A 68,816-nucleotide genomic window follows, 5' to 3' on the forward strand; every position below is an offset into this window, starting at 1 on the left:
TCCGGGCCCACTTTGTGGAAAACACTCCTTTGACGTCAGAATGCCTGACACCCCATTCCAGGTCTTTCTCCTTCAGCAGGACCCAGATCCAGGCCACGTGAAGAGGTTACACCTGCCAGAGCTGGAAAGAAAAATATCAACCTGGAAGCCTCTGTAGGGAGTTAGCCACAAGGGTGGCAGGATTGGATACTGGCTGCAGGGAGCGAAATTCAACGCCTGACCAGAAGGGCGTCCAGACTGGGGATGCTGAGGGGTTAGGAACTGAGAACTGGGCTCTCTTTGCACAGCTGCAGCTAAGAAGGTGCTGTCAATCCTCGAACAAAGACCAGAATTCCCCTGGCCCGGCCTAGGCTGCGGCACAGAGCACTACCGTAAGTCTCTTTTCCTCCTGGTGATGAAATCGGGGTCAAGAATCTAATATGCGAACTTCGTTATAAGCCGGCGAGCCTCTTGCAGGTCCGGAGGTACATCCACAGAACAGCTGACCTTCGGGACCGGGCCCCGGGCTCCGCTGCTGCTGAAGGCCAGGGCTGCAAAGCGAACAAAGCCCGCAGGTCCCGCGGCAAGGCGCAGGGGCTCGCAGCTCTGGGCGGGCAGGGCTTTGCGCGTGGGGGCAGGGGGGACCGACCACGTACAGACCCGTAGCCCGGCTGTCGGACCAGAGCAGCGTTTAGTCTTCAGACCTTGGGGAAAACCACAGAGGCCTCAGTGCCTGTAGCGCGTCGGGGGCTGCGGTCGTGGACGGGGCGCCGGGGTGCGGGGGCGCGGTGCACACCTGGACGCAGCCCGCCAGCCCCTTCCCAACAGGCCCCGCGGCTCCGCCGGACACGCCCCACGTGACTTCCCCGGCTCGGGGCTTCCCCGCCCAGCCGGCTGCAGCCCCCGCCCCGCCGCGCGAAACTACGACCTGGGAGCGAAATCTGTCCCGTAAGACAGCAGCGCGCAGGCGCGAAGCGTGGCGGCCCGGCGCGGTGCTCCCGGCCTGCCCCGCGTGCGCGCTGACGCTGCGCAGTCTCGTTCCCGGCTGCCGCCGTCGCTGCCGCTGTCGCCGCTGCCGCCGCCGCCGCCATTGGAGTCGACGCCTCCTCAGCGCGTCCGCGTCCGGGGCTCACCACCGTCGCCGCCTTGTCAGGGGCCCGCGCGCCCAGCAGCCGCCGCCGCCGCCGCCCGGCCGGCGCCCGGGGAGTTGGCGGCGGGGCCCGGGGCCGCGCGAGCTAGGGTGACAGGCCCGGCCTCTCGGGGAGGCCCGAGCCGGCGGGCGCCCCGGCCCCGCGTCTAGTTGTTCATGAAGCATGTCGGCCACCAGCGTGGACACCCAGGTAGCGGGGCCGGGTTACGGGGGCCGTGGCCGGGGCCGAGTCGCGGGGGCTGGGTTGGGGTCCTGGGCTGGACCGCAGAGGCCGGGGTCGCGGAGGCCGGGGTCTCGGGGCCGGGGTCGCACGTGACCGCGCCTCAGGGCCTGCCGAGCTCGCTGCCCGCTGGAGACCAGTTCTCTGGTGAATAACTTTGTGTTTCCTTTTTTCCGCGGGTTGTGTGTACCCCACGTCCCGGCCTGCGGCGGTGCAGAGAACAAAAGGACAAGATAATAAAGGTGAGCGGAGTCCCGGGACGGCCGGCGCGGGCTGGAGTGGAGGAGGACGGGGAAGGAACGGTCCAGGAAGCTACGTCTGGGACCGGAAACTTTCTCTCTTCCGCCAGCTTCAGGGAGATAAAACTTGAGGTTGTGTGACGATTCTGGGAGATTTGGCAGGTCGAAGACAAGGGCTTCTCAAGAAGTGAAATTTTAAATGAGTGTTCAGAGTAATTTGGGCCCTTCTCTGCCCACTGCATGATCATGGATTTGCTTTGGGGAAGGGGAGGTAGGAGAGGAGGCTTTGTGGGGTGGACATGGCCGCAGGGGACGAGCGACTTGCCTTTTGCTGCCCAGTAGGGGCTGCTCTAGGAGAGGGGCAGTCCGAGGTTCTGCAGGCTAAGCTCCATATCCCGGGTAGTTTCAGCCCGTTTTCCAAGTCTGTTAGCATCTCCTGTGACATTATGGCTTGGGATAAACCCTCAGAGCGCACTGGTGTGAAAATTGAAACACTTTTTTAGCTAGTTTGTGTGTCAGCTCAGGTGTAAACAAATACTGTGGTTCATCGTGTTTTAAGATTGGAAAAGGCCCAGCACTTTATTTACCTTTGCTTTCTTTTTCTGACTGAGCATAATAACAGTGGGAAGAAAAGTGGTGTGAAAGGAAGATCAATCTTCGGGCGCCCAAATCACTGAGCCAAAGGGAGAAAGCTACGCTGGGAACTGCTTAGGGCAAACCTGCCTCCCCTTCTATTCTTGAAAAAGATAGTTTCTAAGACATAAAAAGTTACATACCTCCCCCACAGTTTGCCCACAAGGAAATTCCTGGTGGACAAAGGACTGAACTCAGTCATTCCTCCTCACTGAGATAAATGCTTATCTGATTGCTTCGTTTGGAAAGGCTAATCAGAAACTCAAAAGAATGCAGTCTCTTACCTACCTATGATCTGGAAGCCCCCTCCCTGCTTCAAGTTGTCCTGCCTCTCCAGACCAAACCAATGTACATCTTACATTGGTTGTTCTCACGTTTCCCTTTATAAAATGTATAAAACTAAGCCGTGTCCTGACCACCTTGGGCACGTGTTGTCAAAACCTCCTGAGGCTGTGTCATGGGTGTGTCCTTAACCTTGGCAAAATAAATTTTCTGAATTGACTGAGACCTGTCTCAGATATTTGGGGTTCACTGTGGAGAGTCAGATAATAACTCCCAGTAGTCCTTCAGTTGCAGCCCCTTCCCTCCTAAGTTTTCTTCCCTCAGTTTGCCATACATTTGGGCATACATTCTGCATTTGGGTTTTTGGAGGCTCCACTTCTATTTGCCACACATAGGTCTTTATTAGACCATGTCAGTTTCACCCTGGTTATGTGTTCCTTGCATTATGTGTTAACACTTAATTTGGTCAATCTCACCAAATTATGTTTAAGCCTTTATTTAAAATTTAGCTTAAATTATTGAAAGTTTCCTGTCACCCTTCTAATTAGTTGTGTAAACCTCAGTTCTATACTGGTTTTATTCCTTTTAAAATAAAAGCATAATTTCTGCTAGAAATAGATGGAAGTAGACTTTACTAACTTTGACTTCCGTGCTTAAAAGTAATCTTTTAAAATTTGAGGGTAATATTTTGCAACTTTTTGTTCTAGTACAAAATGGTTCTTTACATCAGAAGGATACAGTTCATGACAATGACTTTGAGCCCTACCTTACTGGACAGTCCAATCAGGTGAGTTTATTTTGTTAGCATATATTTGTTTTTAAGTTGGTTTTAATTGTCGTGTAACACACCTTTGTTGTCATTTCTGATTTTTAAATTATCCTAAACAACAAAGCAGCAGACTATAAAGTATTAGAAATGATAGAATGCTCATGAAGATGTGCCTCCTGTTAACCTTGGGCATGAGTGGGATGAAAATGATTTACCCCGTGGAGGAGGCAGCATCCCAGTGGGGCCGGGATGCAAACAGGTCTAGTTGGCTCCAGTTTTTGTGGGTCACTGATGTGTCTTGCCTTTGATGCAGTGGAGTTGTGTGTGTTTCTGAAGCTTACTGGTTATTTTTCGCTGTGGATGATTGGAATTGTGGTCTCGGGAAGCAGCTGAGAGCTGGGCTGTGGAGCAACTGTGGAGCCAGATGCTGCCTGGTTTTCAGTCTTTTTTTTTTTGAGACAGAATCTCACTCTTTGTCACTGAGGCTGGAGTGCAATGGCACGATCTCAGCCCACTGCAAACTCTGCCTCCCGGGTTCAAGTGATTCTCCTGCTTCAGCCTCAGGAGTAGCTGGGATTACAGGCGCCCACCGCCACGTCTAGCTAATTTTTGTATTTTTAGTAGAGACAGGGTTTCTCCATGTTGGCCAGGCTGGTCTCAAACTCCTGACCTCAGGTGATCCACCTGCCTCGGCCTCACAGAGTGCTGGGATTATAAGCGTGAGGCACCACGCCTAGCCTGATTTCACTTTTAACTCCACCACTGACTGGCATGTGTCTGTGGCTTGCCTTCTCTTGCCTCAACTTTCTTTTCTGTGGAAGAAAGAGAGGAGTAATTCTTTGTAGAATTGTTGGGAGGATGACATCAGATGGTGTACATAAAGCGCTGAGACAGTACCTGATACAGCAGGGCCCAGTGAGTCATAGCTGCCCTGTTTTCTTAGGTAATTCAGGCTTTCTCTGCCTTGGCACTGGACATTTTGCATGGGAACATTCTGTTTTGGGGGCTGTCCTGTGCATTGTTGGATGTTTAGCAGCCTCCCTGGCTTCCCACCCACTAGATGCCATTAGCAACTCCCTCTCCCCATACCCAGTTGTAGCAAGCAAAACTATCTTGGCTGATGTTTTTTGGGGAATACAATTGCCCTGGTTAAAATCTACTGGGAGCTGCTCTCTCTCCTCTGTGCTACTGTTGCAGCAAAACTCCCAAGAGAAGCCATATCTGGTTAAGAGTCCAACTCAGGAACCAGACTCCCCTGCCTCCAGGCCAGTGGCTTGGATGAGAGGCTGCACCTCTGTGAGCTCCTCACTTTGGTGAGCAGGCCTCATGGGGCAGCACAAAGCAGATGCTCGCATTCCTTCCTTCGCCGCTCCAAATAGCCCTCAGCTACTGGGCATGTTTTAAAGTAAAACCAGGCTTCACCTCTTCTCTGTGAAGGAATAAAATTAGACTGCCCTTTTCTAAGGTGTCTTAGAACTTAGAATGTTCCTTCGTCCCCCTCACTCCTACTGCACTTGGCGAATCAAGCCGCTTGGAGACCAGGAAACCTTGTACAGGTGGAGCCTTGGCAGACCTGCCCCCCGCTCCAACCCTGCTTTTGTTTCTTGTCTCTTGGTTGCCTTCTGAGAATCTGGCCCCCCTCTGGGCAGAACTGACTTGACTTCAGTGATGGGCATTGGATAGAGGTAATAGCAGGAAGTTAAATGAATTGATTTTTTGAATATCTTGTTTTCTACTGTTGTTATTATTTTAGTACTTTAATAGTATTATGTACTGAATTTTAGCCAATAAAGGGGAAAGGAGGTTGCATCAGTACACCTAAAAATGTATGCGTGTGTGTGTAGGTCTATGTATATGTGTGTGTATATGTATGTATGTGTATATTTTGGAGACAGGGTCCTGTTCTTTTACCCAACCTAGAGTTCAGGGGCATGATTATAGCTCACTGTAGCCTCAAATTCCTGGGCTTAAGCGATCCTCCTGCCTCAGCGTCCTGAATAGCTGGGACTACAGGCGTGCACCGCTATACCTGGTGATTGGTTGGTTGGTTGATTGCAGACACAGGGTCTGTGTATATTGTACACAGACTGGTCTTCAACTTCTGGGCTCAAGTGATCTTCCTGGTTTGGCTTCCCAAAGTGCTAGGGTTACAGGTATGAGCCACCGTGCCCGGCCAAAAATATTTTTATAAAGTCGGAGCTTTTGTGTTGTTTGGGAGGATTTCTTTACAAATGGATTAGATTATTTTTATGTCAGTGGGTGTCTTAGCTCTGTATGTATACAGTACAGTTTTATAACTTCTGATTTATACAGACATACCTGTGGAGCCACGGCCACAGTTCCGATAGTGAACATAACAGACATGCCTGTGGAGCCACGGCCACGGTTACGATAGTGAACAGATCTATCAGCCCTGGGTCCTTTTTTGTTGGAGACAGGGTCTCATTCCATTGCCCAGGCTGGAGTGCATGGTGTGATCACGGCTCACTGCAGCCTTGACTTCCCGGGCTCAGGTGATTCTCCCACCTCAGCCTCCCGAGTAGCTGGGACTACAGGCATGTGCCACCACGCCCAGCTAATTTTTAAATTTTTAGTAGACATGAAATCTTCCTGTGTTGCCCAGGCTGGTCTCGAACTCGTGGGCTCAAGCAATCTACACACATCAGCCTCCCAAAGTACTAGGAGCATAGGCATTAGCCACTGTGCCCAGCCTAATCATGGGTACTTAAAAGAGAAAAATCCAGGTATGGTTTGTAGTATCTAGTTGGAGGCTAGTTTGGTTCCTGTGTTTTGTGTGAAACTGTAATACTTAGAATGGTTTAGAAAGTCTTAGGCGAATGCCTGCCTGTTAGGTTGGTTTAACTTGTAATGGGCTGTGAAGGGTTGTTGCCATGTGGTGGGGGTCCTTCCCTCAGAGAGGCCTCACCTCACCCACCTTGCTGTGCTTCTGGTACTAGAGTTTCAGTCCTAGTTGCCCCTGAGGTGCTTGCGACTGTAGCCGCTCAGTATCTGTCTTCTAGTCTATGACTCGAATGGGAGTTGGGGGAAGCAGAGGAACTGGGAGTGAAGGGCTCTGGGTTGGGCTTGATTGTTGTGATTTTCTCTCTCTTTTTTTTTTGAGACGGAGTTTCGCTTTTGTTGCCCAGGCTGGAGTGCAGTGGTGCAGTCTTAGCTCACTGCAGCCTCCACCTCCCTGACTCAAGTGATTCTCCTACCTCAGCCTCCTGAGTAGCTGGGAAAACAGGTGTGCACCACCACGCCTGGCTAATTTTTTCTTGGTATTTTTAGTAGAGACAGGGTTTCTCCATGTTGATCAGGCTGTTCTGGAACTCCCGACCTCAGGTGATCCGCCCGCCTCGGCCTCCCACAGTGCTGGGATTACAAGCGTGAGCCATGGTGCCTGGCTGATTTTCTCTTTTGAGGCTTTGCCTGCTCAGGGACTTCTAGTTTCCCAGTTTTCTGTTGTTTTCTGAAAGGAAAGACTGTGAAATGACCCAGAACAGTTCCTACTCAGAGTTAGAAGACCCTGCCTCTGCATGATGCCTGAGTTGGGAATAGATGCCGCTGGCCCCCCAGGCCTCCTGCGCACTGGCTGACCAACAGACTGAGTGTGTTTGCTGTGACCCCACTGACAGAAATTACCAAGGCCACCTGGGCATGGGGGAGATGGCACCTGTACCTGTGCTGCTGGATGAAGTTTTGGTCAGCAGCAGACCACAGTATGATAGTGGTCCCATAAGATTATGATGGTGCTGAAAAATTCCTGTCACCTGGTGATGTTGGAGCTGCCATGTTAAGGGCAGTGCATTACTCACGTGTTTGAGGTGCTGCAGGTGTAACCAAAGCTACTGCCCCAGTCATACCAGGGTATACACCTACAGTTACACACAGTTACGTACAGTGCGTAATACTTGACTGTTACTACTTTATGTATTTACTATACTTTTAAGAGCATATTCTGTCTACTTACTAGAACAAAGTTAGCTGGAAAGCAGCCTCAGGCAGGTTCTTCAGGAGGAATCCAGAAGAAGGCATTGATGTCACAGGAGATGACAGCTCCATGTGTGTTGTTGCCCCTGAATACCTTCCAGTGGGGCAAGATGTGGAGGTGGAAGATCCAGACCTTGTGTAGGCCTAGGCTAATATGTGTGTTTTTTGTGTCCTTTTGGGTTTTTTGGTTTTTTTTGTTTTGTTTTGTTTTGTTTTGAAGCAGGGTCTCTCCCTCACCCGGGCGGAAGTGCAGTGGTGACTCATTGCAGCCTTCACCTCCTGGGCCCAAGAGATCTTCCTGCCTCATTTTTGATTTTTTGTAGAGATGAGGTCTCACTGTGTTGCCTGGGCTGGTCTCGAAATCCTGGGCTGAAGCAGTCCCCCTGCCTCGGCCTCTTAAAGTGCTGGGGTTACGGGCATGAGCCACTGTGCCTGGCCATGTCTTCATTTGTAACAAAAAAGTTCAAAAAGTTAAAAAAAAAATTAATAGAAAAAAGCTTATGGAATAAGGATATAACGAAAAACTATTTTTGTACAGATATGTGATATGTTTGTGTTTACAAAAGAGTCAAAAACTTTTAAAGCTTTTTAAAAAGTAGTTTGTAAAGTAAAAAAGCTATAGTAGGCTAGGGTTTATTATTGAAGAAAGGAAAATTTTAAAATTGAGTGTAGTCTTAAGTGGACGGTGTTTCTAAAGGTGACAGTGGTGTCCAGTGAGGGCCCAGGCCTTCACTTTCACTCCCTGACTCACCCAGAGCAACTTCAGGCCTACCTGCTCCATTCACCGTAAGTGTACACGTGTCCCGTTCTTGATCTCTTATACTGAAGTTTTACTGTACCTTTTCTGTGTTTAGATATGTTTAGACACACACATACTTACTAAAGTTATAGTTACTTCTATTACTCAGTACAGTCACACATTGTACAGGTTACGGCCTCAGTGTGTGGTAAGGATACTGCCTCCACTGTCACACGTCTCCATTTGTGTAAGTACACTGATCACACACTGATGAAACTGCTCATCAGATTTTGGGTGGTTTTTTTCCCTGAACACAATGCCTCATCAGAGCGTCTAGGAGTTCCTTGAGAATAGCCTGGAGACGCTTGGCACAGGGCTTCCTGCTGTGCCTGCGCAGCTCTGGTAGGCCCAGGATGACCTGAGGGCCAGCCGGGGAGTGTCAGTTTCTTGTGGCTACATCTAAAAATATGGGCTTCCTTAAAATACCCAGTGGCAGAGCCTGCTAAGTAGGCATTTGCCATCACAGCGGCTTCCCAGAAACACAGCTGGAAGGACACAGTGGGATCTTAACATGCTTCTTTTTTTTTTTTTTTTTTTTTTTTGAGACAGAGTCTCGCTCCGTCGCCCAGGCTGGAGTGCAGTGGCGCTATCTCGGCTCACTGCAAGCTCCGCCTCCCGGGTTTACGCCATTCTCCTGCCTCAGCCTCCCGAGTAGCTGGGACTACAGGTGCCGCCACCTCGCCCGGCTAATTTTTTTGTATTTTTAGTAGAGACGGGGTTTCATTGTGTCAGCCAGGATGGTCTCGATCTCCTGACCTCGTGATCCGCCCGTCTCGGCCTCCCAAAGTGCTGGGATTACAGGCTTGAGCCACAGCGCCCGGCCAACATGCTTCTTATTGGCAAGTTGCTGAAACAAATGCAGGAATTCTGTCAGAAACTGCTGTCTCTGCATATTGATGCCACCAGCTGAGGGGCTGAAATTGCAGCCTCAGAAGGACCAGTCCTGAAAACAGATCTGAAAAGTGAGCAGCCAAGTAGGTAAATTAGCGTTTTTTGGTTATTTTCCTCTAACATTTTCTCTGCGCTCTCTAAGGCTTCTCCTGCAGAGCCGCAGGTCATCCTGGTAGGCCTGTTCCCTGTCCTGGGTCAGAGCTGGTTCCCAGGAGCCATGTCACTCCCTCACTTTTCAGCAGTACGCTCGATACTTTTCCCCTTTACATAATTTATTTGTGTGTGTGTTTTTTTATTAAGCAGATGCTTCTCTCTGTTCCTCTTGGGCTTCTGAAGGGATCATTTCTGCTTTAGTCTCTCCTCTTGGTCATTCCAACTCTATCTCAGAAAAATGGATACAGGAAGTAAACATTTTAACTTCAACTTAAATGGTTCTGTTCATTCGGATGGAAGTTTCTTTTTTATAATGTCGTTAAATTTGAGTAAATATGTAAAACTGCTCTTAGTTCTTTTTTGTGTGTTTGTTTTTTTGAGACGGAGTCTCACTCTGTTGCCCATGCTGGAGTGCAGTGGCACTATCTTGGCTCATGGCAACCTCCGCCTCCCAGGTTCAAGCGATTCTCCTGCCTCAGGCTCCTGAGTAGCTGGGACTACAGGCACCTGCCACCACGCCCGGCTAATTTTTGTATTTTTAGTAGAGATGGGGTTTCACCATGTTGGTCAGGCTGGTCTCGAACTCCTGACCTTGTGATCCGCCTGCCTCGGCCTTCCAAAGTGCTGGGATTATAGGCCTGAGCCACTGTGCCCGGCCTAGTTCTAATGTAGAGTTGGGGCTTTTTTGTGTTTTACTGTTTGGATTTTCGAGTAACCTGGAGATAATATGTTCCCTGATTAAAGTTTTGTTTAATTCTTTGAGTGTCTATTTTGTTTATCAGTTTTAAGTTAGTCACAGGAGGAGGCTTAAGAATCTAAAGTTGTATTTTCCTTTGTCAGGGGACTCTGATTTTTCCTTTAAAATGTGTTACTTTCTTTTTCTTTTTTCTTTTTTTGTTTTGAGACGGAGTTTCGCTCTTGTTGCCCAGGCTGGAGTGCAGTGGTACAACCTCGGCTCACTGCAACCTCCGCCTCCCGGGTTCAAGCGATTCTCCTGTCTCGGCCTCCCAAGTGCCTGTGATTACAGGCACGCGCCACCACGCCCGGCTAAATTTTTGTATTTTTAGTAGAGACTGGGTTTCACTGTGTTGGCCAGGCTACTCTCAAACTCCTGATATCAGATGATCCACCTGCCTCGGCCTCCCAAAGTGCTGGGATTATAAGCCTGAGCCACCGTGCCCGGCCGAAAACGTGTTAGGCTTTCTTCGATGAGGTCTTCAGTTCTCCGCAGGGGCTGCAGTGAGGTGCCTAGCTTGGAAAGTGTTTAGCAGTCTTCTGTGGAGGTGGCTGCAGAGGAGCAGGATCATGGTTTTGCCTGTATTGTCCTTAAAAGGTCTGTTTATGCCACTCATTTACCAGGACCAAAATATGCTTGCTCAGAGGTAGTAATGTGTTAAGAACAAGCTTTGAGGCCGGGCGCGGTGGCTCAAGTCTGTAATCCCAGCACTTTGGGAGGCCGAGATGGGCGGATCACAAGGTCAGGAGATCGAGACCATCCTGGCTAACATGGTGAAACCCCGTCTCTACGAAAAATACAAAAAAAACTAGCCGGGCGAGGTGGCGGGCGCCTGTAGTCCCAGCTACTCGGGAGGCTGAGGCAGGAGAATGGCGTAAACCCGGGAAGCGGAGCTTGCAGTGAGCTGAGATCCAGCCACTGCACTCCAGCCTGGGCGACAGAGCGAGACTCCGTCTCCAAAAAAAAAAAAAAAAGCAAGCTTTGAATTTGTTCTTTTTTTTTTTTTTTTTTTGAGACGGAGTCTCGCTCTGTTGCCCAGGCTGGAGTCCAGTGGTGCAGTCTCGGCTCACTGCAAGCTCCGCCTCCTGGGTTCATGCCATTCTCCTGCCTCAGCCTCCAGAGTAGCTGGGACTACAGGCGCCCGCCACCACGCCTGGCTAGTTTTTTGTATTTGTAGTAGAGACGGGGTTTCACTGTGTTAGCCAGGATGGTCTCGATCTCCTGACCTCGTGATCCGCCCGCCTTGGCCTCCCAGAGTGCTGGGATTACAGGTGTGAGCCACCGTGGCCGGAGTTAATGCAACTATATCCCTGAGGAGTAAACTTTCACACTCATAACTCAGTGCCCATGGAGCCATGGCACTAAGGAATGTTGAGGGGGCAGCACAGCTCGCCTCCAGCACTTGGCAGCAAGTGAGCGCTGAACCTGTGCCTGACTGTGTGTGAGACAAAGGGAGATCAAAGGCCCTGAAAGGAGGCTGCGTGTGTTTTCCAGGCAGCCCAAACTGTGTTTCCATTTGTCTCCCACGCGCTGTGACCAGGACTGTGAGTGGGACAGCTTCTCTGACCAGGGAAGGAGAGTGGGACAGCAGCCTGACAGGTGGCTCATAAAGAAGGCAGAGGACAGCATTTCCAGGTTTTCTTATGTGCAGAATGACTTACTTCACATAGCATTACAAATTAACCTGCTGCTTTACCTTCAGAGTTTTGAAGGAAAGATGGCAGATGTAACAGGAAATGGGCTGTCAGTAAGACTGAGATAAAATGGAAATCGGGCCCACAGGACCGCAGGTCACTACATCCAGCCTGCCTGTGTGGCCCTGTAACCCGGTGAGGACAGAAGTGTCAGGAGGGTTTAGGGCTGCCGGCAGAGCTGGTTAGTGTCACCATCTTCTGTGGCTGAGGGTGTGAATGGTGGTGATCTGGAGCTGAAGGGTTTGCAGAGTACCAGCTAGAACTGTAGGCCCTGCACCTTGGGTAGAGGGAAGCTGGGTGGGTCATTTGTGGGCTCTGTGTCTGTGTGGCCTGTGTGCTGGGTGTGTCTATTTAATGCTTCAATTGGATTTTCAGGATGTTACATGCTTAATGTAATGTGCATTTTTTCATGTGGTAAGTGATGTCCTGTCTTGGTTAAGGCTTTAAATGTAGTCAGAAGTGTTCCTGGGCATATGTGTCCATGGCCTGACTCCTCTGGTTGGTGTTGTGGCCCAGTGGATTACAGTACCACACGGCCATCGAGGTCTTTTTTTTCATCTGCTCTTTTTGTGTGAGAAGGAGGATGTGTTGTGATTGCAGCGCTGCTGAGGAGCATGTGTCCAGCCGATGGGAGGAGGAGGGCTGGCTTCCCTGTGGGGGCACTGTCCCCTTGCCTGCCGTCCTTGAAGGCACCTGTGGCCAGCGACTCAAGGAGCAAGTTCTCTGCACAGACCGCCCCCTGATTCGCTCACCCTCCTGTCTGGGCCTGTTGGCCAGGGCAGCACCCAAGGGAAAGGCTGCAGCAAAGGAGCCAGCATCATGGAAGTTGTTTGAGGGAGAATAAGCTCAGGTTAATCTCATGTTTGTACAACACTGAAAGCATCTCAATTGTCTTCTTATACCCCCAGAATCTCAAATTTGTATTACAGGGAAACAGCAGTTAGTGCATTTTGAAAGATGATTCTGGGGCCAGGCGCTGTGGGTCACTCCTGTAATTCCAGCACTTTGGGAGGCCGAGGCAGGTGGATCACCTGAGGTTGGGAGTTCAAGACCAGCCTGGCCAACATGATGAAATCCTGTCTTTACTAAAAATACAAAAATTAACCGGATGTGGTGGTGTGCTTCTGTAATCCCAGCTACTTGGGAGGCTGAGGCACGAGAATCGCTTGAACCTGGGAGGCAGAGGTTGCAGTGAGCTGAGATCTCGCCGCTGTACTCCAGCCTGGGCAACATAGTGAGACTTTGTCTCAAAAAAAAAAAAAAAAAAAAAAAAAAGGTTCTGGAATTGTCTGCTCACAAGTGGAGAAGTCACCAGGAAGAAAATTAGAAAATAGGATTTCTGAAGCCCTTGGTTTCTAGGATGGGAGCAGGAGGCAGGAAGTGGTGGCTAGGTCACTGGTTCATTAGTCCACCAGTGTTGGCTGGTGTCAGGGACACTGCCCCCAGGGAGAGCTGCTTGTGGTCACCCCTCCAGTGAAGCAGGCCTGTTTCATTGTCTGAGATCCCAGTCTCCCTCTTGCCTCAGCTGCCTTCCCACCTGGTGTGCCCGACTGGGTGCTGTTATCCTTCATAGTGTGGCCTTTGATGCCAACATGAAAGGTCAGCGTGGCAGGGATGAGGTTGGGAGATGAGGTCTGGAGCATATTCTCTTTACGTAGAACTTTCTGGTTACTTGGACGACTGGGGGGAGGGGAGCAGGAAAACTGCAAATCCAAAAACGGGCATCACAGACTGGAGAGCTCCGTGTTTTTTACTTCCTGCTCTGTTTTCTGTAATAGCATTTTGACACTCTTAGACGATGCATCTAGGCGGGAGCCTTCTTGCATCACACCGGACCCCTTCTCACCTGCCTGTGTGCATGTGTGTGCGTATAAGCACACCTCACACGATTCGCCCGCCTGTGTGCATGTGTGTGCGTATAAGCACACCTCACACGAACGCACACACACCTCACACGAATGCACGTACACACACACCCCTCACACGAAAGCCATTTTAAGGCAGTATTGGAGGGGCCCAATCATGACCAGACCCTTGGTTGAGTCTCTCCAAGGAGGTGCCGTCCCAGAACTGCTGACTTTTAAGTCTAAATTTGTGCCCTGGGCAGCTCTTCCGAGACCCCTACGATGGGGCACTCAAGCACTCACCTTCTCTAGCAGACCTTTTTGGCTCAAGGTTCTGTCACTTTAAAACCACTCTCCGAGGTTCCAGTCACCACAGACATGTTTTCACAAGGAAGCCCAGGTGAGTTGGCATCCAAAGCAAGGGCTGCTCTGCACCCGGAGTGCAGAGTCCTCCACTTAGGATGCTTTCTCTTGGCTAAGGAGCTGGAGCCAGCCAGGGCCCTCTGTGCAGGGGCCTACTCCAAGAGCCCAGTGCTGTACCCAGGAAATCATGGGAATGTGAACCCCCTTGGACTTAGAGGCAGGGGCTCTCTGCTAGGAAGGGTGTGTGGAAGGAGCCTCTGAAGCGCCCTTGAAGGATGTCTGGGAGAGCTTTGGTCCAGGTATGGAAGAGTGTCCCAGGAGGAGTGTCAAGGCCCAGAGGTGGGCGCCTGGGGCCTGCTGAGTAATTAGTGAGCTTAGGGTCTGTTCTCTGGAGCAAACTGCCTCACAGCCCCGCACATCCTGGTTTGCCAATGAAGTATCTCTGCCTTACAAAGCTGTTTCAGTGCCCGTGATGCCGTCCGTGTCCGTCATAAGCATTGTCAGCAGGGCAAGGGTTTAGTCCTAACTCTGGATTCCTTTGTGGGTAAGAGTAGAGGGAGGGGCTGCTCCCTTGCCAGTTCTAGAGAGGCTTAGCTTAGTCATTTAGCCTGAATTCAGAGCTTTGCAAATGATGCTTCGCATTTTGAGACGACACCCTGGTTTGTGTTCATCATTAATTTCTCTGTCTTGATTTGGTTCTCCCATTGGCGACCACAGCTTTCCTTCTGGAAGGAGTGGCCCAGTGCTGTGCAGGTCTTACTTTTACCCCGCCTGTGCTTGAGCAAGAGGTGGTTGGCATTTTCATCACCTCCTCGTGTTGTGGAAGTGCTGTAACTTGTCACGTTTGCTTTTCAGAGTAACAGTTACCCCTCAATGAGCGACCCCTACCTGTCCAGCTATTACCCGCCGTCCATTGGATTTCCTTACTCCCTCAATGAGGCTCCATGGTCCACTGCAGGGGACCCTCCGATCCCATACCTCACCACCTACGGACAGCTCAGTAACGGAGACCATCATTTTATGCACGATGCTGTTTTTGGGCAGCCTGGGGGCCTGGGGAACAACATCTATCAGCACAGGTTTAATTTTTTCCCTGAAAACCCTGCGTTCTCAGCATGGGGGACAAGTGGGTCTCAAGGTCAGCAGACCCAGAGCTCTGCGTATGGGAGCAGCTACACCTACCCGCCGAGCTCCCTGGGTGGCACTGTGGTGGATGGGCAGCCAGGCTTTCACAGCGACACCCTCAGCAAGGCCCCCGGGATGAACAGCCTGGAGCAGGGCATGGTTGGCCTGAAGATTGGGGACGTCAGCTCCTCTGCTGTCAAGACGGTGGGCTCCGTTGTCAGCAGCGTGGCACTGACTGGTGTCCTTTCTGGCAACGGTGGGACAAATGTGAACATGCCAGTTTCAAAGCCGACCTCATGGGCTGCCATTGCCAGCAAGCCTGCAAAACCACAGCCTAAAATGAAAACAAAGAGCGGGCCTGTCCTGGGGGGTGCGCTGCCCCCTCCACCTATAAAGCATAACATGGACATTGGCACCTGGGATAACAAGGGGCCTGTGCCAAAGGCCCCAGTCCCCCAACAGGCACCCTCCCCACAGGCTGCCCCACAGCCCCAGCAGGTGGCTCAGCCTCTCCCAGCACAGCCCCCACCTGTGGCTCAACTGCAGTATCAGAGCCCTCAGCAGCCACCCCAGACCCGCTGGGTTGCCCCACGCAACAGAAATGCGGCGTTTGGGCAGAGTGGAGGGGCTGGCAGTGATAGCAACTCTCCTGGAAATGTCCAGCCTAATTCCACCCCCAGCGTCGAATCCCACCCTGTCCTTGAAAAACTGAAGGCTGCTCACAGCTATAACCCTAAAGAGTTTGACTGGAATCTGAAAAGCGGGCGTGTGTTCATCATCAAGAGCTACTCTGAGGATGACATCCATCGCTCCATTAAGTACTCCATCTGGTGTAGCACAGAGCACGGCAACAAACGCCTGGACAGCGCCTTCCGCTGCATGAGCAGCAAGGGGCCCGTCTACCTGCTCTTCAGCGTCAATGGGAGTGGGCATTTTTGTGGGGTGGCCGAGATGAAGTCCCCCGTGGACTACGGCACCAGTGCTGGGGTCTGGTCTCAGGACAAGTGGAAGGGGAAATTTGATGTCAAGTGGATTTTTGTTAAGGATGTGCCCAATAACCAGCTCCGGCACATCAGACTGGAGAATAACGACAACAAACCGGTCACAAACTCGCGGGACACCCAGGAGGTGCCCTTAGAAAAAGCAAAACAAGTGCTGAAAATTATCAGTTCCTACAAGCACACAACCTCCATCTTCGACGACTTTGCTCACTACGAGAAGCGCCAGGAGGAGGAGGAAGTGGTGCGCAAGGTGAGTCTGGGTGTTGCAGGCAGCTGCCATGCAGATGTGTCCTTGGTGCTGCACTTAGACCAGGTGGCCTGGTGGTGAGCAGATGCGGCAGGTCCGCCAAGCTGAGTCTCCTGACAGGCAGCTCCCAGTTGGCCGCGGGTGGGCGGGCCCAGGTCCTGGCAGCCTCGTGGGCTTTCCCCGCGGAGGGTACCGCTAGTAACCAGTGATGATGTTTGAGTGGATGTCACCAAACGACTTTGATCACTCTCCACCTATAATTGAATAATTGGGGCCACAGTGTACACATTCTGTACACTGTAGAATTTTCTGTACACTGTGTAGAATTTGAGGGTAACTTTCTCCTCTCCTTTTTGAGTCGTGATACTTTCTGGAACAGTGCTTCCCAGCCTCTGTCCGTGAGGAACGCTTAGGTGATACTCACGCAGCACTGCAGTGGGCACATAGGGCATCGAGACCTCACTTGGCCAAGGGCCCTTGTTTCCCAGGGCACTGACCCTCAGCAGCTGGAAAGTTCCGGTCTGTGATCTGGAGGTTGTTGCTTTATTTTTCTTTTAAAAACCCAGTATCCTGCAGTTTTTGGAAACAAACTCACTCCATCTAGGTCCTAAAGAAAATGGTGGTGGGGTAGGTTTGGAATCTAGACATTTTATAATAACAAATACGGATCCTGTATCAAAAATCCATTGATTGGGCCTTTTTGAGACAGTCCTGATTTCCTGGGATACTTGTAGCCAAACTCCTGAGTCTGTGCCTTCGTGTGATGTACGACAGGACTGAGTGTGTTTGCTCCTCAGAAGGGCTCAGACGCCCATAAACTGGCACCAGCAATGGGAAAATGATGCTGCTGACATACTTCATAATGCTTCCTTTATTCAAGAGAGTTCATCCTGAGATTGTCTCCTGCTTTTAAAGAAATACCTCTTCCTGAAATGTCAGTTGATAATAGATGGGTTTTCAGTGCTTTTTCAGTTCTCTATGTTAAAGGGATTATTCACCTGTGAGCGCCAAGTGTCCTATTGTATTTTGGGCCAAAAGGCGTGTACTTGGCATATATGGGGATATGTATATCCCCATATATATATATATATATATATAGGCCTGCACTGTCTGCAGTCTTAACATTATGCAAGTCCTGAAAAACTTGGGGCTTGTAGAACTTTGGAATTATCAGTCCCTCTCTTTTGTGAGAAGAGAAGAGGATGTCATTTATTTCCAGTTACTGGATTCTGAATTAGTTACTGAAATTCTGTGTTTTAGCCCTTTTTTTTTGTTTTGTTTTGAGATGGAGTTTTGCTCTGTGGCCCAGGCTGGAGTGCAGTGGTGCAATCTTGGCTCACTGCAACCTCCGCCTCCCGGGTTCGAGTGATTGTCCTGCCTTAGCCTTCCAAGTAGCTGGGATTACACACATAGCTCTTTTAGGTATAAAATAAATACTGAATTGCTAAATTTGCAGGGATAATTGCTACTGAAGGTTTAGGTCCTTAGCTGGCTACACTGGAAGCTGGCTGTGTGTGTGTGTGCGCAGTTTTTCTTCTTAAATACCGTGATACTTGGGTTTTCGTAAAGTGTGCGGACTCCTGACCTGGTTGGTGTTTTTAAAATTCTAGTGTCCTACAACTTGCATTATAAAAACTTGATCCTTAGATAACTGCTTTTTAGTGTCGGGTGTTGGGTTAAGCATCTTGGTGGGCGGCCTGCAGGGCCTGTGAGTGTCGGCCTGCAGGATCTAGGTGTTCCTCAGACCCCTCTGGTGTTCCGAGGCAAGTCCAACAGAGCCACCGGTGCCAGTGGAGTGTCACTGGACGGACCTTGGTAACCCTCCCTAAACTGTTAAACTCTGGGCCCGTGTGGGTCAGTGTTAACATTAATTCATATTATTGAAAGTGACAAATGAGAACCTGATTTGTTAATATTTGGTGGAATTTCAAATAGCTTTTTTTTTTTTTTTTTGAGACAATCTCCCTGTCACCCAGGCTGGAGTGCAATAGTGCAACTTTAGCTCACTGCAGCCTCAGCCTCCCAGGTTCAAGCGATTCTTCTGCCTCAGCCTCCCAAGTAGCTGGGATTATAGGCGTCCACCACCACGCCCAACTAAATTTTGTGTTTTTAGTAGAGATTGGGTTTCACCATGTTGGCCAGACTGGTCTCAATCTCCTGACCTCGTGACCTTGGCCTCCCAAAGTGCTGGGATTCCAGGCGTGAGCCACCGCGCCCGGCCGAGTCAGTGCAGTTTTAAGAACAAAGTAGTGCACTGAAGAGAGAGTTGTGGGGAAGCTTCACCAGAGGAAGGAGTTGTGGGGACTCCTTCCTCTTGGTTGTAAACTGCGGTTGTGCTGGTGGAGCCCCCGGGCAGTTTTCTCAAGGTTCTCTCAGGACTTCGAAGAACAGACCTACCTTTTCTTTGTCATTTAGAGTTTGGCCGCATTGCTCTAAAGCTCATAAACAAGTTGAACGTTGAGAAAGTAAAATAGAGTTAGCATTTTGCAAGATTGCTGTCCAGCTATAAATTTGGAAACATACTGATTTCTTAGGACAGCAGTAGCTTTTATGTCAGCAGAGTCAGACCAAGTCCTGGGTTGATACATTTTTTGGTTTTAAAAAAATCTAGAAACTTCTTAGCTTAAAACAGTGAAAGTGGTGAGCGTTCCACATGGTGAGCATCACTTAGTTCCTCAGACTAACTGTCCTTGCCCTGGCGGCAGGTGCCCCCGACCCGACCCCACATCGACCTCCGGGCAGGCTCTTTGAAACGAAGTAAAGAGCAGAGAGAATCTCAGGCATAAGCATTTCCTGGATGCTTGTTGAGCATTCCTCGAAAGAACAAGCTGTACTTCTTTGTCTTTTTTTTTTTTTTTTTTTGAGAAATTTTATGAGGAATAGTATTTTTAAAGAGCACACAGTAAACTTTGTAGCTGTTTATAAGGGCTGAAGGGAGGTGGGGTGTTTCCCTGTGAGTGGCTTTAACATCAGCTAGTTTGAACTCAAGAGATTGGCATTTGCTTTTTAGGAACAGCAATACCTCTTTTGTTAAGAGATTGATTGATTGAGACAGTTTCAGTCTGTCCCCCAGGCTGGAGTGAAGTGACACAGTCTCAGCTCACTGCAACCTCTGCCTCCTACGTTCAAGTAATTCTTGTGCCTCAGCCTTCAGAGTGGCTGGGATTACAGGCGCCCACCACCACACCCTGCTAATTTTTTTTTTTTTTTTTGTATTTTTAGTAGAGACTGGGTTTTACCATATTGACCAAGCTGGTCTTGAATTCCTGAGCTCAGGCAATCCGCCCGCCTTGGCCTCCCGAAGTGCTAGGATTGCAGGCGTGAGCCTCCACGCCCAGCCTGTGAAGAGAGTTTTTAAACAGAATTTTTAAGAGAATGCAAAATATAGAGTTCTTAATTTTTCCAGTTTTACATTTGAGGGTAGGGAGGAAATGTTAATTCTTAAGAGTAGGACCTGCCTATCCAGGTCCTTAATCCAAATACTCTGGAGCCTTCTCGGGACAGAGAACACCACAGCGGCTTGTGAGAGCAGCCACAGTTGAGGAGGCTGGTGTTTATTCCAGTGCCCAGCAAAGTTTGTTATTAACCGGAAGACACATTCAGTCCATTTTTAACAAAAGAGGAGGTTTCAGGTTAAATGTTTGGGTGTCCCACCCGCTGGCTTTATTAGTTTGCGTCTTAATAGATAAGGGGCCAGACGAGGATGGAGGTGCCTCGGATGCATCTTTCTGTTTTGTTTTTATTTTGAGATAGGGTCTCTCTCTGTTGCCCAGGGTGGAGTGCAGGGCAGATAATAGCTCACTGCAGCCGAAAACTCATGGGCTCAAGCTGTCCTCTCGCCTCAGCCTCCCAAATAGTTGGGATTACAGGTGCGTGCCACCACACTCGGCCTGGGACACCTCTCTAGCTGAGTGGTGCAGCATGTGCTCCTTAGATCACACATTTTCATCTTTGGATGCTGCCTTGTGAGGAGACTGAAGGGGCTTCTAGACACTGCTACTCAGGGAGGCCAGTGTGGGAAAAGATTCGGGTGTAAGTCTCAAGCTTGTGTGTCATACACTCTCTGGAAAAGATGATTCTCTTAACGGGAGTCGGCAGCAAACCTGGTCAGAGGAGCTTTGCCTTGAGCCAGTCTAGCCATGGGGAAGTGGGGGAAGGGCCTGAACTGGACAGGCCCACACGGGTCCTCCTACCCTTCATTAGCCACATGACACAGCACTTTGTTAGCCAGTTGGAAGGATTTTGGTGTCCTTTGCGCCACTGAGTTTAAATGAGATAAAATACAGAAGAACAGCTTCCGTCTCCCTGGCCTGCTTGAGAGCCTGGTCGTGCCAGCTCCTCCCTCTGAGTGTAGAGATTTTCACATTGCTAAGTGTCTTTCCATGTGGAATGATAGTGGCACATGAGGGAAAGACAGCTGTGGGAAGTAAGGCTTCCCATTAGACAAGTAGCCCATGTGACCGTTGTGGGTGATGCTTTTCTCCTGGTAGAGGGGGTGGGGAGAATGCCATGCCCAGTGTGGCCAGTCCCCCACAGAGCAGGCTCATCGCAGCTCAGAGTTGTGTGCTGGTGCGGCCTGGGTGCCATCCAGGGTCTTGCCTCCAGATCTGCAGGCACAGCTACGGGGCAGCCGTGGACCCCACTTCTGGGAGGGTTCATCTGTGTGGTTACTCAGCGCGTTCAATTGCTGTCTTTTCTTTTTGCAGGAACGGCAGAATCGAAACAAACAATAAGGACGAACCAGTTTCTTACATGTTCTAACGTTTGACTTTGAAAACAGTTTAAAACACGTGTGCTTGGTCAGCTCCAGTGTGTCGTCCCTTGCGGGGGTTGAGTGTTGCATCTTTGCCTTTCTTGTCGTTTATTTTTGCCCAGATGGATCTGCATTTATTTGTACTTTTTCTATGTATTATAATCTTGTAGAAGTCACTAATAAAGGAGTATTTTTTTGTCAGCTTATCAATCAGACTGATCTAATGTGAAATACAAGTATCCTTATAAACAAAGCATCTATTTTGGCGGAAATTATGTTCTTAAATTCACGGTCATTTGATATTGTTCTATGAGACTTCATATTTCTCATCCCTTTATTGCTTCATAGCAAACATAAGAAACCATGAGTCATTTTGTCATTTAGAGTATTCTGATAAAATCTCTTGAAAATACTGAAATCAAAAGGTTAATGATTATCTTGTTCATTCTGATTTGTCATTTTATTTGTCTAAAGTGCTATTTTACCCATTTGATTTTTCTACTAGTCAGATAACTTTTAATTTTTTAAATTTGGGAGACACTTTTTTTTTGTTTTTGGAAAATTTTTCCTTCCAGATCTGTTGCCCACTGAACGGCCACCCGTCCCTCACTGTCCTGGTGTCCGGTTGGGCTGGATGGTGTTGGGGCATGATGTGGGGAGGAATTGGAAGGTGCTTCGGTCTGGTTCAGGTTCGGGCATTCTTCGTTGTTTGCACATCTTTTTAAATTTTACCCTTTTCTTAAGAATCCTAATGCAGTCTTAGTATTTTATACCAATAATGCTGAGCTTTCAGTGTAGGGTCTGGTAGTACAGATGGTGTGATGGGGGATGCTGCTGGGTGTAAATTTCACTGTGTGTGTCTAATTTTTTTTTCCTGTTGAATGGGTAAAAACAAAACAAAACTTTTTTAGAAAATGAATTTGCTGTCATGTTTTGTGGAATGAGGGACCTTTGAGCTCACTACCACCTGGAGTTTGAGTTGAAGCATGAAAATGGTGCCCATGCCTGACGCTCCAGCGCCTGGATCTGCACGTGCCCTTGTAGAGGATCCTTACTGTCCTAGAGAGCAGATGCTTTCTGAAAACTACTTGCTCCATAAGACCCTCTGAGTTAATGTTTCAGCTGTATCATTAGACTTGTATTTAGAGCGTGTCACTTCCTCTGAACTGTTACTGCCTGAATGGAGTCCTGGACGACATTGGGTTTTTCCTCTAGGAGAATACAAGCCTTAATAAACAATACTATTTAGCAAGCCTGGTGTCACCTCATTCTTCACCCTACTCGATGAGTTTAGGTGTTGGAGCTTTTTAAGCCGCAAAGCCATTCGGGGAGTCACCATAGAAAGCCCCTGTGTTTCTCAAGGTGTGGGATTCTCATTATCTTGCTTTGGAAGAGGGAGCTGTTAATTTCTTTGAGACTATAAACTACATGGCACCATCGCCCACCCCTCAGCACACGGATGCACAGACGCAGCAGTGTGTGCAGCACCTGGGCACTGCTTCCTCCTTTCCAGACTTGGCTCCTCACCATCTCCCTCCATTCATCCTCCAATGCCTCTTGTTTTTTATGCGATAAAAGAGTTTAATACCTGTTTAGTTTGTTTTCCTTTTGAGGTAAAATTTACAAGCACTGAAATGCATATTGTGTACATCTGCAGAAGTTGACAAGTATGTGATAAAGTTACACAGTATTAGCATGAGCCCAGAAAATCCTGTCGTACCCTTTCCCAGGCAGTCACCGCCTCTGCCAGAAGTTCGTAGTTGGTTTAAGGAAACACAAAATGCGAACAGGGGAAAACGTGTCTGTTCTGACGGGCCAGTTAGAGGTAGGCTGTGTGTACTCCCACCTGCAGCTCTAAATGCTGCTGTTACTTTAGGGAAGTGTGTTTCAACCTCGAGTAGCTAATTCCTTCGTATTTTATGCCATTTTCTTGAGTCCTGGGCTCCTTTAAAGATTAGTTCCTGGCTTTTAGAATGCTGGGCCCGAGGCCGGGCGTGGTGGCTCACGCCTGTAATCCCAGCACTTTTAGAATGCTGGGCCGAGAGGTGCTGAAAGGTGGCGAGCATGACGGCGGGTGCCGTGCTTTTATCTTTGGTTTGTTGTTTTGTTGTTGTGGAAGAAGTGGATGCTATTGTCCCCACAGAGTGGGAGGTGATGGCAGGGACTCTGGCAGGTGGTAGTTGCTGACTGGCTTGTGAATGGATAGTGGATCGTGCGGTCTAGACAGCACCTCCCCTGAGGCCTCCAGACGGGAGGAGTCAGTGGCTTCTCCCTTTGCCAGCTTGGAACGTTTTGTAGAACTGACACCGTATCTGGGTGTTAAGAGCCTCCTGCCTGCATTCCTGGTGCGTGGTGATGCCAGGCAAGGAACCAGGCCCACCAGGGGAAGGGAGAACCGAAAGGCATAGGTTTGTGGAATGAGATAATTGGGAGGGGGGCGGGAGAGGGACTTCATCTCATTTTGCTTTATAAAGAGCTTTAAGTTGTTAGTATTTCTCACCCCTGCCTCCCTAAAAGCCAGCCACATTAGCCCTATTCCTTTTTCCCTCTACCCATCTCCAAAGCCCACCATGCTAGAATTCTCTTTTTTTTTTTTTTTTGAGATGGAATTTCGCTCTTGTCACGCAGGCTGGAGTGCAATGGCGCGATCTCGGCTCACTGTAACCTCCACCTCCCAGGTTCAAGTGATTCTCCTGCCTCAGCCTCCCAAGGAACTGGGATTACAGGCATCCGCCACCACACCTGGCTAATTTTTGTGTTTTTAGTAGAGATGGGGTTTCACCATGTCAGCCAGGCTGGTCTCTAACTCCTGATCTCAGGTAACCCACCCATCTTGGCCTCCCAAAGTACTGGGATTACAGGCGTGAGCCACCGCGCCCGGCCTGTGGTAAAATTCTTATATGTCATAATGAATTCTAAGCTATTGGAAAAGCTGGATTTGCTGTTTGAGGTGCCTCTGGCTATAGAAGTTTCCTTGGAGGGTCTGGGTAGTAGCTCAGGTGCACGCCCACGTGTCCTCTGGGCTTCTGGTGGGTTACAGGCTGGCTCTGCACGTTGTTGTCTGCACTGGGCCTTAAACGACTGGGCTAGCTTGGTGGGCTACGGGCTAGCTCTGCAGGTTGCTGTCTGCATTGGGTCTTAAACGGCCAGGCTAGGGGATGACATGGAGGAAACGTGTGGCCAGTGGTGCTTTGGGCTGAATCCTGTCCCTCCAGGCCCCTTGCTGTTCAGAATTGTTGCAGTCTTTGGTAGGACAGAAATGCCCTCTCTGGCTGGAGGCCAGCTGTGAGCCCAGGCCGGCTTCTGCTGTGGTCTTCTCACCATAGGAGGCCCGTGAGAAAGGAGTCTGCACCTCAGCTCCCAGCTCGGAACAGCTCCATTACTCTGTGACTTCAGTCACCAGACCACAACTCATGGCTCCCCTCAGTATCCGTCTCCATCCCGTGGACTCCACGCAGTATGGCAGGGCATTGGTGGTCCGCCCTCCTCCCTGCACACCCCGCGGCCGGCGCTCACGTTCCCCTGCAGCCTGGAGTTGTTCGTCACATAACTGGCTGACTTTCAGGTGCACACATCTGGAGTTAAAAGAAGCACCTTGGCCGGGTGCAGTGGCTCACGCCTGTAATCCCAGCACTTTGGGAGGCCAAGGCAGGCGGATCACCTGAGGTCAGGAGATCAGGACCATCCTGGCTAACACGGTGAAACCCCGTCTCTACTAAAAATACAAAAAGTTAGCCGGGCGTGGTGGTGGGCACCTGTAGTCCTGCTACTCGGGAGGCTGAGGCAGGAGAATGGTGTCAACCCGAGGGGCGGGAGTTGCAGCGACCCGAGATCGTGCCACTGCACTTCAGCCTGGGGGACAGAGCAAGGCTCTGTCTCAAAAAAAAAAAAAAAAAAAAAAAAAAAAAAAAAAAAGCCTCACTTATTCCTTCATAGTGCTTACATGATGAGAAGAAGAGAAAGCCTGGCGCAATGGCTCACACCTGTAATCTCTGCACTTTGGGAGGCCAAGGCGGGCAAATCACCTGAGGTCATAAGTTTGAGACCAGCCTGACCAACATGGAGAAACCCCGTCTCTACTAAAATACAAAAAAATTAGCCGGGTGTAGTGATGCATGCCTGTAATCCCAGCTGCTTGGGAGGCTGAGGCAGGAGCATTGCTTGAACGGGGTGGTGGAGGTTTTGGTGAGCTGAGATCGCACCACTTCAGCCTGGGCAACAGGAGCGAAACTTCGTCTCAAAAGAAAAAAAAGAAGAAAAGTCAGGTTCAGAGGCTCCTCCCTGGAAGGCCTCTTCGCAGAGTTCCTCCTTATGACTGAGGAGGATTACCTGGGAGGGGAACCTGGTGGAGGTGTGAGAGAGTGGCCTGCTTGCTGGTAAGTCACGGGGTATTCAGATGGTGAACAGCAGTCTAGGTTCCTCCTTTCCTGGCAGCCGGCCACAGGCCTCGGTGTCTCACACATCGTTGCCAGCTGGACCAGGTGGAAGCGTCAGCATTGGGCGCGGGCGAGGCCTTGCCCTGCTGCATCGCTCAGCTCATGCGAGAGGGAGCCAGACATGCTGAGCTGATCAGGCTCCAGGTGTCGGAATGAGCATCAGGCCCAGGCCTCAACTCCAGTAAATTCCGGGGTGCCTGCTGGACCTGCTGGCTTCCTGCTGTGGCTCGGGGCTGAGGCTCCTATCTCAGGACAGGTCTGCCACAAGGCCCCTTTGCCTTTGGGAAGTCCACATGGCCTGTGGGGCTGTTTGGGGCCAGCACCCTCCCTCCCCCAGGCGTCCTGGCCACCCAGAGTCAAAGAAGGACCAGCGACTGCTAGCTTCTGGGCAGAGCTTGGGTGCAGGGCATCCAGTGTATCCTGGACAGAGGCGTCTCTTGGGGACTCTTCCAAGCTCTGCACCCATGGAGAGGACAAACTGCCCAAAGTTGGTCCTAAGCTGTGACAAGCCACAGCCCTGCACATGCCCGTCACGGGGCTCTGTGGATGACAGCATGCTGACGCTCTTGGTGTCCTGCGGAGAGTGAGGCTCGGAGATTGCAGTGCTGCTTCCTGTGGGTGATGGCGGGGCTCCTATGGGCAGACGGGGAGCTCGGACACCGCAGCACCACTACTTGGTGCCGGGAGAAGCTGTGGGATGGGAAGGGTCTCCTTCAGGGCCGAGGGCAGCCTTCACGCGCTGCCTTGGACAGGGCTGGGCCCCTGCAGGCTGGGCAGCCCCGGGGCAGCTTCTGAGGGGCCAGGGGAATGGAGTAGGTGGTGCACAGGTGATGAGGTCCTTGGGGGCTTTGGGCTTTGGCCACCACTTGTGAGACCAGGAAGAGTGTCGCCTCAGTCCTGTGGAACTGTCAGGCTTGGAAGAGGAGACTTTCTGTGGGTGGGCAGCAGCTGCTTCTCCGGAACAGCATCCCCCGCTTGGCCCTGTGGAGGGTCCAGGGCACAGGGGTGGGCAGTGGTGTGATTCAGTGTGAAAACTGCCTGGGGCCGGTGTCCAGCCCAGACAGGAGGGGCGTCCAGAGCTGGTGTCATGGTTCTCCTGCCTCCCCCATGTGCCGGCTTCTGCCGTGATCTTCTCATCATAGGAGGAGACCTCAAGGTGCAGTTTGCTGCTTGGGCTGGGCCGAGCTGGGCTAATGTAGCCATAGCCGTCTCCAGAGATGGTGGCAAGTGGCAGGTGAGGTCATTCCTCAGTATGGGTACAGGTGTGCAGGAGGGTGGCCTTGATGGGGCCCCAGAACACCAGGTCCCTAGGCCAACCTGCTCTGCCAGGCCTCAGGGATGGGATGGCCTCCCTCCCCCTCTCCCTTCTATTTTGGGAAGCTTGCTGCACCCTGGGGCTGGGCGTGAGCACCTGGAGGGACAAGCAGAAGCTTGGGGCTGGGCTGGGGGCACAGACGTCTGTCTTCACTAGCTGGGGACACTGCATCCCTGCAGAGGAGCGGTGAGAGAGGGACGCTGGTGCCAACATCAAGAAGAGCTGCTTGAGGTATATTCGAAGGGGTGGTACGGGGTGGTGGCTGGTGAGGTGAGGGCATTATTTTTTTTTTAAACTTACTTTGGAAATAAAGTCAAATACACAGAAAAGTTGCAAGAGTAAGCATAGTGTAGAGAATACTCTTCACCCAGATTCACTTATTGTTAATATTTTGATCCCTTGATCATTTGGTTGCTGTGTGTGTGCATGTGTATTGCATGTTTGTGCATGTAGTGTGATGCTTATGTGCACGCGTGTATATGTGTAGATATGTGCATGTAGTATGTATGCCAGTGTGCGTCTGTGTAAGGATGTATGTGCAGTTGTGTTTGTATGCATGTGTGTGCCTGTGTGGTGTGTGCACTTGTGTGTTTGGTGTGTGTGCACGTATGTGTGCCTCTGTGGTATGTGCGCACATGTGTGTCCCTGTGGTGTGTGCCTGTGTGTGTGTCTGTGGTTCTGGGCACATGTTTGTGCCAGTGTGCACTCGTGTGTGTGCCTGTGTGTGTGCATTTGTGTGTTTGCTGTGTGTGCACATATGTGTGCCTCTGTGGTATGTGTGAACATGTGTGTGCCTGTGTGGTGTGTGCCTGTGATACTGGGCACATGTTTGTGCCGGTGTGCACTCTGTGTGCCTGTGTGTGTGCACTTGTTTGGTGTGTGTGCACATACGTGTGCTTCTGTGGCATGTATGCACATGTGTGTGCCTGTAGTACTAAGCACATGTTTGTGCCAGTGTGCACTCGTGTGTGTGCCTGTGTGGTGTGTCTGTGGTGTGTTGTGCACAGGTATGTGCTGTGTGGTGTGTGTGCACGTGTGTGTGTGCCTGTGTGGTGTGTGTGCACGTGTGTGTGTGCCTGTGTGGTATATATGCACCTGTGCCTGTGTGGTGTGTGTGCAGGGGTGGCATTTGTTTTGGGAGCCCTGGGCAAGAACGGGAGGATGCAAAGCCACTGCTCTCCACACCTCTCCCCTGCCTACTCCAGATGGTGACTCCTGCCTCCTCCTCTGCAGGTGCAAGCCCCTCAGCCTGGTGGGGTCTGGGTTCAGTGGGAGCCTCAGAAGTTGTCTGGCTCCTTCCTGCTGGGTCCCCTGGGGCTGGTCCCTCAACCACCTCTTCTGAGCTCTGTGCCATCCATCCTCCTGTCACCGGTCCCCCTGCCAAGGTCTCCACCTCGAGTTGTTCTAGTTTGACAACCAAAAAGCCTCCATACCCCAAGTTGCAGGATAGGGAGACAATAGGGGGTCACTGAGGTCGTGGCAAGGTCTGGAGGGGCCACACCAGTGGGGGACCCTTGTCATCACCAAGGAGAACAGTCCCCAACTTGGGGGGTTTCATGGAGAAGCCAGGCTGGTTGGGGGAAATGACGGGTGCAGCAGATTTGGTTTTGCAGGTGGACCAGGCAGGGAGTGTGCTTGGGTGGAGGCTGGGCGGGGCCTCCGCCTGTGCACAAGGTTGGAGGGGCATGGGCAGGCGTCAAGGGGTGCCGGGGCTGTGCGGAGCAGGGAAGTGGGCCCCGCTGTGGGAGCAGGGTGCAGCGGAGTGCAGGCCTAGGGACAGCCTGAGAGCCTTGGGACGTGGGTGTGGCGCCGGGCACGCCGGGATTTGCGCCCTGAAAGAGTAGCACCTGTGGAACAGTCCCACATAGGACAGTGGGTCCTGGAGGAGTCCCGCGAGGGGGTGTTTCTGTCCTGGGGGTGGTCGCTGTCCCAGGCACGAGCTCCCCTTTGTGTCTGGGGAAGCCCTGGGTAGTGGAGTCTGTGGAGTTGGAGGTGAGCTTCGTCCCTGTGAGTACACAGAGGAAAGGGAGTGCCTGCAGCCACAAGCAGGAGTCCCAGGACAGGGCCAGGACCACAGCCCCTTCTACCTTCCTGAGAGGCACTGAGGGGCCCTGCCCCCTGGGGTCCCTGTAAGCCTAGGGTGGTCTCCTTGTCTGTGAGACTGACCACCCCTTCTGGGAGGCCCTTCTGAGTGACAGCCGTCCGTACCCCCTGCCCCACCCCCGGGAGATTGGCTTCTTCACACCTGGCACCTGCTGCAGATGGAGGTTCCACTTAGGACAGGCCTCTGTGCTTCCTGCCTGAGCCTGAGACGATCCCGCCGGAGGCCAATTTCCAACCTCGCTCACCAGTGGATCGGTGAGTGGCTAGTGCCTGGGGCTCAGTCCCTTTTGGGGTCCTTCCACTTCCCCAGGGCTGATGTCTGGGTTTCTTTCCTCTCCCAGGAAAGGGCCCAGAGTGCAGGACCCTGGGCTGTATGAAGTGCAGGCAGCTCCATGGCCAGCATGGCGGCCCCGGTCACTGAAAGTACCTTTATGCAGCACCAGCAGGGCCTCCCCACAGTGTCCCCATCCCTAAATTCACTTGGAACCTGCAACTGAACCTTCTGGGGTTCTGGTCACTGGCTGCCTTCAAGGGAGTGGGACCAGGGGACCGGGACTGACAGAACATGATCTGAGGCCAAGGATGGCCGGCCGCGGCCGCTCAGAGGAAGAGGAGGCTGGTGATGGACCGTATGTGTCCTGGAGCCTTCCCCAAGGAGGTAGGGGTGCATGAGGGCCAGGCTGGAGGGCTGCTGAGCCCTGGGGTGGGGCCTGAAGTCTGCGGTCTCCCCAACAAGCACAGTTGCTTCTTATCCAACAGGCGGGGAGGCAGGTGGTGGGGTGATGGCAGGCACAGCACTGGAGAGAGTGCAGAGGCTGGGATGTGAGCCCATATCAGGGCAGGGCAGGAGGTGAGGGGACTTTGGGGTGCAGAGGCGGGAAGGGCATTGGCAGCCGGGCACCTGTGTCTGAGGGTCAGGAGCAGGTGAGGGCATGGGGTTGTGGTCTGAGGGGGGACTTGGTTAAGTGTGGCGTTGAGGAGGCCAGGGCCTGGGGTGGGGGTATCTGCTGGACAGTCCCAGAGAGACCTGGAGTGCAGACCCAATCCCTGCCATGCCTGAGCCCCTCGGGGCTGGCCCTTCCCTCTGCCACAGCCCTGCCCCAAGCAGACCACTTGCCCCCCACCTCTCTGTGAGCCAGGGGCAGGCAGCTCAGCCTTCTAGGGGACTTCCTGACACTCAGGGGCCTGGCCACAAGGTTCTGTCGACACACGCTTGTGCTCCACAGTGGGTGGAGGCCCAGGGGACACAGGGCACTGGGAGGCGGGACTGTGTGTTGCCCGGAAGGCAAACTGTCCCACCTGGCCTTCCTGGGATGGAAGACGCCCCTGAGGGTGTCATGGCCCCAGGACCATATGGGGAGCAGCTGATGTTGGGGCTGACCTCTCCGGGCCACACCCAGCCTGGGATCCCTGCGTGAGGCAGCGTGGAGCCTGCTCTGCTCTGCTCCTGCCCCTTCCACAGGTTCTCGGGCTGCTATCTGGGGAGGGATGCCACCAAGCAGATGTCAGAATGGGGTGGAGGAGGCCCCGCCTGGCCTGGGAGGGTGGAAACTGGTTGGAGAAGGAGGTGGACTAGCAGCACCTGGTGACTAATCCTGGTCTGGCCTCTCCTTGCCAGTCACCACCCCTGGTGGCTGGTGAGGGACTTGAGAGTGGGGCTGCTTTGGGAAGTGGAGGCCAAGGGGAGCCCATGCCCCAGGAGTGCCCGAGCTTTGACGCGCATGGTATGGCCAGGGAACCCTCTCTGAGACAGACCAAGTTGGGACCTGAAGGATGAGTTGGGAAAGGGATGTGGGAGCCTGAGCATGAGAAGAGCCTTCTAGCCGGAACATCCTCATGGGCAAAGACTGCCAGGCAGGAGGGCCTGAGCATTCTGGGAGTCCAGAGGGCCCAGGGTGGTTCTTTCCTACCCTGGAGCTGCCCTCTGTACCTCAGCACCCCCGCACACAAATGCACAGGTGCACACAAAAGCATACATACATTCATGAGCATCTGAGTGCACACAGGCACATACATGCATGCATGTACAAAGCATACAACATATAAACATGTGCACACAACACATGTGCCTACCATGGGCATGCAGACATGCGTGATCATATGCCCTAACATGGGCATGTACAGATGTGTGATCATATGCCCTACCATGGGCATGGGCACACACCAACACGTGTGGTCATGTGCCCTACCCTGGGCATGGGCATGCACCAACACGTGTGATCATATGTCCTACCATGGACACATTGACATGCGTGATCAGGTGCTCTAACAAGGGCAGGCACTGACACGTGTGATCATATGCCCTACCATGGACACGCACCAACACACGTGATCATGTGCCCTAACATGGGGATGCACCGACATGCGCGATCATGTGTCCTTCCATGGAGACGCACAGACACGTGTGATCATATGCCCTACCATGGGGATGTACAGACATGCGTGATCATATGTCCTAACATGGGCATGCACCGACACATGTGGTCATATGCCCTAACATGGGCACGCACCGACACACGTGGTCATATGCCCTAACATGGGCATGCACTGACACACGTGATCATGTGCCTTACCATGGGAATGCACAGACACACGTGATCATGTGCCCTACCATAGGCACACACTGACATGCGTGATCATATGCCCACAGGCATCCCCAGGCATGCACACACACACGCACACAAATGTATACACACATGCACATACGCATACAGGCACACGAGGCGCACACACATGGGCCTTGTAAAACTAATGTAAAGATGATAATGGTCCCAGATAAACGAGCCCCTTGGGAAGGATCCACCTTCTGCTCTGTCTGGGTGCGAGCCACAGCACCTCCTCAGGTCTATAATTCTTGGGGGTCTGCACATGAGGAAAGGTGGGGTTTGCCTGGAAATGGGCCTTTCTGTGGGCTGTTTGGTCTTCAGGCTCTTGGGACATCTCCAGTCTTTTGGCAGGTGGGCTCTGAAAGGGGGTGCCACCCTGCCCAGGGTAGCCACCATGTCTTCTAAGCAAGACTGCCTGCCCCAGCAGATTCTGCACTTCTGTGGGTGTGAAGTCACTGGGAAATACCTTTTGGGGACCAAGACAGGGGTCTTCTCTGGACATTTGGGAAGACTTGTGGGGAAGGGACATTGGAGACTGTCCAAGGTTAGCTGGGTCAGGGACTGCTTGGGCAGTGATGGCCAGGGCCTCCGTGGCAGGAGGAGAGCTGTCCTTATGTGGAGTCGGGGACCTGAGCATCACCAGGCTGATCTGGCACTGAGGCCCTGTGGCTTCCCCTCCTGTGTCCTCAGCATGCAGTCACCCTCTTAGAAGTATACAGGTCTGTGGAGTGACCTTTGGGTGGCCAGAGTTCAGTGGATCTGCATCTCTCCCTCGTCACCACTGCTTCAAAGAACTGAAAACAGGACCAGCCAGAGGGAGTTTAAATGGCCCCACTCTGCAGGGTCCATGGTGATGGTGCTCCTGCCGCTGCTGCTGCTGGTGATGACGATGATGGTGGTGATGGTGAAGATGGTGGTGATGGTGGCAATGGTTGTGTTGATGGTGGTGATGGTACTGATGGTGGCAGTGATTATAGTGATGATGACTGCTCACATTTACTGACTCCAGGAGTCTGAGACATGCCCTTGTGTTCTTGTACCAATGGCTGAGTGGGCCCTGCCTTCCTGCCCACTGTGATCAGGATGCTCCTGCTCTGTTCCAAACTCTGTTCCAGGTGGGTTCCAGGCAGAGCCCGGATTATCCTCTCTACCCATGGAGGTCCCATCCCTGCAGGCTCACCTAGACCTTGGTGGCACTTGTGGCTTCGTTCCTAGGAGGGGTTCAGACATATCTGTTGAATGAACGAATGAATGAACAAAGAGCATCCTGGTGTGCAAGGGCCCCTGTGTGTCCCTCCTCCCCTGGTTTGAGGTGTGTGGGGCAAAGGGCAGTCTCCCCGTGGGGAGGGGCCTGCCTCCACCCATTGCTCATGCAGATGGCCTTCAAGGCTGGAAGTCCCTCTGGGGCCTGATTCTGCCAGGGTTCTCTCCCCATCCCTGTCCAGGTGCAGGATCCTGTGGCAGCTCCAGGGCGCCCTCACGTGGTAAGCACAGGCACCTGCAGGAGGGCCTGACCACACATGCCCAGGCAGCCGCGTGGTGTGCTGGGGAGTGCTGCCTGGGCCCCAGGTGGATGGTTGTGTGCCACATGGTTGTACGTTGAGACCTCACCTCAGCTTGGTCTGTGTGCTGCGTGGACATCTCCATCCTGTCCCTGCAGAGACGTGCCCAGTATAGAGCACGGACCCTACGTGCCGTGTGGACTGGGTGCAGCCTGGGGCTGGGAGCCTGGTCCCAAGCCTGGTCTTGGTCGTTGGTTCATGTGGGGCTCAGATCCTGCTCACAGGGCTGGACTTTCCTGGGGTTGGCCAAGGGTCTGTGTCTCAGGCTGTCAGCAAGAGGGTCCAGAGTGGCCGTGCCCCAGCCCAGCCCACGTGCCTCCCAAGTGTTCAGAGGTGGTGGCATCAACTCGTGTGGCAGAGCAGCCCCTGGACCAGGCTGGAATGCCCAGCCCACTGGATTCTGGGGCTGTCTCTGGCCCATGTTCCCAGCTGGTGGTGACTCGGGGCTGGGGAGCCAGGGAGCGAAGGAGCTTCAGGGGCCACAGCACCTTAGGAGCAACCCGACCGGGTCTGCTGAGATCTGCCGAGGACTCAAGGTGGGGCCCTGCCCCACCCTCTGTCAGAGGGGCTGTGTGTTTCCATCTTGCTCGGTTTTACCACTCATGGCCCTGAGGAGGGGGCTCAGCCGCCCTCGGCTTTGAGCTGGCCCCCAACCCCATGGCCCCATCAGAGCATCTGTGGAAATGGCTTGTGGTGGGGGAGTCTCCCCTGAAACACTCCTGTTCCCCAGCACCAGGGCCTATTTCCGCCCCTGTATCCCTGTATTCCTGCTGTGAGCCTTCTGGGTGGTGAGGGCTGCCGTCTGGGATCTGGCCTGGCCAGCTGGGGTGGGGGTTGCAGAGCTGAGAAGAGGAGGGGTGTGGCCATCTCGGTGGCGATGATCATGGCTTGGCTGATGCGAGTTCCAGAGGAGCCGGAATGACCTGCGTGTCTCAGCCCTGCAGGGATGAAGATGGCAAGTGGGGGGCGTGCCTGGCTGTGCTCCCCCTGAAACACATCCCCGGTCCTGGGCTGGGCCCCACCCTGGCCTCAGCTTCCCCTGGAGCCTCTTCTTTATCTCATTCACGGTGTTACCACCGGTTACCCCCAGGCAGCCCTGGGAGACACTGACTGGCTTTACTCTTCCCCTCCACTGAGGAGGAAATACAGTGCGGAGGGAATTTGATGCTGGGGCGGGGCAGGGTGGCTGAAGACACAGAGCCTGGACGTCCATCTGGTGAGTAACCAGCAGCCTCCATCAGGCCAGGCCAGAGTTCAGGGTGGAGGAGTGTGGCTATGGCGGTGCATGTGAGGGACGGTTCCGCTTCCCGGCGGCACATGTGAGGGAGGGTCCTGCTTTCTGGCTGTGGCAGCCCTGGGGCCCTCAGGACATAAGGCTCCAGGGTGTCTGTCTGAGCACGTGCATGTCATGAGTGGTCCAGGACCAATGCAAAGCCTGCTGGACTCTGGGGCTGCCTCTGGCCCATGTCCCTGGCTAGAGGTGACGAGAAGACACTGCCACCCTCCTGGCACCTCTGGGACAGGGTCACCAAGCAGAGGCAAACTTCTCCTGGGCTCTGGGCCCTCACCGTCGGACAAGGACTCTCCATCCCTCTAATAAGTTGGAGGGAGTCACCCTGTATCATTTTATTTTTTAGTTTTTTTTTTTTTTTTTTTTTTTTTTTTGAGGCGGAGTCTCGCTCTGTCGCCCAGGCTGGAGTGCAGTGGCGCGATCTCAGCTCACTGCAAGCTCCGCCTCCCGGGTTCACGCCATTCTCCTGCCTCAGCCTCCCGAGTAGCTGGGACTACAGGCGCCCGCCACCTCGCCCGGCTGATTTTTTGTATTTGTAGTAGAGATGGGGTTTCACCGTGTTGGCCAGGATGGTCTCGATCTCTGACCTCGTGATCCGCCCACCTCGGCCTCCCAAAGTGCTGGGATTACAAGCGTGAGCCACCGCACCCCGGCCATTATTTTTTAGTTTTTAATTCATTCCCAAACATTGTCCCCTGTGCCCCACCCCACCCAGCTGCCAACTGTTCCTGGCACCCACAGCCCCGAAACGGCAGCTGGTCTGGGCAACAGGGGTGAAGTCTGGGCTGTGAGGGTCTGAGCTCTGGGATCATCACTGCCAGGAGCCCGGCTTATGGGCACGGCCAGGAGGCAGCCGGGGCAGAGAGGCTGGGAGCCAGCTCCTAATCTCTGCCCTGACCAGAGACCTGCCAGGGGGCTTGGACTTGAGGGGAAGGAGGGTAGGGGCTCCTGGCCAAAGGCCACACAGGGAGCCCTGCCTGGAGGTGAGATCAGGGTGGAGCCCAGGGTCTGCAGAATGGAGGGACTGGCTGCCCTGGCCCTGCTGATTGTGACCTGGCCTCTGTAGCTCCTCCCACCTCTGCTGCCCATAGACAGAAGGGATTCGGAGGAATTTCAGAGGGGAGTGTGGGGCCTGTGGCTTCAGCTTTAGCAGCTTTATTAGGTTTTATTCAGAATAAAAATCTTCGGGCCAGGGAAGGAGTATCTTCTTCTGGCCCCACACTGGGGAGGGCCCTGCTGCACAGCCCTGAGCTGGCCTTGCTGGGTGCCATGGTCTGGCCAGGGGGTGTCCCAAACCCTTGACTCAAGTTTGCTGTCCACCAGGCCCACTGCCTGACAGCTGACCCAATGCAGGCTGGGTGCTGAATGTCAGCTGGGTGCTTAGGATTCAGTCGGGGGTGTGTGCCCAGCTCTTCCTGAGTGGAGGCGGGCAGTGTCTGTGTGCGTGGGAGGTGAGACTGTGTGAGCATGTCTGTGACTGTGGCTGCGGGTGTGAGCAGGAGGAGGAGAGGCTGAGCTGGACACGCAGGGCCGTCCCTGTTGGCTGCAGAGCATGGTGATGGTGGCCCCTGCCCCAAGGGCCTCTCACTGAGAGTCCGAGTGGACCCTGTGGCACTTGGGGCCCTCCCCGCACTGCGGCAGACGTGCCACAGCCACGGTAAGGCCTGGCCCAAGGAGGTGCGCACTCAGCTCTGCAGGTCCTGCGTAGTGAGCTTCCCACTGTGGGCCCCGTACCTACTGGGCTGCCCACCTTCCCGTGTCCCCCCTGAGCTGCAGCCCAGAAACCACAAGTCTGCCCTGGGGGCTGGGGCCCAGGTGCACCGCTGGGGGCAGGCGTCGGACCGTGGCAGTCCAGGAAGCTCTTCCTAGGAGACCCCACAGAGACTGACTGCCTAGGGACAGTGCCAAGGGCAGTTTGTCCCTGTGCTCCCACCAGCTCTCAAGTGTCCCCTTCCCCAGGCTGCTGACATGGAAGGTGCTCCTTGGCCAGGAGCCAAGTCCCCGGGAAGGAAAGTGGTACAAGAACAAAGCCCCAGCCCCCATCCCTGGCCTCAGAGGAGGGAGCAGCCAGGGGCCACCTTCCCTCTAAGGGAGGGGTCAGGCTGGAGGTCAGAGCTCCAAGACGGAGCTCCAGCTAGGCTAGGGCCACATCTTGTACCCCGAAGGAACACCCCACTCCCACCAGTCCCTTTGGTATTGTCCTGGAATGACCCTGGGGCCCCTACTCCTTCTCTAGGACCAGAAGTGCCCCTGGGGGGTGCTGCCTGTCCCCTCAGCCGGAGGAAGGACGAAGGGGACGCCAAGCCCCCGGGTCGGTGCTGTGGTCAGGCCAGGGCTTGCTGGGGCTGCCTATGCCACTTCTGCACCCTCCAAGGGGAACCTGCCCCTGAGGAGACTGGTGGACCCTGCCTTGACTCTGCCTGGCTGATTGGGGTGGGGGTGGGAAGATGGAGGCACCAGTGGCTCCCGCTTGTGTCTGCAGCGAGCAACTTGGGTGGAGGGGCTGGAGGTCTGTGCTCAGGAGAGCCACAGGGGCAGGTTCCCTTTGTGGCCCTGCAGCAGCGGTGGTGGGGGTGGAGACGCCAACTGCCTGAAACTCAAATGGTTCCTTTTATCCTGATTTCTGCTCCCTGCCTTGGGCCTGGGGCTGGGAGAACTTCAGGCGACTCAGACTCCTGCCTCGGATTGAAGCCGGGGAGGAGAGGCTAAGCCTCTACCTGGTTAAGAGAAAAGAGGCAAAGCTGCAGAGCCAGGTCTGGCACTCGCCCCAGGGGAAGGGGGCGCTTGGGGAGGGGGTCGTCCTCTGACCGTCCCCGGGGCATCGCAGCCGGGGCCTGGGATGCGCGCGGGGGAGGCGGCGCAGAGGCGGTGCCGGGCGTCAGCAGGTGGCGCTGGCTTCCGGGGACAGAAAAAAAAACCCTGCAGCAAACCCGAGTGGGTGTCACTGCGGCTGCAGATGGCGGCGGGGGAGGGATTTGTCATTTTCTCCCTGGGCTGCGGAGTCTCACGTGCCTGGTCCTGCACAACCCAGAGCGGGCTTTGGGGGCGGGATGCGGTCCGGCGTGTCCACCGCCCTCGTTCGGACCCTGGACGCGGACGCAGACCCCCGCCCCCATGCGAGCCTGGTCCTGGGCTGCGGGGGCTGCTCCCGCGGCTGCTCCGGGGCCACAGCGAGCGCCGCCCCCGCCCCGCCCCGCCCCGCGGCGCAGCGGCCTGAGGAAGGGCAGACTTAGCGGTGACCTCAGACCCTGCCCCACCTCCTCCCACGTTGCCGTGGCGACTGTCCAGGGCGCCCGCGGTGGGGGCCAGGGCCGCACTTGGCCGCGCTCCCGTCCCGCGGGGGCCGCCCGGCCGCCAGCACCGCGGACAGCGCCGCACCCCAGCCCGCCGCCCCGCGCACCCGCCCGCCGCTCCCCGCGGACCCTCCCTTTGTCTCCCGGCCCCCGCCGCCCTCTGCGGGCGCCTGGGCCCTCCGCGCTGCGGACACACGTGGCCGGGGGCCGGCTGGCCGCAGCCTGGCCCGGGCCACAGGCTCCCCCCTCGGCCGCCCTCGGCCGCCCCCACCCGCCCCGCGACGCCGGAGGCGTGCGGGCCCCTTTGTGTCCCGCGGCCAGATCCCTGGCCCGGCAGCTGGGCCGCCCTCTGGGCGGGCGCATTGTTCGCCGGATTTGTCCGCGGCGCGAATGGCCGCCGGGGGCCGGGCTCGCCTTCCTCCCGCGGGAGGGGCGCTGGGCCGGACGGGCTCGCGGGCCATTTCCATGAGAAAGGAGCGGCGGAGGCGCCTCTCTTGGCATTCACCGCGTGCCTTAATTGTATAGACATTAAATCAAGGTCCGCTGTGAACACGCAGAGGGGCCCTCAGGGCTGTGGCGGGCGGCGAGCGTCGGGGCCGGGGCCGGGACCGGCTCAGGCTTGCGTGGGGTCCTCGCCCGAGGGGCGCGAACGCTCAGGCGTCTTCGCCGCGTGGCGGGCAGGGCGGGGGCGCTGCGCTCAGCGGACTGTGCGGTCCCGGTCCGCCCCCGACTCGGAGGAGCCCACACTTCTCCCCTTTCCGCGGCACAGAGTGGGCCCCCAAGTGCGTCCCTCCGGGCGTTCCTGGAGCTGGGGTGCCCGGGACTCGCGGAGACCGATTCCGGGGGTGGGGGTGGTGAGCGCGTGCGCACCCGGCCGCCTCCCGCGGGGCTCCGAGGGGCGCAGAACCGCTCCGACTGGGCGGCGCGAGCTCCTCCGCAGCTGCCTTCCCCTGCCGTGCCCCCTGCCCGTGCCGACCCAGGAGCGCGCACCGAATGCGGTTAAAAGAACGAATCTTGATGCTCAAAGATGAAAACTCGTCTCTTTTTACAACCCAGCGAGCTCGTCCTCTCCGCGCGCAGCGGGCCCGCGAGAAGGCGCTCGAGCTGTTCGTGGAGAGAAAGACGGGGAGACCCAGAGAGGCCGCTTGCCCGGTTCGCCCCGGCCCGGCCCCGAGCGTAATTACCAGTCCCGGCGGGAGCCGCCGCTGCCGCCTCCGCTCCCTGCGCCTCCCGCGCCGCCGCCAGTTCCCGCCTGCTCTTCGGCTCCCGGGGGCCCCGCGCGCTGCTGCCCTGGGCGGAGAAGGGCGCGGGAACCCCGAGAAGGGAGCCAGGCAAGTCCCCGAGCGCCGCGGGCCGGCTGCGAGCCGAGTGTCCACGGGGTCCACGCTGCGGGCGCCCAGCTCCTGCTCGCCCGGCCCGGCCCCGATGCGACTGTCCCCGCGCCCGCCGCCGCCGCCGCTGCCTCCGCGCGTATCCGCGCTCCGCTCCAGCACCGGGCGATTATCACTGGGGCGCGCGGTGACGTCACCCGGACACCGGCTCCGCCGCCGCCTCCCCGAGGTGTCCTTGAGAACTGCGGGGCACGCGCGCCGCGCACACGCGCACACACGCACTGCGCGCCTCGTGCCTCCCGCGCATTCGCGCCGCGTACCGCCCCGCGCGCTCCTCGGCTCACGCGGACGCAGCCTTCGAGCGCCCTCGACCGTGCCCTGCGCCCCGCGGCCACAGGAAGGCCCAAGGAAACGCCTGTCCCACACACTCCAGCCCCTCATATGGCCCTCCTGCACCCACGCGCGCAGCCCCTCCAGCTGCACATTGACACCCCAGCCACACCCCGCCACGCGCACGCCTCGCCACGCGCACGCCTCGCCGGCACGCAGCCCAGCGGCACCCGCAGACACGCACCCGCACTCGGGCCCTGACCGCGGGTTCGCGTCTCCTGCCTCGCCCCCGCAGAACTCACTCTGCCGCGCAGCTCACACCGCAGCCCTCCAAGCCTCTCAGTCCTGAGAAAGGCAAGGGTCCCGCCGGCCTCCTGCAGATGGCTCTGCTGGGCTCCGTACGGGGGGAGGGAATTAGAGGTCGTCCTTCCCCGCCCCCATCGGAGCCTGCGGTTCTCACTGTTTCTGACCAGGATGGGAGCTCTTGCCCCTAAGGACCACGGAAGCACAGGCGACACTCCACGACCCGACTGCAGTCACTGCCAGCTCGATAGGGTCCTTGGGGCGCCCCCGATCTGGCCCTCTAGGGCCAGGGATCAGCGGCTTCCCCAAGCCTCACCGTCTGGAGCCTCCCCCGCGGGCCTTTGTTTAGACTGCAAGGAGCGCAGGCCCGGCGCGGCCGGCCGGCCTCTGTCCCCTTCTCCTTCCTCCTAGGGCCAACCCAGCCCCTGCGCCATCTGCCCTCGGAGCAGAGCCTGGGCCTCCCTGGGCGCAGGTCCTGCTTCCTTCCTTTTCTACCCTCTCCAGCACTGCTCAGCCCATGGACAGCCGGTTAGGAAGTGGGGCAGGAACTCGGGTTGGTTCTGCCCCCACCGCCTCCGCCGGTCCTCAACCATCAGGACGCCCCTCCCCCTTTGGTGCGGCTTCAACCTGACCCTTCCCAGCCGCAATTCCTCGCCCTTCGCAGGTGTCAGGGACAGCCTTTCTCTCTCACAGGTCACGCACAAGCCCTCTACTCCTCCACAGCCCGAGGGGAACCTTCTGTTCCAAGCGCAAAGCTCTGGAAGCTGCCCCAAGCCTGCGGGTGCCGGCAGCCCCAGCAGGTGCAAGCCGGACGCTGGAGGGGCTGGAGGGCTGGGGAGGCCAGGCTGCGGCAGCCCCGCTTCATTGGAGACCGTTGCCCTTGGCCTCCAGTGGTCGGGATCGGACCCTCACCCTAATGAAACGGGGGCAGTCCCCAGGGCGGTCCTAGGCTCCCAGGCGGAGGCATCCGCTGTCCATGGTGTTGAAACGGAACCCTGAAACCTCCGCCTCGCCTTCGGACTTTACCCCCAGCCCTCTTCTCTACCAAGGATTGGGGCCAGGAAGGCCGGCTCCCAGCCCCCTCCCCTCCCGTCCCCCACCCTTAGCTTCCTGGACGGGTCCAGGACGTCTCCGGATTCCAGCTCCCTGGAGCTTGTTCCCATTCTAAGGGGACAGACTCGTTAGCACCCCCCATTGGTGCCTTGGCTTCGGGGACCCCAAATCTTTCTTTGGGTCTCTTTTCCATACGGGACCGGCTCCACCTGGAGCAGGGCGAATCGCCGCCCCTCGCAGACCTGTTCCCTCACCTGGCGGAGCACCTTCCTCCTGCCCACCTTATCTTTGGCGGAGGTCTCTCTGGCAGGCCAGGGAGGGTAAGGAGGGAGGATGGGGGTCGCTCCCTTCCCTTGGGTCAGCCTAGATTTTTGTACATCCCTAGGAGAACCCCGCCCCTCTTGGAGTCCTGAGTAACGATGGGGGTCCCCGACTCCCCACTTCCACCCCCGGTGTGCAGCGGCCCCCAGCCAGGCGGGCTGGGGGAAGGGCCGTCCAGGGCTTGGGGGCGGAGCTGGCCGGTAGGAGCCGCGCGGGAAGGGGAGCCCGCCTGCAGCCTCTGCCCCACCCGCCCCGCAGCGTCCACTCCGGTGGGGACCTTTCCGGTGGCCCCGCGAGCTTCATAGGTTTCATAAAAGTCAACTTACTGCTGCCGGGCCCGGGCTGGGGTCTGTGCTCACCCCGCTCCGCGGGGGCTAGTCTTGCCTTGCCCGGCGCTTTCTCTCCGCCGCCGCCCACGCCGCCGACTCTCCGGAGCACACGGAGAATTTGTTTGTGGATTTGTTTATTTGCCAGCTCCGGGGACAGTGAGGGAGGGAAAAGGGGTGCTAGGGTGGGGGGGCGGCGGCGCTGCCGGGCCGACTCGGGCTCCCGGTTCCCGGCGGCCGCCTCGGTGCGCACAAAGGCCGGCGCGCAGCGGGGCCGGCAACTTCGCTACGGGTCAGGTGGCTCCGGCGGGGGCGGGAGCAGAAGGAGGAGGGGAGGGAACACGGGCCGAGACCCCCACCCTCTCCCCCTCCCTCCTGTCTGCCATCCGTGAAAGCCTCCGAATAGCGTGGGATTAAACAAATCAACAGAACCCGTGGAGAACCCCTCCCTTTCCGCTCCTTCTCCCTCGTCACCACCCGCTCCTCCTCTGCTGGAGGCCTGTCATTCCTCCAGAAAGAGGAAAGGCCGCATCTGGGAACAGCTGGCTCACCACCTCTTGACCCTTGACCCTGCCCTCCTTTGGAGTCTGCTGCAGACCACCCCCCACCCAATCCCTGCAGCATGCGGAGGTGGGGAGGATGTGGGAGGCCAGACGGAGGTGCCCACAGTACAGATGTGGGTGGCAGAGTGTGTGGGGCCCCTTGTCTCCCAGTGGCTCACAGCTTCCCAGTTCCAGCTGGGGCGGTCAAAGGAGCTCAGAGGCCCCCACCCAGTGCCTCACCCAGGGATGGCAGAGACCTCAGTCTGGCTCTGCAGCAAGGCCTGGGTCCTCCTCCCACCCAGCACCTGTGACTGTGACCCCAAACATCTCCCCTGTGGGTAGGGGGGCCTCCCACTCCTCCCACACCAGGCTAAACCTCCCAGAGGCGGGCAGATGCTTGGTGCCATGAGGAGCAGGGGCCCCCGAAGACCCATCGCACCCAGCAGGGGCCCTCTTCCACCCCCAGGAGCTCCAGGGACACTGCCAGGCGGCTTGATCGCCAAGACTAAGGGGTGGGAGTGCACACATGGCAACTGCCCCCACCCACAAACTCAGAGGCGAGGATGGGGGGTGGGGCAGGGAGGCTCCACCTGCAGGTGCTCCTTCCACACCTGTTCCCTGGGCTTGAGTCTGGACAAGGCCAGTCGTGGGGCCCTGTGCCTGATGGGGAGAGGGAGGGCCTCTCCTGGTCTTGCTCCTCCTCACCCTTTGTAGTGGGTGGCAGGGACCCCGCCTGCCTGAGCGCTGAGGGTGGGAGTGCAGCGACCGACCACAAAGACCTCGATTGTTAGCCCGCCCAGGCACACAATGGGGTGGGGATAGCACAGGGCCTGGGGCCTCCGCATGGAAATGAGGCCACGGCCCCTTTCTCTCTGCTCCCAGCCTCGCCCCCTCCTCCCTGGCCCCAGTGAGAAGGAACGCACAGACCTCGGACTGACCGTCCCAGAGGCGGAACTCCTTGCGGGTCTTGCCAGAGCTGCTGGGCTGAGAGCTGGGCAGAGTAGGCATGAATAGAGGCCAGGTAAGCGCTGCGCCCGGGCGGGCAGGGAGGCGGGAGCTGGTGTGGAGCGAGGGGAGCTGGGTGCCTGGCCCATGGGGGGAATAGGCCTTTTGTTCCCCAGGGACCAATATTTCAGCCTGAGGTGCGAACCTGCCCAGTCCTAGCCTCCCTGGCGCTGCACTGTTGCTGGGGAATTGGGGATATGGAGCCTGGGCCAGCAGCCCTCGCCCCCACCCCTTGCCCAGGGCCGGCCCCTCTACAGGGTGCCTCTTGGTTTTGGGCAGCCACCTCCCTCCCATTGCCTCCAAGCCTAGCCTAGGGTCCCAGAGGGTGTGTTGTGGGGAGGGTACCGAGGCTGGCCCCTGCTGGCCCCACCTAGGGATCTTAGTGTCAGCAAATTACCCTGGAGGAGTGAGGGCTGAGCAGCTTGCCCCAGCACTGCTCTCTTCTCTAGAAACATGGAGTTTGGGAGCAGGAGCTTTGAGAAGGCTCTGGGGCCTTGTGGCCTCGACTCCTCCAGTGGGAACCCCTCCTGCTTGGCTTTGGGGCCACCCCAGGCATGCAGGGCCCTGCAGGACACCCATTTAGGGCACTTTCCTTTTGAACCTGGGCCTCAGGACCACCCAGAACAGACCTGCGCAGAGCAGGGGCGGGGTCTCTCCCAGCCATGGGTCCCCCTCCGTGGGACCCAGTGAGGTTGGATGTGGCCAGCCTGGCCACAGGGTGAGGGCTCTTTGTCCCTGAGTCCACATGGGGCGGGGGCTCTGTGTGGCCTCAGTGACAGCCTGACCTCTAAGTGGGAGCAGGGGGCATCTGACAGGGAGCCCTCCCCTTCCTCAGGCCCTCAGGTGCCCCCCATGGAGCCCCTCCTGGTCACAAGGGCGGGACTTGGCTCGATGCCCCTCCCCCTAAGTTCTCAGAGGCCCCAGCACTCAGGACCCCACCAGAGGGAGCTCCGCCACAGAGGCGCTTGTGGGGCCCAGCTGGCCCAGGCACCAGTCCTGCAGAGGTGGAGCCCCCTCAGAAGCGGCTTGGCTTGGGGTGCAGAGAACAAAGCCATCCTTGGCTGGGCTGACAGGTACTGGATGGCCTGCAGCTCATGGTCTCGGGGTAGGGCTGGAATGGTCCTCGCTCTGTCCCTCCCTCCAGGACACATCTGCCAGTCCTTTCTCAGGGTTCAGGTCCCCATCACTCTCTGAGCACCTGCCCCTGGGTCTCTGTGTCTCTCCCCTAGTCTCTGTCTCTCTCTTGTCTCTGAGTCTCTCTGCTGGTCTCGTGTCTCTCTTTGGTCTTTGAGTCTTTCCCCTGGTCTCTGTGTCTTTGCCGGTCTCTGTGCCCCCCGGTCTCTGTGCCCCCCCGGTCTCTGTCTCTCTCCTGGTCTCTGTGTCTCTCTCCTGGTCTCTGTCTCTCCCCTGGTCTCTGTCTTTCTCTGGTCTGTGTGTCTCTCACTTGGTCTCTGTCTCTGCCCTGGTCTCTGTCTCTCTCTTTGGTCTCTGTGTCTCTCCCCTGATCTCTATGTCTTCCCTCGTCTCTCTGTCTCTCCCCTGGTCTCTGTGTCTCCCCTGTCTCTGTCTCTCCCCTGGTCTCTGTCTCTCCCCTGGTCTCTGTGTCTCCCCTGTCTCTGTGTCTCTCCTTCTGGCCTCCGTGATTCTCCTCATTTCTGAATGTCTCCCCCATAGGTCTATGTGTTACCATCTCTTCTTTTCTTGGTTCCCTCTCATCTCTGCACCATCTTCCTCCCCAACTTCCTCTTGCTTATCTCCATCTCCTTCCATTTACCTCTCAGGAGTGACTCCAGTAAGAAAGGAGGGCCATCAAAGGGGCTTCTCCGGCTGCTGTCTGCTCTTAGGGACATGAGCATTCTCTTACCTCACTCTTGGGGGATGCCCCCTCCACCGCTAAGTCAAATGCCACAGGAGTGTTCCATGCTGGGAAGAAACTGGAGCCTCCACCTCAGGCCATTGCCCTAGGGCCCCCTACCTCCCTGTGTAACTGGGACCAGGCATCTAGGGGCAGGGCAGGAGAGGACAAGCCCAAGGAAGGATGGGCTTAAGAAATGGGAGGGGTTCCTGGGGTGGAGCAGAACAGCGGCCCCGCAGGCAGAATGCACCCCTCCTGTCTGACCAGTGCAGACCCTGCAGGGAGGGGGCATGAGAGCCCTGGGATTTCCCCGGGTCACGGAGAGGTGTGGGTCTCTGTGCTGTCCTGGGTCTTGCTGCAGGGAAGGACACACAGCCTGTTCCTTGTGCCCAGCCCTCTGCCTGGGGTCAGCCCTCTGCCTGGGGCAGTTATGGGAAAGCAGGCAGGGTGGACCTAACAAGGTGGTATCCTGGAGTGAGGGCTAAGGATGGCACACCTGTGGGGTGCAGAGAAAGGACCTGTTAGTACTGGTTTGTCTTCCTTGAGTCTCAGACACTCCACAATGTCCTTGTTTTGACAATGAGGCCAGGCACTGGGCTCAGAGCCTTCAGTGGCCATGGGATGTGGGTAGAGGCAGGTGAGCCTGTTTGAGTGCAATTGTGTTCATTTAGGGTATTGTTTATTTAGGGCGAGTGATAGTGATTTTCCACTAATAGTGGAAATAGAAAGCTCTCTTTAAAACACAGTTACTTAAACGAAGGAGTGGATAGAAGGGAGATCTTCTGTCGGGAGAGCAGTAGGAGGGGCTTGGTCGCCACAGGGGCTTCCCTGCTTCTGGAGGGCCTCGTGGTTTCTGCACAAAAGGCTTATGTCAAGCATTGGATTTCATGCTCTCATTTGTGACTTTTGAAAATCTGCTATTTTCCTCCCATGCTCGCTTGGTGGGAGGTGTGCCTGGACTTGGCATCAGATTGGGGTGGGCTGACCCTGGGGCTACCTGGGGCACTGTCCTTGTCACTGGGGGCTTCTCAGGCTGGACAAGGGAGTGTGGGCCCGCATTCTCGGGAGATGCAGCTGAATGTGTCTGCTGGGGAGGAGCAGAGGCAAAGGATGGACTGGTCCACTGGAGGTGTACCGTGGTCTCATCCCTTCGCCATCCCCAGGACCACTTTGTGCAGCTCTCTGTTTCCCACAGTCTTTCCAAGCCTTCTTTCTCCCTATATCTTCCCTTGGAAGTGGCTTAGACACAAATTCTCACTAGCATGTGAATGAGTGACTGTGAAGATGTGCTGCATCCCAGCCAGTGCACGGTGATCCCCTCCTCCCCTTGGCTCTGGTGGCCGCCTGTGCTGCACCATGGGCTCTGAGCCTCTGACTTTGGCTGAGGGAGGGGAGGATGTGAGGGAAAGAAGGGGAGGGAGTGTCGGCCCCCATGCACCTTGCAGGGCTACTCCCCACGTCCCTCTGGTCTGGAGGGGAGGCAGCCTCAACCTCTCCAGCCCCAGGATGCCATTCTGTCCCTGGGTTTCCCCACAAACTGCCCGTGCCTCTTGTTAAACCCTCCTGCGATCCTCAGCTCCAGGGTGCCATCTGTTTCTTTGCCAGTCGTCTTTACCGGGAGGGAACGTGTCCATGGCAGGAATTCCTGCCCCTCAGACCAGGGCAAGAAACTCTGGGAGCCCAGAGAGACACTGCCACCCTGGCTCCCCCACCAGCAACAGTCTCTGTGCAGGTCGATGGAAGGGAAGGGCCTTCCAGTGGGGGACCAGTGAGGCTGCTGAGCATGCCAGGCAGGGGTGGGACGAGAGGCAGGGATGGGGAGAGCTTAGGCCCTTCCTGAGCTCCACACAACATGGGATGAAACAGGGCTGGGAGATCCAGGGACTGGGAGGTGCCTGGATTCTGAAGCTGACTGTGCAGAAGCTCAAAGCTGCCCCAGGAGACTGGGGCGAGTTGAGTGACCTGGCTCTGAGCAGAGCAGGGAAGGTGGCAGTGGTAAGAGTGATGCAATTGCCAAATTCACAGGTATATTGAGGGCCAGACCCTGACCCCAGAGCTCTACAGGAACCCCCACCCAATGCTGAGGGGAGGGTGCAGGGAGAGGAGAAGGACAGGAACCCTGAGTTTTGATGATGGAGGCTGCAGAGCCCAAGTGAGGGGCTCACCCTTCAGGCCCTGCAGGCTTTGGGAAGAGGAATCCCCACCCGGGGATGGTGGGGAAGCATTTACAGAGAACAGCCCAGAAGAGCAGCCTATCTCTCCAGCCCTGCAGGAGGAGAAACTTCTAGAGAATGGACCAGGCTTGCCCAGCTCCCGAGGCCCCAATTCCTGATTTCTGGGGGCTTCCCCTAGCAGGGGGTAGGATGCCTGAAATCCTGCCCACCTTCTGCCCAGATGTCCCTGTACTCCCTGAGGCCTGGGAAGGAGCCACACTGCCCTCCCCATCCTGTGCCTGGGATCCGTGGGCTCTGCCAGCAGGGGCAGGAGGTGCCACAAGGTGAGGGGTGCCTTTGCTCCTGGCTTTGCACTGCCCAACCTGGGAAACGCAGACCCTGCGTCTCACCACTGCCTGCAGGGCCCCTATGCCGAGCCTTGGGGACTCTGCTGTGTGCTGGCTGGCCGAGGGTCACCGGGGGGCTCGGGGTGCCACAGGACATCAGCCCCTGTGGGGACAGATCAAGGCAGCCAGCAGCCCCTCCATGCAGGTGTGGGTGAGGATGGGGTCCAAGCAGTCTGCTCGTCATTCCCGGGTGGGGCTGAGGTGGGGGCTGAGGTGGGACTGAGGATGGGCTGAGGTGGGGCTGAGGAGGGACTAAGGTGGGTCTGAGGAGGGGCTGAGGAGGGGCTGAGGTGGGGCTGAGGAGGGGCTGAGGTGGGACTGAGGAGGGGGCTGAGGAGGGGCTGAGGAGGTGCTGAGGTGGGGGCTGAGGTGGGGGCTGAGGTGGGGGATGAGGAGGGACTGAGGTGGGGCTGAGGTGGGACTGAGGTGGGGGCTGAGGTGGGACTGAGGATGGGCTGAGGTGGGACTGAGGAGGGGCTGAGGAGGGGCTGAGGTGGGACTGAGGTGGGGGCTGAGGTGGGACTGAGGTGGGGGCTGAGGAGGTGCTGAGGTGGGGGCTGAGGTGGGGGCTGAGGTGGGGGATGAGGAGGGACTGAGGTGGGGCTGAGGTGGGACTGAGGTGGGGGCTGAGGTGGGACTGAGGATGGGCTGAGGTGGGACTGAGGAGGGGCTGAGGAGGGGCTGAGGTGGGGCTGAGGTGGGGGCTGAGGTGGGGGCTGAGGTGGGACTGAGGTGGGGGCTGAGGAGGGGCTGAGGTGGGGCTGAGGTGGGGGCTGAGGTGGGGGCTGAGGTGGGGGCTGAGGAGGGACTGAGGTGGGGGCTGAGGTGGGGGCTGAGGAGGGGCTGAGGTGGGGGCTGAGGTGGGGGCTGAGGAGGGGCTGAGGTGGGGCTGAGGTGGGGGCTGAGGTGGGGGCTGAGGAGGGGCTGAGGTGGGGGCTGAGGTGGGACTGAGGTGGGGGCTGAGGAGGGGCTGAGGTGGGGCTGAGGTGGGGCTGAGGTGGGGGCTGAGGTGGGACTGAGGAGGGGGCTGAGGTGGGGCTGAGGAGGGACTAAGGTGGGTCTGAGGAGGGGCTGAGGAGGGGCTGAGGTGGGGCTGAGGAGGTGCTGAGGTGGGACTGAGGTGGGGGCTGAGGTGGGGGCTGAGGTGGGGGCTGAGGAGGGGCTGAGGTGGGGGCTGAGGAGAGGCTGAGGTGGTGGCTGAGGAGGGGTTGAGGTGGGGCTGAGGAGGGACTGAGGTGGGGGCTGAGGTGGGACTGAGGTGGGGGCTGAGGTGGGGGCTGAGGTGGGGGCTGAGGAGGGGCTGAGGTGGGGGCTGAGGTGGGGGCTGAGGAGGGGCTGAGGTGGGGGCTGAGGAGGGGGCTGAGGTGGGGCTGAGGTGGGACTGAGGAGGGTTGAGGTGGGGGCTGAGGAGGGACTGAGGTGGTGGCTGAGGAGGGGTTGAGGTGGGGCTGAGGAGGGGCTGAGGTGGGGGCTGAGGTGGGGGCTGAGGTGGGGGCTGAGGTGGGGGCTGAGGAGAGGCTGAGGTGGTGGCTGAGGAGGGGTTGAGGTGGGGCTGAGGAGGGACTGAGGAGGGGCTGAGGTGGGGCTGAGGAGGGTTGAGGTGGGGGCTGAGGAGGGACTGAGGAGGGGCTGAGGTGGGGGCTGAGGAGGGGCTGAGGAGGGGCTGAGGTGGGGGCTGAGGTGGGGGCTGAGGTGGGGGCTGAGGAGAGGCTGAGGTGGTGGCTGAGGAGGGTTGAGGTGGGGGCTGAGGAGGGACTGAGGTGGTGGCTGAGGAGGGGTTGAGGTGGGGCTGAGGAGGGGCTGAGGTGGGGGCTGAGGTGGGGGCTGAGGTGGGGGCTGAGGTGGGGGCTGAGGAGAGGCTGAGGTGGTGGCTGAGGAGGGGTTGAGGTGGGGCTGAGGAGGGACTGAGGTGGGGCTGAGCAGGGACTGAGGTGGGGGCTGAGGAGAGGCTGAGGTGGTGGCTGAGGAGGGGTTGAGGTGGGGGCTGAGGAGGGGCTGAGCTGTGACTGAGGAGGGGCTGAGGAGGGGCTGAGGTGGGGGCTGAGGTGGGGGCTGAGGAGGGGCTGAGCTGTGACTGAGGAGGGGCTGAGGAGGGGTTGAGGTGGGGGCTGAGGTGGGGGCTGAGGAGGGGCTGAGCTGTGACTGAGGAGGGGCTGAGGAGGGGCTGAGGTGGGGGCTGAGGTGGGGGCTGAGGAGGGGTTGAGGTGGGGCTGAGGAGGGACTGAGGAGGGGCTGAGGAGGGGCTGAGGTGGGGGCTGAGGTGGGGGCTGAGGAGGGGCTGAGGTGGGGGCTGAGGTGGGGGCTGAGGTGGGGGCTGAGGTGGGGGCTGAGGAGGGACTGAGGTGGGGCTGAGGTGGGGGCTGAGGAGGGGCTGAGGTGGGGGCTGAGGAGGGGCTGAGGTGGGGGCTGAGGTGGGGGCTGAGGAGGGGCTGAGGTGGGGGCTGAGGTGGGGGCTGAGGTGGGGGCTGAGGTGGGGCTGAGCAGGGACTGAGGTGGGGGCTGAGGAGGGGCTGAGGTGGGGGCTGAGGTGGGGGCTGAGGAGGGTCTGAGGTGGGGGCTGAGGTGGGGGCTGAGGTGGGGCTGAGGAGGGACTGAGGTGGGGGTTGAGGTGGGGGCTGAGGAGGGACTGAGGAGGGACTGAGGAGGGGCTGAGGTGGGGGTTGAGGTGGGGCTGAGGAGGGACTGAGGAGGGGCTGAGGAGGGGCTGAGGTGGGGGCTGAGGTGGGGGCTGAGGTGGGGGCTGAGGTGGGGGCTGAGGAGGGACTGAGGTGGGGGCTGAGGTGGGGGCTGAGGAGGGGCTGAGGTGGGGGCTGAGGTGGGGGCTGAGGAGGGTCTGAGGTGGGGGCTGAGGTGGGGGCTGAGGTGGGGCTGAGGAGGGACTGAGGAGGGGCTGAGGAGGGACTGAGGAGGGGCTGAGGAGGGGCTGAGGTGGGGGCTGAGGTGGGGGCTGAGGAGGGGCTGAGGTGGGGGCTGAGGAGGGGCTGAGGTGGGGGCTGAGGAGGGTCTGAGGTGGGGGCTGAGGTGGGGGCTGAGGTGGGGCTGAGGAGGGGCTGAGGAGGGACTGAGGAGGGGCTGAGGAGGGGCTGAGGTGGGGGCTGAGGTGGGGGCTGAGGAGGGGCTGAGGTGGGGGCTGAGGAGGGGCTGAGGTGGGGGCTGAGGTGGGGGCTGAGGAGGGGCTGAGGTGGGGGCTGAGGTGGGGGCTGAGGTGGGGGCTGAGGTGGGGGCTGAGGAGGGGCTGAGGTGGGGGCTGAGGTGGGACTGAGGAGGGTTGAGGTGGGGGCTGAGGAGGGACTGAGGTGGTGGCTGAGGAGGGGTTGAGGTGGGGCTGAGGAGGGACTGAGGAGGGGCTGAGGAGGGGCTGAGGTTGGGGCTGAGGTTGGGGCTGAGGAGGGGCTGAGGTGGGGGCTGAGGAGGGGCTGAGGTGGGGGCTGAGGTGGGGGCTGAGGAGGGGCTGAGGTGGGGGCTGAGGTGGGGGCTGAGGTGGGGGCTGAGGTGGGGGCTGAGGTGGGGGCTGAGGAGGGTCTGAGGTGGGGGCTGAGGTGGGGGCTGAGGTGGGGCTGAGGAGGGACTGAGGTGGGGACCGAGGTGGGGGCTGAGGAGGGGCTGAGGTGGGGGCTGAGGTGGGGGCTGAGGTGGGGGCTGAGGTGGGGGCTGAGGTGGGGGCTGAGGTGGGGCTGAGGAGGGGCTGAGGTGGGGGCTGAGGTGGGGGCTGAGGAGGGTCTGAGGTGGGGGCTGAGGTGGGGGCTGAGGTGGGGCTGAGGAGGGACTGAGGTGGGGACCGAGGTGGGGGCTGAGGAGGGGCTGAGGTGGGAGCTGAGGTGGTGGCTGAGGAGGGACTGAGGAGGGGGCTGAGGTGGGGGCTGAGGTGGGGGCTGATGAGGGGCTGAGGTGGGGGCTGAGGAGGGGCTGAGGAGGGACTGAGGAGGGGCTGAGGAGGGGGCTGAGGAGGGGGCCGAGGTGGGGGCTGAGGAGGGGCTGAGGTGGGGGCTGAGGTGGGGGCTGATGAGGGGCTGAGGTGGGGGCTGAGGAGGGGCTGAGGAGGGGCTGAGGTGGGGGCTGAGGAGGGGCTGAGGAGGGGTTGAAGAGGGGCTGAGGTGGGGGCTGAGGTGGGGACTGAGGAGGGGCTGAGGTGGGGGCTGAGGTGGGGCTGAGGAGGGACTGAGGAGGGGCTGAGGAGGGGCTGAGGTGGGGGCTGAGGTGGGGCTGAGGAGGGACTGAGGTGGGGGCTAAGGTGGGGCTGAGGTGGGACTGAGGTGGGGGCTGAGGTGGGGCTGAGGTGGGGCTGAGGTGGGGCTGAGGAGGGACTGAGGTGGGGGCTGAGGAGGGGCTGAGGTGGGACTGAGGTGGGGGCTGAGGTGGGGCTGAGGTGGGGGCTGAGGAGGGACTGAGGTGTGACTGAGGAGGGCCTGAGGTGGGACTGAGATGGGGCTGAGGAGGGGCTGGATGTCTGGACATCAGTGTCTGCTCTGTGGAAACAGGAGCAATGAGGATGTGACTTAGTCAAAGACTGAGCTGTGGCTATAAAATGGGTTTCCTTGTCCATGTTTCACAGATGATGAGACTGGGGCTGCAGGAGCAGCCGATTCAAACCAAGCCCTGCAGGAAAGACTGGGAGGCCTTCCCCGAGGTCTCACTGGCCCTGTGCATGGTGACTTGAGCCTCCAGAGGAGTGGCCGGGTGCCCTGTCGGACGTCCTGTAGTGAGTTTGTCTCTGGGAGAAGAACAGAACTGACCTGAAGGCCTTCCTCCTTTCCCCTCCTGATTCTCTTGTCCTCCTGGTCATCCAGGTGCCCGTGATTCTGTTCCCATCCTCAGCGTCCCGGGCTCCATTCTTTCCACCTGGCGTGTCGCTCCCTGAGCAGGGAGCTCCTGCCTGGCTCCTGTCCTCCTCTTGTTCCTCATCCAAAGTTTCATGGACACCAAGACAGGCAGCACCTCCACCACAAGCTGGGGAGCCCTTAGGTCCTGATGTCACCACATAGCATCTTCTTGGAGATCTCCACCTTCCTGGCTTCTCCCTCTTCTTCCTTCCAATGTCTTTGTCCTGCAGACACCCCTGGGTCTTGCTCTGGGTGAGGCGTTCTGGAGCGAGGCCTTGAGGCCTGGCCTAGTGGTGCCCCTCGGCACCGCCCCTTCCTGACAACACAGCAGTGTCACAGGATTGGATCTAATGCCTCATACTCCCTAACAGTGAAAGCGACAGTCAGCTGGGCCTGTAGCATGTTCAGAGGAGCTGGCGAGGAACCCCCTGGAGCCCTGGAAAGCTGGATCTAGTGCAGTCCCACACAACCCTGGTAGAGGCCAGCTCTGCCGTTTGCTGCGTGCCCTGGGGTGCATGCTGTCTGAGGGTGCACTCTGTGCAGTGACGTGGTGGCAGCCCCCACCCTCCCATGTGGAGGGAACAACAGCAGTGAAGACCCAGGAGCCTTCGGCTTCCAGGAGGAGGCCCTGGTCTTTCTTCAGAGCAACATCGAGATGCGACCCAGGGTGCACTTTGGGGAATGTGGGCCGATGGGCGGCCCCAGCCTCTGGTGAAAGTACACATCCCTCATCCCAATATAAGTGCGGGCCACCTCCTTGTGCGGATGCCCAGGTGTTCACTTCCCTGTCCATGGAGCATACACGAAGCACCTGCTGAGTGCAGGGGCACCACAGGTGTTAGGCAGAAGGGGCAACTGGAAGGCTTTGGGGCCAGAGAGGGACAGGAGGTGCTCACTCTCGTCCTTCCTTGAGTGGGGCTCTCTCAAGAGCTGGGGTCAAGGGTGATGTCTCCCTTGTCCGTTGTAGGCCTAATGGAGGATTCGGGGCAGTAGGACCCAGAGAAGTTGTCCCTGGCCATGAGCTTGGCCCTGAGCTCTGTGAGTGGCTCTGCCCTCCCTGCTTGTCCAGGTGCCTCCTGAGTCACAAGCTCAGGGCAGCCCGAGTCTTTCAGTTCAGTGCTGAACAGAGTCCCCTCCATGTGTGCCTGCCCTCTCTTCAGAAGGCTGCCTCTGCCGTGAGGGTGCAGTGTGGGCCCTTGCTCTTTGGAGGGTTGCGGTGATGGGTGGTGAGCGTGTGTGGGGGCCACAAGCTGAGTATGGGGTTCAAGAGTGACCCAGGTCGGTCCTACCACCTGGAGCTTGCAGACAGGAGCCCCAGGTGACAGTGGGGTTCCTCCCAACTGGGGGGCAGTGGGAGGTGCTGGCTGAGTCTGTCTCCCATGAGGGCCGGGCCCAGGTGACTGCCGATGGTGAGAGGGGTGTGGCTGCCCTCCCGAGAGCCCATGGTCAGTGGATCAGGGGCGAATGTCTCGGCCTCAAAGGCGCCTAAGGACCTTGCCTGGCTGCGGCTGAGAACCTTCTGCAGGCCAAGCAAATGGGAGTCGCAGCAGGGAGGTTAGGCAGCCTACGGGCCGTGGGGTCAGCTGCAACAGGGAACCTGGGGTCTGCTCCCAGGAGAGCCTTCCTGGGCTGCCCTTACCTGGACGATTGGACCCAGGTGGCGGCTCTAACCCATCCTGCCCACCGTGCAGGCCTGAGGTGCGTGAACAGGATCCAGGCCCATGGCTGATAACTGTTCTGCGTTCCTTGCCACCAACCAACCCTCCCACCCCAGACCCCTCCACCTGAGTCCTCAGCCCTGAGGGTCCGTGTGTCTCTGCCCCCAGAGCCAGGCACAGGGCCGGCACCCAGAGTTTGTGGCCCTCTTTGGCTACTGATTCATCCGTCCGGAACTGGGTTCTGGTCAAGGGGACTTCCTGAGAAGCCAGTGGGGCTTAGCTTCCAGCTTCTTGGTCCCTTCTCGTACGGACCTCTGCAACACCCTGCACCCAAGTTTTGTGAGGCCCACCCTCCTCTGGGCCTGGGACTTGAGGCATCCCAGCCTCTTCCCACCACCATGTGGGGCATTAATCATAGGGTTGACATTCTCCCCACTGGACAAAACAGTCCACTTTTGAAGCTGTCAAAAGAGCAGAGCTGTGTATGATTCAGGGCAAAATGGAATTCTCAGAATTCACTGGGGAAAATAATGAAACGAAGGAGAAATATAATCCAGCAAAGACCCTGCTAGCCCCCTGGGGGTTCTGGCAGAGCTGGGGTCCCTGCCCCAGGCTTTGTGCCCCCTGGATCGATGATGTGACCCCAATTTTACAGCCACACCCCAGGAGGTATGTGGAGGAAGTGAGCAGTGCCTCCTTCATGCTTTCTGACTGCTCTGGCCAGAACCCCACTGCAGTAGATTAGAAACTGCTGCAGAGCCCAAGAAGGAGATCCTGTCCCGGGCTGGCCCCCAGTTTTCTCCAGCCATCATCCCCAAAACTAGTTGTGCCTAGAAGCTCCCAGGGGTTGCGAGGTCATTGCCCAGATGTGTGTCAGCCAGGCCTGTGGTCGCTAGTTGGTAACTGTCCAAGGGGGGCAACTGGACCATCTCCTGCAGGAGCTCTGCTGCACTGTGCCTGGTCCCAGACAGGAATTCAAGCCTCACCAGGGCACCAAGGACCCACTGTGGGACCAGCGACGTGGCTGCCTGCACAGGCGGCAGAATATTTCAGCAGAAACAGCACCAAGCAGTGCCAGGAAAGCAAATTGAACCTGTTAGAAAACTCCGGGGCCAGCAGGAAAGCAGGGAGCCTGCCCTGTGTCAGCCAAATGGTTAAAGGAGAAGAGTAGAATCCAGAGGAAATCAAGCCGTCAAGTCGTTAATTGACTTTGCCTCAATCAGTCTGATGCATATTCATGAGGCGCCCGCCCTCCCCAGGCCTGTGCAGCAGTGTGCTCCTCTCTGTCTGAGCTGCTGTGACATCGCGGCTCCCGCCTCCGCCTGCCTGCAGTCAGCCCTGATTGGCCCTGCCGCTCTCTTGAAAATACCATAGCAACCCCTGGCTGGTTGCCTAGCAATTCCTCCCTTTTCCCTTTTCCTCCCCTAAAGCCCAAGCCAGTCATCCACAGGCTTTGGGTGGAACAAGTCTCTGTGCCATGGCAAGTGCCTGTGTGTGTGTGTGTGCACGCATGTGTGTGAGAGGACGGATCTGGAAGGGACCACTTCCTGCCAGCAGCGTCTCAAAGACTTGGGAGTGCACCTGCTGCCTGTCTTGGTACCAGCTCACCTGCTCAGGGGTAGGGGACGTGGGGACATAGAACCCTGGCCCTGGCAGCACATCCTGTGCTGCTCACTTTGTTATCACCAACCAGGATCCCCAAACCTGAGTCACTGGGGAGCTGTGGCTGCCATCAGCATGGTGGGATGGAGTGTTGGCCTTCAGCCCTCCCGGGTTCCTTGATGCTGAAGCAAAATGACTTTGACGCTCAGGCCCCAGCCAGTGGGAAGGACAATGGGCTTTTGCCATTCCATGGACCAATGTGGGTCCAAAGGGTCCACCATTCTGCACAGGGCCAACTTCAGGGCAGCTGTCCGAGGCTGCAGATGCTCCCTCACAGGCCAGGTGGGGCTTTCAGCTGTGACAGAGTCCAGATGTCCACCCCTGGTGAAGCCACTAGGAGGCTGTGGGGGAGCCGAGGGCAGTGTCCAGGAGCCATTGGGACAGTCCCCAACTCTCCCCAGCACATCCCTTCCCTCCCACCGTCCCTCTGTGTGGGTCCTGGAGGGATTGCTCTGTCCAGGGACCACTAGATGTTTCTGGTGAACACTGATGAATCACTGAGGAATCAGACTCTTGGCAGAAAGTGGGAGGAGCCGTTTCTGAGTGGGGTTGATATTTGTTCTTCGCTGGTGTTAGTTCGGGTTGGGGGCATCTGAGCTGGGATCCTGTTTGCCCTGCATAGGACATGCCAGACAAACACAAGGTTAGGGGTCTGCTGGCTCTGGGAGATGCCGGGTGCAAGGCCTGGTTCTAATTTCCAGGAAGACATGGTGGGAGGGTCATCATTTTCGTCTTGGGTGGAGGTGGGTGAGAAATCACAGCAAACACCCCAGAAGTAATGCAAAATTTCTTGTATTTCTGGACGTGGAAGAACTTAACTCTGCCTTGAAGTCAGTGGCACATCAGGATCAAGAAATCAAGTGAATTGGGTCCAAAGTCAGCCACTAACTCTTAATCAGCTCCGCGAGAAAGACAGAAAACGACTGTGTGTGCATGGGTATTTCTGCCTTACCTGGAGAGGGAGCATCTCAAGGCTCTCTCTCCTCTTGGAGAGTGTGTGCCGTGTGCATGTGTGTGCCTGAGCATATATAGGGTGCCCTCAGAGAGTGCGTTGGGTGGTGATGACTGATGTGAGCACTCTTTTCTTTGATCAATGGAAGCAAAATCATTTATGGCCCACGCTGAGCTTCCCTCTCTGGTTTCCTGTTAAACACAGCAAATGTGCTTCTCCAATAAAAAGCTACACAGCAACTTAATCTCCGATCGATTGCGAGGAAAGGAAAATAAAACCCTGCTCCCTGGGGATGGGCAGCCTCGTAGGCAGTTGTTCCTGATATAGAATGTGGGCAATAAATGCATTAAATATAAATGGAGTGACGGAGAAGAGCGATAAACCCTGGTTCCTCCACGCTAATTGAAAACCACGTCAAGGGTTGATGAATGTAGACGTCCTCTGGGGCAGCGGGAGGCCCTGAATCTGTTCATGCTGGGTGCTCACCTTTCTCGGCAGGCAGAGGCTGTGCTGTCTGTCTGGGGCAGTGGGTGGGGTGGGCAGGTAGGGAGGGCATTTGCTGCAGGTCCTGGGAGACACCCGGCACCTGCCTGCCCGAGCTTGCCCAGCTTTCTGGGAGCTTCCCTGGATGATCTATCCAACTGTTGACCTGTCACCTCCCTGAGCCCCAGAGCGTCCTGTAAAGCTGGTGCATGATTCACAAGTGTCCCAAATCTCCAGAGACCATGGAAAGGCTGGGATTCCCCTTGTTCAGGCTGGGAGGTGTTTGTGGACCCCATCGGGCCCCCTTGCCAGGGGCTCCACATGCCATGTGGAGCTTAGAGCATGGCCTGAGAAGGACTCATTCAGCCCTGTGTCTGACTCCAAGGTTCTTTCATTCCATGTTTGACCGATATCTACTGGGACACAACGATGGTCAGGCCTCACGCTGGACGCTGGGTGCACGCAGGGCTGAGCAGTGGCCCTATCAGCACGGGCTCCCTGGTCAGCCAGGAGACCAGTCTGCAGCCCCACAGCACTAAGAGCTTTGGTGGGAGCCAGAAAACAACAGAAAATTCTTCCCTCATGTTCTGGAGATCAAGGGTCTGAAATCAAAGTGTGGATAGGGCCTGCTTCCTCTAGGAGCTCTGTTGGTGGGGGGTGTCCTTCCTGCCTCTTCCAACTTTCAATGGCCCCACGCATCCCTTGGCTTGTGGCCGCCTCCCTCCAGCCTCAGCCCCCCTCTTCACGTGGTGTTCTCCTCCAAATTTGTGTCCGTCTCTGCTTCTCTGTCTCACTGGATTTGGGGCCCACCCTCAAGCATGGTGACCTCATCTCAGTATCTTTCCCTTCGTTATGTCTGCAAAGACCCTTATTCCAGATAAGCTCACAGTCTGAGGGTCTGATGGACAGGAAATTTGGGGTCCAATACGTGCCCAGTAGGGACTTGGTCAGCCGGCCTGCATGGCTGCTGGAGGTAGAGGCAGTGGTGGGATCCTAGTGCAGGTGAACCTTGCCAGGGGCTCCACGTGTACATGGGGTGATTCGAAGGCGGAGGTGGGGGAACCCGGGGCAGAGAATGGCAGCAAGGGGACTTGGAGGCCCAGGGAGGAGGCCGAGGCCCCTCTGGGGCTGGACATATGTGACTGTGGCCAACACTCTGTGGTGTTTGGGGGTTAACTGGGGAGTCAGGGGCTGGGACTTGTTCTTGGGTGCAAAGCTCGTGTTAGGAGCTACAGGACGTGGTCAGCGGCTGGCTGACCCCTCAGGCAGGAGGCCGGGCCCTGGTGCTTACTTCCCACTGTCCTGTGTGTGCCTGGCCAGGCCTCCTTGGTGCAGTGCCTCAGGACCCTGTGAAGGAAAGAGGCAGAAAAGCCCAAAACAGCACCACAAGTGTCACCGCGGAAGCCAGGTGTGTTCCTTGCAGGAACCTCAGGGGCAGAGCAGCAATGGAGGGGGCTTCTTGGGGCCTTGAACGGTGGGCACGTGGCCATGACCACCGGTCTGTCCTCCCAAAGGCTCGGCCGAGCCACCAGGTCTCAGTATTGGCAGCAGGGGAGGTGTCTGAGTGGGGGGCAGTGGGTGCCTAGCATGAAGCCAGGGTATCTGTCGCCACTCAGCCCCCTCCAGATGGGCCCAGGGGCTCCCAGCCATGCTGCTGTTCTGGCCTAGATCCCAAGGCCCCTCGGCAGGTGTCCTCAGCTTTGGTCTCTCCCAGCCTCTCCCAGCTTTGGTCTCTGCACCTCCAGGGTTGGAGCAGATCTCTCTCGTGGACTCTAAAGCCTCACTTTTCCCAAGCAGGTATGGGAGGGGCTGTGCACACAGCTGACAGGGGCCTGCTTTTCGGGGAGCGGTCCTGAGTGCTCAAGAAAGCACCCTGGCCTGGGGGTCCTCCCTCCATGGAGAGGAGCCTCCCCTCACTGCCCTGGGCTGTAATTCCCTTAGCCTGTGAGCATTGTCCAGTGCCGTCCAGCAGGACACGCCCCTGCCAGATCTTGGACATCAGAAAAGGGCCAGGCCCTCCGACCTCAGCGTCCTACCTGGGAGCTGGCAACTCAGCCCAGCCACCCAGCCTGGGGCCCCCAACAGTGGAGCCGCTCAGGGTGGATGTCCCCTCTGTCACTTGGGAATGTACCCTGTGACGGCAGAAGCTGCACGGTGCCCTCTGGGACCAGAGTGGGATGTTTGCCCGCTCCTGGCTCCCTCAGCCCATAGACTCCACCAGTTGAGCCCATTGCTGACAGGAGACTTGCCCAGGGCCAGCCCTGGGGCCTTGGCTGTCCAGCTTTTAACAAGAGGTGTGGCCCAGCTCCTACTGGGCGTTTCTGAAATGCGTGGCCATCAAGCTGTTTCCACAGGCCAGGGCTGCGGGGCTCAGAGATTGCCTTCCTGGGCACATGGGATCCCCCAATCTGATGAGCCCCTGAGGGGGTCCTCACTGCCCTCCCCCCTCTGTAGGGAAATGGACAGCCTGGGCTGGACAGGAAACACGGTGCTGTTCTGCCTTGTGAAAAGAAGGTGACCCAGTCTGTGCAGAGGCCAGGCCCAGAGGTGAAGAACGGAGCAGGCTGGGGCTGGGAGCACCGTGGGAGGTGGCCCACAGACGCCTGGCTCAGGGCCTTGTCCTTTTTCCCCAGCTCCTGAGTTGAGCCTCACCCACAGGCCCCTGGGAGGAAGCAGGGTGGTGGGCTTGATCATCTCGCTTTCTGTGCTTTCTTGCTTTTCTTGGGTAACTAACAGCTTTATTGAGATATAACCCATATACTCCACTTCACTCTTTCAAAGTGCACAATTCAATAATTCTTAGCATAGTCACTTAAAAAAAATTTTTTTTTGAGACAGAGTTTCGCTCTGTCGCCAGGCTGGAGTGCAGTAGCGTAATCTCAGCTCACTGCAACCTCCGCCTCCCAGGTTCAAGCAATTCTTCTGCCTCAGCCTCCCCAGTAGCTGGGACTACAGGTGCCCGCCACCACGCCCAGCTAATTTTTTTGTGTTTTTAGTAGAGACGGGGTTTCACCATGTTAGCCAGGATGGTGTCGATTTCCTGACCTCGTGATCCGCCCGCCTCAGCCTCCCAAAGTGTTGGGATTACAGGCATGAGCCACCGTACCTGGCCTAATTTTTGTGTTTTTAATAAAGACAGGGTTTCACCATGTTGGCCAGGCTGGTCTTGAACTCCTGACCTTGTGATCCACCCACCTTGGCCTCCCACAGTGCTGGGATTACAGGCGTGAGCCACTGCGCCTGGCCAGCATAGTCACATTTTTAGCATATTCACAGGGCTGTGCAGCCATCACCCCCGATCCACCTTAGAACATTTTGATCCCCCAAAGGAAGGTCTGTGCTGCTTTACCTCGCCCATCCCCACATCTGTCCCGGCGACCATTCCTCTATTTTCTGTCACTTCAGAAGGATTTACCTGTTCTGGACGTGTCATATACACAGAACCACACAGTACACGCTGTCGTGTGTGTCTATTCACTGAGCACGATGTTTGCAAGGCTCCCTGAGGTCGGAGCACAGACCTTTTGTGGCCCAATCACATTTCTTTGTCTGGATGGGCCCGTTTTCCGATCTGTTCATCAGGTGATAGACATCTGGGTTGTCTCCACGTTTCGGCTCGTCACGAATGAAGCTCTGTGAACACGGGTGCACACGTCCACGTATGGTTGCATGTTTTCATTTTTCCTTGCTACGCGCCTAGGAGCAGAATTGCTGGGTCGCGGAATAACTGTGTTTACCCCAAGAGAATGCCCCCCGGGGCTGGGTGAGCACCACCTGGGCACATGGGGCCCCACAGCTGAGCCCTGGGCGGGACCTCACAGCCCACCCCAGAGGTTTGAGGAACTGCCAGACTATTTCCCAAAGTACCCATGGCATTCCACGTTCCCACCAGCGGCGTGCTGGAGTTCATCCTGCTTTTCTTACTCTCTGGAGACTAAAGTCATCCATCCACCCACCTAGTCCTCCATCCACTACCCACTCACCCACCATCAATCCACCACCAAGCCACCATCTATCCACCCACCTAGCTACCATCCATCCACCATCCACAGCCCACCCACCATCCATCCACCATCTATCCACCCACCATCCATCCACCCACCTAGCTACCATCCATGCACTGTCCACAACCCACCCACCATCCATCCACCATCTAGTCACCCATCCCCCATCCACTATCTACTCATCCACCCACTCATCATCCATCCACTCTCCATCTCCATCCACAATCCACCCACCACCATCCATCCTCCCATCTACCACCCAGCCACCCACCATCCATCCACCATCCATCCATCCATCCATCCACCATCCATTCATCCATCCACCATCCATTCATCCATCCACCATCCATCCACCATCCATCCATCCATCCGTCCACCATCCATCCACCATCCATCCATCCATCCATCCATCCATCCATCCATCTATCCATCCATCCATCCACCATCCATCCATCCATCCACCATCCATCCACCATCCATCCATCCATCCACCATCATCCATCTGTCCACCATCCATCCACCATCCATCCATCCATCCATCCATCCACCATCCATCCATCCACCATCCATCCATCCAACATCCATCCATCCATCCACCATCCATCCATTTTTCCACCATCCATCCATCTTTCCACCATCCATCCATCCATCCATCCATCCATCCATCCATCCTGTCCATCCATCCATCCATCATCCATCCACCATCCATCCATCAATCTATCCATCCATCCACCATCCATCCATCTACCATCCATCCACCATCCATCCATCCATCCACCATCCATCCAGCATCCATCCATCCATCCACCATCCATCCATCCATCCACCATCCATCCACCATCCATCCATCCATCCATCCATCCATCCATCCATCCATCCACCATCCATCCATTTGTCCACCATCCATCCACCCATCCATCCATCCATCCATCCTGTCCATCCATCCATCCATCCACCATCCATCCACCATCCATCCATCAATCTATCCATCCATCCACCATCCATCCATCTACCATCCATCCACCATCCATCCATCCATCCACTATCCATCCATCCATCTATCCATCCATCCACCATCCATCCATCCATCCACCATCCATCCACCATCCATCCATCCATCCATCCACCATCCATCCATCCATCCATCCATCCACTATCCATTCATCCATCCACCATCCATCCACCATCTATCCATCTATCCACCATCCATCCATCCATCCATCCACCATCCATCCACCATCCATCCATCCATCCACCATCCATCCACCATCCATCCATCCATCCACCATCCATCCATCCATCCATCCATCCATCCATCCATCCATCCCCTGAATTATCCTCCTACCCATCTGTCCTTCTATTCATTCATCCTTCCACCCACCCACCTAGTCACTCACCTGTCCATCCATGTGTTCCCCAACCACTTACTGAACACTAAGTCTGTGTGATCAGGACTCAGCGCTGACAACCTTCCTGTCCTCTAAGTGCTGTGAGGATCTTGAGCAGGGGAAATGCAGCTGTGAGCATGTGCACCCTCACTCAGGAGCGTGGGCACCTTCCCACCTTCACTCAGGAGTATGGGCACCTTCGTGGGAGCTCTTTTGCTTTTTTTTTTTTTTTTTTTTTTTTGAGATGGAGTCTCACCCTGTCACCCAGGCTGGAGTGCAATGGGGTGATCTTGGCTCACTGCAAGCTCTGCCTTCTGGGTTCAAGCGATTCTTCTGCCTCAGCCTCCAGAGTAGCTGGGATTATAGGCATATGCCACCACGCCCAGCTAATTTTTGTATTTTTAGTAGAGACGGGGTTTCACCATGTTGGCTAGGCTGGTCTCGATCTCCTGACCTCATGATCCTCCTGCCTTGGCCTTCCAAAGTCCTGGGATTACAGGTGTGAGACACCACACCTGGCCTGTTTTGCTTTCTAAAGGAGGAGTGTGATGGGGCCATGTCTGCACCGGCGCCATCATGGTTGTGGGAGAGCTTCAGGCCCTGATGACCCTGTGGCTCACAGGCCACGTGCTGCTTCCCACACGGCTCTGCCCATCCGCAAGGCCTCCACCTCTAGGACCAACCTCCTCTAGGAGCCTAACAGGGCAGCAGCACTTCTCAAACTTTTCAAATGTAAATGTGTGTTTGAGTTGCCTGGAGGTCTTGTGAAAATATGGACTTGGATATAGGAGGTCTGAGGTGAGGCGTAGGATTCTATTTCTAAGGAGCTCCTGGGAGAGGCTCTGACACTGCACCATTTTGGAGAAGCCGAGGGACCAGGGGCCCACACTGTGCTCTTCCAGCCCTCGCTGCTCTAACGTGCATCTCACCCCGTCAGTTTCCCTGATGTTGGCACAGGGAGGTGTTATTTCTCTAGCCAGACAAACTTGCCCAAGGCAGGAGCCTCCCCTTGCACACCTTGAAACCTGGTGTCATTGTGGGACCCTCCTTCACAGATGCCCAGCAGGCTCTGCAGGAAGCGCTGGGGGGCTGATGGAGGACTCTTTAGCCTTACCAGCTAGCACCCCAAGTGAGTCATCTGTGGTTACCCTATAGCCACCAACGGGCCAGAAACTTTGAATCCCCGGGGGAAACTGGACCCAGGAAAGAGGTGCAGCCACAGCCCACAGGCCTTTGCTGCCAGGAAGGATGGCTTTGGTGGTGGGGGGCATAATCCCACCTGAATCCAGAGCTCCATGACCCAGTGCGCTCCATGTGGCCTGTGCGCTGTGGGCCGCCAGCCAGCCTGGCACAGTGAGGCCCCTGCCAGCACCTGGCAGCCAGCAGGGCTGGCAAGGGCTGGGCACACAGCAATAATCCCGGCCTGCTGTCCCCAGGGAATTAGTGCCCACTAATACCTCCTGCTCCCTGGGCCGGCACTCTGCCTGACCTCGCCACCACAAATAGCAGCACACACGAGCCAGAAGCTTCATCTTTAAAAATTAATCCAGCTCAGCACAGAATTAAGGAGGGCATCCCTTTAGACAAAGGTGCCCAAGGTCGGGGGAGACAGGGCTGGCTGGCGCCGCAGAGCGTTGGTTCTCCTGTAAATAGGGCGGGGAGATTTTCTGGAAGGGAAGACAGGCCACCTTCTCCCGCAGGCTCCCGGCCACTGCAGAGGCCATGGGCAGGTGCAGGCCCAGGGAGCTGGCTTCCGGGAGAGATTTTATTGAATGAGGGAGCAGAGCTTGGCCTGGAAAAGGCCCCGAGTGGTGGTGGGGTGAGAAGAGAGGAGCAGGCCCACTGGGGATCAGGCTTGGGGTCAACCAGGGCCACTAACTTCACCTGAAGCCGATGGGACTCCACAACGGCCCTCCCAGCCCTCACTCTGCGCTGTGCTGTACTGTGCCCAGGGGCTGCAGTGGGGCGAGGGGAAGGTGCTGCTTGTTGGTGGGAGATAGGTGGGGCTCGTGGGCCTCAGGACCCAGTGGGCTCCCAGAACAGAACTTCCTGCCCTGAGACCTGCAGGGTCCACAGACCTGGCCTCTATATCCAGCCTGGCTTCCACCCAGGGCAGCCATGGAGCTGAAGCTGTCCTGAGCCTGTTCCTGCTGCCCCTGGACGGAGACTCTGGGGCAGGGTTAACCTGCACCCCCATCCCCTGCTGCCTCTTGGACATCTCAGCCAGGCCTGGATGGAGCTACCTCCAGGGGGCCCCTCTGCCCTTTAGCAGCCGCAGAAAAGACACCGCTGGCACCACGGGCGGGACCTGTGAGATCCCCGAGTGGGGAAGGAAAGGCCGGAAGGTGTGTGGGAGAACCGGCCCTCCTCACTGCTCCCCTCCTCCCTCCCCTCCCACTCCTGTATTCCAGCTGCCCTGCCGGCCTCCAGCCTGGGACATCCCCTTCCTTCCTACACAACCCCAAGGCTGTTTGGGGTCCCGGGTGGGGAGGAAGGTTCCAGAGAGCCAGCAGCTCTATCCATAGGAAACCAGCTCTGCTGAGCAGGGAACTTGTTTCCATTTCTGAGACAATGGGGGTTTCTTCCAGCCTCTACTGCGAACGGGAAGAAGGGCCGTGTCTTGCTCATCTGCCGTTTCAAGAGCAATTTCTGCCTTGTACATGTGTTTTGGAAACCACCTTGTGTCCTCATTTAAAAGCAGAGAGCAGAACTTTGTAGCTGAGACAGGCCCTTGGATGTGGGCTAGGACCAGGCAGCCTGCAAATGGATAGTGCGGGGAGGAGGGAGGAGGGAGGAGGGAGGAGGGAGGAAAGTAGGAGAGAGGGAGGAGGGAGGAGGAAAGAGGAGGAAGGGAGAAGGGAGGAGGAGGAAGGGATGAGAAGAGGGAGAAGGGGAGAGGGAGTGGGGAGGAGGGAGGGAAAGGGGGAGGAGGGAGGGGAAGGGGGAAGAGGGAAGGAAAGCGGAGGGAGGAGGGAAGAGAAGTGGGAGGAGGAGGAAGGGAGAGGGAGGAGGAAAGAGGAGGAGGGAGGAGAGAGGGAGAAGGAGGGAGGAGGAAGGGAGGAGGAGGGAGGAGGAAGGGAGGAGGAGGGAGGAGGAGGGAGGAAGGAGAAGGAAGTACAGGGACAAGAATCTGGGCATTGCAGGAGGAGACCAGGGGAGATCAGGCCTGATCCACACCCCACCTGCCTCTCACTGACTCTTTCAGGCGCTGGAGGGCTGGTGTGATGACATTCCTGTACTCTGGGGTAGCCGAAGCCAGTCCATCTCCCTCTCTTCTTTCCTCTCCCTCCTTCCTGTTTCTCTCCTGCCCCACCTTCCCCACCTTGCTCCCGTTCTGGTGGCCCAGAAGCATAGTGGTCCCTGGGAGGCAGCGGTAGGGCACCTGAGGCTGGGGTGTGTGACTCACCCTCCCTCCTGCCCTCCTGCCTGGGGGTTTTGGAGGAGCCTCTGAGAGCAATCTCTGCCTGGGGGAGGACATACGCTCCAGTCCCGAGGAGAGCTTCAAAGTCATTGAGGGTTGTGGCTTCAACAGTGATTTTTACAGATGCTCAAGATGTCCTCGCTCATTTTCTTTGATTATGCTTTGATTTAGAAATCCAGGCTCATTAGATGCTGTAGAAAGAAACCTTTCCGTAATTTAGCACCTCTTTCTATGAGCACATTAGTAAGAGATGCACCTTTACACGGCGCAGGTGTGGGACCCTTGGAGGGTCTGGCTCCCTGAACAGCACCCTGGCCTTGATTACTATGTTAATTTGGAAAACAGGTCATTGGAAATTAAATTGCTTAAAATAGGTCACCAATTATAACTCTGCATTCTATTAAAATGAGAGCATCTGAAATCTTTATTAGTTTATTGTAATTAAAGGCAAAATATTCAGAGTTGAATTATTGCCGGTTCTGTTTTGCATCTCAGCACCACACGTCCTCTGGCGGCCTCGTGAAACGCCGTCTAGAAAGACCCTGTCCCTGCGGCACCTCGACTCAGAGTCTGTGAGAATCGTTTTGTGACTGAAGTCCCAGCAGGACAGAAAACAAACGAATAATAAACACAGTTTTTAGTCATTATTAATCAAAATGAGAGAAAGTTTTATCCATCAGCAAAACAGCACCACTACACTGACCCCTCCTCCAGCAGCACCCACCCCGGGAGGCTTTGTCTATGTCTCCGGGCTCCAGGACAGGGCCAGGAGGGCCAGCGGGTGAAGACCCAGAGTCCTCAGCCTTGATTCCTCTCTGAGTAAGCTGCTGCAGCCTCGTTTTGGAGGGGCGGTGACTGAGGCACAGAGAGGCGAAAGAACAGGTCCAGGGTCACACAGCACACGTGTGTGTTTGAGTCCAGCCTGGGGTTTGAGTCCAGGCACCTGGCTCCAGAGTGTGTGCCGTGGCCCCTCACTGTCATCCACAGAGAATTTGCAAGGGTTGTTTCTCCGAGTCCTGCTCACGTCCCAGACAGGACAGCTCAGGGTGTGGGTCCGGCTCCGCCACCTCAGCCACATGGGGCAGGCTGGCTTCCATTCTCCCAAGAGGAGGAAGAGCTCACCCAGAAACCCGCTTTCCTGGGACACAGCCGAGGCCCTGGACACGTTAAGTAAAACACAGGCCTCCTCCGTGGAGAGGCTGCTTCTGGGGAGGCCAAAGCCCAGGACGTGAGGGGCACTGAGCAAGCTTTGTCCTCCACGTCCTTCCGGGCTCTGGGTCACTTCAGCCACATTGGGCACAGGCAGGACTCTCGGGAGCAGAGGACCGAGGCCATTTCCGCCCTGCCTTCGCCCTCTGGGCCCGGATGGGTCTTCTCCCAGGCGGTGGAGGAGATAGGTGGGCAGAGCGGGTCCAGCCTGCAGTGGCAAGCAGGGAGGTGGTGCGGCCCCCTCGGGTGGCCCCTCACCACCCTACCCTGGGCCCAGCTCTCCTCTCTCAACCTGAGCTCTCCCCTTGAAGCACAGTCCCTCGCTCTTCCCTGACGCCTTCATCAGAGTGGAATGCCTGAGATTTGTCCGAGTGTTTCCAGGTGGCTCAGGTGTGCCGAAGGGGGAGCACCCCAAGGAGCAGCAAAGCCGGGCTCGTCTAACACTTGCCGGGGGAAGGGACCCTCAGTGGTCCCCTGTGGACGACAGTGAGGGGTAAGGCACCCACTCTGGAGCTGGGTTCAAACCGCAGCTCCCCACACACCTGCTGTGTGACCTTGGCCAGTTCTTGACCCTCTCTGTGCCTGAGTCTTCCTGTGCTTCCTGCGAGGTGGTCCTGGTTGTGTTTTTCCAGCTGCATCACAATCCACAGCCCAGACACTCAGCTCTGGGGCTCACTCATCTTCTTAGCGGACCACACTGAGAATCCCCGTCGGCCTGCAGGAAAACAGAGAGAGGCTGTGCTGCCTCCGCCTGGGCCTCCCGGGAGGAACCTGCTGTGTGCCCCAGGAGTCAGTACCCGAAGGTATGCCTGCTCTCTGGCCTCCGCGCCTGCCAGCCTGGGAACCTGGACGCCGCCACCTGACCCGGCCTCCCTGGCTGCGTCTGTGTTGGAAAAGCAGGCTCTGGAGCACAGCCCTGGCCGGTTGAGCTTCCTCCGCAGCACCCAGCGTACGCTTAGTCATTTATCCTTCAGCCAACCCAGCTGGCCTTTGAAGCCAGTTGCTGGTGTTATTGCGAGAAATCATTTTGCACTTTATTTTGAACAAAAGGACACGTTGCCGAATGGGCTTCTTGCTGGCGGGATTGCACTATTTTTATTGCAATTGAGCTCCGTCGTGTGATCCTGAGTGAAAAGCACACTCTAAAAATAAGTAAGTGCTCCTTTTAAAACTCGCCCTTAGGTCGAGTCGCTTGGGGGTGATGTGCTTTCGTTTGGAACGCGGGCGGGGGCGTGTTCTGCGAGCCAGCACCATCCCCGGGCCCTACCCGGCTCTCTCTGGCTCTCCAGGCGGCTGCAGCTGTTCCGGTGGCACGGGTGGTTCAGAGGCCTCCTCGGGAGGGTGCTCTCCAAGGGGCCTTGGAGGCCCAGCAAACTGCTTTCCTCCCAGCTGTTTTTCATGCTGGGATTTTCTCAAGAAACAGGGCCCTGGGTCGTGGCTCTCAGGGAAGCCTGGGTGGACGGCATGGGGCTGGACTTTGAAATCCTTCTCCAGACAGCACCTGGAGGGGCCTGACTGGCAGCACAGAAGGAATCCTTTTCTAAGGTCCCTACCTGGAGACCCCTCTGCCCAGCGCACCCCCTGCTCACTGCATCCACCTGGCCCAAAGCCCGAGGGGAGGTTTGGGCACAGCCCGTGGGTGGGAGCTGCAGGCCTGAGGGGAGGTTTAGGCACAGCCTGTGGCCCGTGGGTGGGAGCTGCAGGCCTGGGATGATGTTCGCTGCACCACCGTTGCTGTCCCCAGAGCACTTGCCATGGGCCAGGTGACAGGGAAGTCACTGCATGAATCATTCCGAGGGCACCTCCCAGCCAGCCCGGGGACTGCGGCACACACACGGCCGGCCACGTCCCAGGATGGTCACGGACACATCTGTGGGCACCTCCAAGTGCTGGGTGCCAGGGTGTGGGTTTGGGCACAGGGATGAGGAGGCGGGTGGGCCTCATGTGGCTGCAGGAGAGGAAGTGGGACTGACGTCCATGACACCCGCCTCCCCCACCCCTAAGGCTGCCGGCTGCCCCTGACTCCAGCCAACCCAGGAGAAGATGCTTCGTGTCCTGACCTTGGCACGGCCCACTCTGCCAGGGGGATGTCAACCTTGCGACCAGGAACCCATTTTCC

The 68,816-nt window shown here is 56.9% G+C and overlaps 2 protein-coding genes and 1 long non-coding RNA gene across 4 annotated transcripts in view; 2 read left to right on the plus strand and 1 right to left on the minus strand.

The window, feature by feature from the left end:
• Positions 1-1,028: 1,028 nt before the first annotated feature.
• LOC105470504 (YTH N6-methyladenosine RNA binding protein F1) lies at positions 1,029-22,120 on the plus strand. Of its 2 annotated transcripts, none has more exons than XM_011722581.2 (5): positions 1,029-1,319; positions 1,567-1,591; positions 3,211-3,290; positions 14,598-16,118; positions 20,822-22,120. In XM_011722581.2, the coding sequence occupies exons 1-5, from the start codon at positions 1,293-1,295 to the stop codon at positions 20,846-20,848; spliced, it is 1,680 nt and encodes a 559-aa protein (XP_011720883.1). In that variant the 5' UTR covers positions 1,029-1,292; the 3' UTR covers positions 20,849-22,120. The 2 variants fall into 2 exon arrangements, with proteins under 2 accessions (XP_011720883.1, XP_070935166.1); XM_071079065.1 differs by having other exon boundaries at positions 1,029-1,318; positions 1,528-1,591.
• Positions 22,121-37,782: 15,662 nt separating this feature from the next.
• LOC139358801 (uncharacterized) lies at positions 37,783-40,356 on the minus strand. The gene has a single exon (XM_071080901.1). The coding sequence runs from the start codon at positions 39,244-39,246 to the stop codon at positions 38,128-38,130; it is 1,119 nt and encodes a 372-aa protein (XP_070937002.1). The 5' UTR covers positions 39,247-40,356; the 3' UTR covers positions 37,783-38,127.
• A 26,928-nt stretch (positions 40,357-67,284) lies between these two features.
• LOC105470505 (uncharacterized) overlaps positions 67,285-68,816 on the plus strand; it is a 16,480-nt gene continuing 14,948 nt past the window's right edge. Inside the window, exon 1 of the long non-coding RNA XR_980547.3 lies at positions 67,285-67,849. This is a non-coding gene — a long non-coding RNA (uncharacterized lncRNA). The remainder of the gene's footprint in view (positions 67,850-68,816) is intronic.

Source organism: Macaca nemestrina, chromosome 15, assembly GCF_043159975.1.
Source record: "Macaca nemestrina isolate mMacNem1 chromosome 15, mMacNem.hap1, whole genome shotgun sequence".
Lineage (NCBI taxonomy): Eukaryota > Metazoa > Chordata > Mammalia > Primates > Cercopithecidae > Macaca > Macaca nemestrina.

Coding starts and splice junctions, on each gene's coding strand:
- LOC105470504 (XM_071079065.1), top strand. CDS start 1,286: ATGAAGCATGTCGGCCACCAGCGTGGACACCCA. Junction 1,319..1,527: donor GCCACCAGCGTGGACACCCA/GGTAGCGGGGCC, acceptor CTTTTTTCCGCG/GGTTGTGTGTACCCCACGTC. Junction 3,291..14,597: donor TTACTGGACAGTCCAATCAG/GTGAGTTTATTT, acceptor TTTGCTTTTCAG/AGTAACAGTTACCCCTCAAT.
- LOC139358801 (XM_071080901.1), bottom strand. CDS start 39,246: ATGAGGGGCTGGAGTGTGTGGGACAGGCGTTTCCTTGGGCCTTCCTGT.